The 72,089-nt window shown below is 40.4% G+C and overlaps 1 protein-coding gene across 1 annotated transcript; it reads left to right on the forward strand.

Moving 5' to 3' along the window:
* Positions 1–11,747: 11,747 nt before the first annotated feature.
* On the forward strand, positions 11,748–49,112 carry clvs2 (clavesin 2). The gene is made up of 5 exons (XM_017683895.2): positions 11,748–12,890; positions 16,000–16,174; positions 36,737–36,847; positions 37,424–37,644; positions 48,520–49,112. Exons 1-5 carry the CDS (start codon positions 12,502–12,504, stop codon positions 48,611–48,613), a joined length of 990 nt encoding a protein of 329 aa, XP_017539384.1. The 5' UTR covers positions 11,748–12,501; the 3' UTR covers positions 48,614–49,112.
* Positions 49,113–72,089: the final 22,977 nt, after the last annotated feature.

A 72,089-nucleotide genomic window follows, 5' to 3' on the forward strand; every position in this document is an offset into this window, starting at 1 on the left:
CATTAGTGCCTATGGCATGGGCAGCTTATACATCTGGAAAGGCACTATCAATGCTGATCAGTATATAGAGGTTGTAGAACAACATATGCTCCCATTCAGAAAAAGGTCCAAAACTCCAACAATTGGTCTCTTCACTTCACAGACATTTACAGACTGTTGTTAAAAGAAGAGCAGATGCTACACAATGGTAGACACACATGTAAAGAGACCATATTTTGGATTTGAGAAGAGGACACTGGGGGCAGGAATGCATCACAGGTCAGACTGTACAAAGACCAGTCCACATGAAAGCAAAGCCAAATCCCAGACACTTTAGGCAATTTAGATTCTTAAATCCTTGTCAGGCTTGTTTTTAGGCCCCGTTAAGAAGACCTGTCTTGGAAAAAGAGGAGGTGTGGTCACTGTAGACATAAAACATACTGTTATCTATAGAAATGAACAAATGTAAAGACTTGATTTAGTCTTTAAGGCAGCTGCTATACTGTTTCAATTATTCTTGTTCATTTTTATTGATAACATTGTCAGACACTGCATTAGCATGTCTGTTTGTTTAACATCTCAATGCGATTTGAGGCAGGTATGGGATGATTTAGTGGCACAATTTGCATGATAATCTGACAGCTATGAGCTTTTATTACCTGTCAGCTACATTACATGCCTTGTAGCGCCAACACAAAATTCAGACAATAAACATGTCAAACAATTTGCTTTGCCAAAATAAGCAAAAGGTGTTGGTAAGGTTTCAAGGATTTCGCACCACATTAGGATTTTTTAAATCAGCTAGTTTGTAAATTTGCTCCAAGGTCTACACAGCAGTTTATCCACCATTTGTCCAATTCAACCAAAACTGCCCTCAACTGCCTTAACTGCCTTGTTCAGAGATAGAGCTGTGCATCGTTTTCAGAGACAGAAAGACAGCCTAGTATTTGTGTTTCCATCTACACCCTTTTGTGTTACACTGAAAGAAGTGTATTGAATTCATTTGATCCAAATGAGTGCATTATTTCCACATAAATGAATCAAATTGTATGAAGACAGTGCTTTATTATAGTTTTGTGATGTAATTTATTCACATAGAAATGATGAACAAGTCAAATCAAAGTTTTTCTTTCAGCATATGACCAGTGAGATTTAATGCTGCAAGTTTGATTGTGTAGGTAGTATAATGTTTTATATTTAGGCAGCATGCCTAATACAGTTCAACACTTCTACACTTAATGTACAGCCATTGATTTGACTACAGCTATATGTTAACATAAAGGAGACTTTATACCCATTGTTGTGTTCAGCCCCTGTGGATGATGTAATACCGCCACCCTGTGGATTCATATGGTCACTTTATAATCACATCAAGACAAACCCAAACCATCATACTCATCCTCATAAGTGTCATTCCAGCATACTAAAAATTTAGTACAGTCCACCTGCACTTAGCCTTTAACTGACTTATTTGATTTAAGTGGTCATTTTTATTTGATTTGATTATTTTACTTAATAAATTTAAGGCAACATTTAATGGTGACAGTTTTGTTTTTGGTTACCTAATGTTTGAGTTGGCCCTAGCTGTAATTTTATTTATTTTTTGTTATTTTTATGTAATCATTACTCAGTTTTGATAGTATTATTTGTTTGTGTGGATAAAATTTTATCTTGCACATAAAGTTCACCATTTTTTTCCATCCTTGTATATTCTGTATTGTCAGGCTCGACTACACTGTAAATGAGGACGACTCTCAGTGTACTCCTAAATGAAGGTTGATTGATTTATTGATAGGTGGATTGAAAGGCTAATGCTGCAAACAGCAACAGCACAACCTTGAGAATTTTTTTCATGGGGTAACAAATATGCCTGCAACAAAACCATCTATGGAAAAGATCATGGAGCAATTTTACAAATAAGTAAATTACATTTTTTGGCTTTGATCCAAACCCATGGCAGAAAGACAATTATATTGTAAATACATTACAGCATGCGGTAATTAAACATGACATTATTTTGCAACACATAATGGCCTTTTGGACTTCAGCCAGTTCATTATGCTGCCTTTATCAGTTCTCTACTAATTGAGTCTGTCTCTGTGAATCACAACGTGTGTGTAGGTGTGTGTCCAGATGTCAGTAACAAGGGGCTGGGGGTCGGTCCTCTAAGACAGGGCCGATCTGCCATATGGCATGCCATTTTTTGTGACTTTTTCCAGCCCTAAGGGCCAGTGACTGCCCTTAATATTATGTGACCAGAAGGGGGTGCTGGTGAGTTGCCAACAGCACAAAGCCAAAACCTTGGAGAGTGGATTAGCAGAGTGAGCTGAGGCAAAACAGCTGCAAGACTGAAAGACATACCCACAACAGACACACAGCCTGCAAGGCATGAGCAGCTGCCTGAGACAAGAGTGTAAGGAGTGTATCCTAACACATGCCCATTAAAAGATACACCCACTACAGTACTGTGCAAAAATCTGAGACCACCCTTCATTGATTTAATTTCCTGCCCAGTTATTCATTTTTTAGGAGGTAATCTAATCCTGGAGAGGAGGTCAAATAAAAAGTAATAAAGTGAAATAATAATAAGTGAAAAAAACAGAAGTTTCCAAAAATGGAGTTTAAAAAATAAGGAAAGGAAACCTTTCATCTGTTAGAGAGAGCATCTTTCCAAACTGTTGCTATAACATCATTGGACAGCTGAACATGCTTGGAAAGAACTTCCAGAAACTGCCTATTTTGTTATATCAACTAACCGATGCCTGTGCTGGCTAGCATTGCAGTCAGTGATGGGGCAGAGAGAGGACTACTCAATATGCTCTCTCAATCCTACTAAATATGCTCTCTTGGACTCCTGACCATGTATGGATGAGGCATCAACAGGGATTGAACATGCAATCTCATGTTGTTAGACCCAACACTTACAAATCTACTTCTTAATATATTTTCATTTTCTTGCTTTTTATTTGTGGCACTTGGCTACACTGAAAATAGGGATTTTCCTCAGTGTAAACCCCAGTCTTAAATACAGAATATGATGATGATGATAATGATGAGGATGAAGTCCACGCAAAACCAGTACACAACATCATATCATACTGCTGCATTTTTCCACCTTGAGCAATCAACAATGCTAAAGCTGACAAGCTTTCATTTTAAAGTTTAAAACAACTGGAGAAAGAGGATGTATGTCTATTTTGACCCCACGTACAGTGAAGAGGACGGTTTGAGTGGATTAAGAAACTGCAAGGATCAGAGTTGGAAAACTGCAGACATTCGTTAGATTTTGGGCTTGAACATCTCCCAAACCACAATCAAACACCAACTATATAACCATATATAAGTTGTTTGGGAGAAGTTGCCAGAAAGTGACCTCTGCTGTCAAGAGCCAACAAACAAACTCAAGATCCTACAGTCTGCCAAACAGAGGAACTTGCAGTTGGACCATGTTCTGTGCTCAGATAAGACCAAAATAGAGGTTTTAGCAACAAACACCAGAGGTGACACAAAAATAGCCATGCAGAATTCCACCTCATCCCCACTGTGAGGAATGCTGAAGGATCTATGATGTTGTCGGGCTGTTTGTCTCCAAAGGTCCTGGGCAATTTATTCAGATGCATGGTATAACAGACTCCTTTAAGTACCAGCAGAAATAAAATCAAAACTGCCTCAGCCAGGAAGCTTAAACTGGATCTTTCAGCAGGACGATGATCCCCACCTTAAAATAAATAAATAAAACAAAACAAAATAAAACAAACAAAATCAACACAAAATAGTTCACTCACCACAGAATTAAGATCTTGCCAAGGTCTCCCCAGTCCCCTGACCTAAACTTCATAGAAAACTTGGGGGTGAGCTGAAGAGGAGAGTCTACAGTGTGATCCTCAGAATGTGAAGAATCTAAAGAGGTTCTGTATGGAGGAATAGTCTCAGATCTCTTGTCATGTGTTGTCCAGTCCCATTAGACATCAGAGGAGAAGACTCAGAGCTGTTATCAAAGGGAGGCTGGACAAAGTATCAAATGATGGGTGCCAAAAACTGTGGCACACAAGGATTTGAGAAAATACTCATTTCCTGACAGGATTTAGTTTTTTTCAGTCACTGTACTTCAAATAAAGGTTCGATTTTCATAATATTTGAAAGAATAATAAAGAATGTTTTTACAGCTTGTTTTGTCCATGTTTACCTCATGCTTGTTCTTCCAATAAATAGCCTAAGCAACATAAATGATTTGTGTTCCATTTAAACAAGAGCAGTAGGGACACTTCTCCAGTAGGCTTGTCTTTTTGTAGGTGTGTCTCCAACAACCTTAAGGTACATAAAAATAGACGGGTAGAGGAGCCTAAAATTGTGAAAATTATATATAAGAATGACTCAAGTAGACAAAAATAGATTGCAACTCCCTACAAAACTGGAGCACAGCTTCTTAGTATATCCAGCATCTATCTACCTGCATAGGAATTGAAGTTTGTTTGCCTCTCTTCATCTCTTTTTGGGATCTTTTTGATCGAAAAAATAAAATACTAAAGCTCTAAAGTGAAAGACATGAAGAACAGCAAAGCAGTCCAGTCTCGATACATTGCCAGAGCGAATAAATGAAACTAATTACCGGCCATCTGTTTTACTGGAGATGCATTGATTGACCCTTTGTGTGTGGAACTACAGTGGTCATACTCAATGAGGCAATAAACCAAACCAAATGAGTGATGTCAAACCAAAATCATCCGTATGCCACTCTCATTAGTTCTACTTCATATGAACTGTGGGGGATCAGGCTGCTCTTACCATCTGGTTTGTGAGATAAGCTTTTAGGCCACTGCTTTGATGGAGTCCCGCTTTAACATGTGACCGGTGCAGTGGTGAGTTTTTCACACATACACGCCTGGGATCAGCTAAGGTCAAGGGCTTCAGACCCTCTAGGCATTTGTTAAATTCATTCGATGAAGACTTAGATTATTTCTATCGTCTTGCGATGAAGATCCCAAATCGGTTTGAGTGGATTTATCTACAGACCGCTTAACCCTCCATGGCCTGATTTTTATTTTTGAGAGCTTGGGGGTCCCTGTTCATATATCAGTCATAAAATTTGTCACCCCAACCCCCCTAAACCAGTTATTGGTTTGTTTTGTCAGGGCAACAATGTGCTATAAGGGTTCTAAAACTGGAATTAGGGAAAAGCAAGTAATTTATGTGCACTGTGGATGTTTGTGTGTATTCGGTGAGAACCTCAGGAAGCTTCCTCTTCACCCTTCCAACACACACGTGCACACACGTTGTCACCTACAAAAGCACACTCACACAACGTCGCATCACATATGTCACTTGACCTGCTGACCATTAACTGACCCCAAACTTCTTGTTTCTCAACCCTTTTTCCACTCTTCCTCACAGTCACTCTCACCAAGCTCACTGTGCTCACTAACCCTAACCCTAACACCATACCATAGTGCAGTACTAGTGTTTATTTTGTGTATATTATGTACATGTGTATATATTTAGAGTCTAATGTGTGTGTACATATATATATATATATATATATATATATATATATATATATATATATATATATATATATATATATATATATATACTGCTCAAAAAATAAAGGGAACACTTAAACAACACAATATAACTCCAAGTAAATCAAACTTCTGTGAAATCAAACTGTCCACTTAGGAAGCAACACTGATTGACAATCAATTTCACAGCTGTTGCGCAAATGGAATAGATAACAGGTGGAAATTATTGCCAATTAGTAAGACACACTCAATAAAGGAGTGGTTCTGCAGGTGGGGACCACAGACCACTTCACAGTACCTTTCTGCTTTCTGGGAGATGTTTTGGCACAAACGGTTAGAAACCAACTCCATGAGGATGGTATGAGGGCTGGAAGTCCACAGATGGGGGTTGTGCTCACAGCCCAACACCATGCAGGACGCTTGGCATTTGCCAGAGAGCACCAGGATTGGCAAATTCGCCACTGGTGCCCTGTGCTCTTCACAGATGAAAGCAGGTTCACACTGAGCACATGTGACAGACGTGACAGAGTCTGGAGACGCCGTGGAGAGTGATCTGCTGCCTGCAACATCCTTCAGCATGACCGGTTTGGCAGAGGGTCAATAATGGTGTGGGGTGGCATTTCTTTGGAGGGCCGCACAGCCCTCCATGTGCTCGCCAGAGGTAGCCTGACTGCCATTAGGTACCGAGATGAGATCCTCAGACGCCTTGTGAGATCATATGCTAGTGTGGTTGGCCCTGGGTTTCTCCTAATGCAGGACAATGCTAGAACTCATGTGGCTGGAGTGTGTCAGCAGTTCCTGCAAGATGAAGGCATTGAAGCTATGGACTGGCCCGCCCGTTCCCCAGACCTGAATCCGATTGAGCACATCTGGGACATCATGTCTCGCTCCATCCACCAATGCCACGTTACACCACAGACTGTCTAGGAGTTGGCGGATGCTTTAGTCCAGGTCTGGGAGGAGATCCCTCAGGAGACCACCTCATCAGGAGCATGACCAGGCGTTGTAGGGAGGTAATACAGGCATGTGGAGGCCACACACAATACTGAGCAATACTCATTTTGACTTGTTTTAAGGACATTACATCAAAGTTGGATCAGCCTGTCGTGTGTTGTTCCACTTTAGTTTTGTGAGTGACTCCAAATCCAGGCCTCCATATAATATTTCATTCATTCAGGTCTAGGATGTGTTATTTGAGTGTTCCCTTTATTTTTTTGAGCTGTATATATATATATATATATATATATATATATATATATATATGTATGTATGTACACACCCAAAGTCATCTTTGTGAGACACATCTGAATGAAATGATGGGACGACAGTCATTATGTGCTCCAAAATGTGCTGTGTACAGTAGAGCTGAAGGAATGGCGCTGTCCTTTACTCTGGTGCTGAAAGTGCTTTGGGCCAGAGGGTGTATATCAGCAGGGCTGTAAAATCACACGAAAACATTCTGACTCATTCTCACAGACATGCTTTTATGTCATTTGCAAACCTCCAAAGTAACTCATGCAGAGGTTAATGTATATATTCACTACTAATATACTTCATATGTCCAGACATCTGCCCATACACAGTTTCTTCTGAAATGAAGGGTATCAATAGCGTGTCTGCCACCCTTTGCAGAAATAAGGCTTTACTCTAGATATTGGGACATTGCTGTGAGGGTGGGATTGCATTCAGTCAGAAGAGCATTAGTGAGAGCAGGTACTGATGTTGGATGATTAGTTCTGAATCACTTCAACTCATCTTAAAGGCAATGAGTGGAGCTCTATCACTCCGCACTTACACTACTCTACCCCTCTGGCTGATGCTTGACATTGGGCAACTTAGTCACCTGAGGATTTGTAGCTTTGGTGACCTTATAGTCAAGGGTAGCTGCTCCATAATGTCCTTTTCTAATTAAATGCTCTTCTATGGAGGTTATACATGCTTTGTATTCAACTGAACACTATCAGCAATGGTACACTCACACACACACACACACACACACACACACATATATATATATATATATATATATATATATATATATATATATATATATATATATATATATATATACACACATACACATTTAATGAATGGCATCTCTCCTCCTCCAGCAATCATTATCATCCCATTGAACTGATATGAACTATAATTCTCTTTATGTCCTTGTCAAATTATCCACCTTGTCTTTCTGCGACTGCTTAAGGACCTGGGCTCTAAAAATAGAGGACAAAATGGCTGACTGACCCATTTTAAGTGACAGCTGCTCTTCTGCAACGAAGGTAATTTCTTATGCAAGTAGAGCCATTCAGTGGATTTCCTCTACATCTCCCAGACAGCTGAATGTAATTATGGTCCCTCCATCTCGCCATCCCCAGGGAGCCCCTCCCCCGCACGCAGACCCTTCAGCAGTGTGTGCCTGTGCCCTCTGGCCCACCCTGCGTGCATGTGGCTTTATCCCTATTGCCCCACCCATCTGCCCTCTAGCACAAACACCCTCACACCTAACCAGCTGTGTGGCTCGTATGGCTCTCCCTGAGTGATGTGGACTCAGTTCATCTCCGAAAAAAGCATTTTAAAAAATGCAGAACTGAGCTCTAAACCTGTTATAAACACAAACTGGCTCTATGACTGTGACATATCTATACAGAGCTTTCCAAAAGCCAGTGATCACCTTTTCGTTTTGGAGCAAATTATTATTTTTTTTCAGCATCAGGAAAAAAGTTGAAAATATATAATTAAAAGGAAATTCGACAGTCTCAAAAACTAAATATAATACAATTATTTTTTCATTTATTGTGGCCACTCTTTTTACTGCTTCCATTCTTTCAGTTGCTTTCAGTTTTTTAAAGAGATTTGTAGGAATAAGTTCAGTCTTAGAAGGTGGTTGCATTTTCTGCTTCTGACCATCCCTCTAATCCCAAATACCTTCAATAATATGGAGATCTGGACTCGCAGGTGATCTATTCATTGTTCGGAGAACACCAGCAGCTTCTTTTTCAGTCTTCTTGTCCTTTCATCCTTTGGAAGGATGGAAACACCTGTGGGTGTTTTCAGATCTGAAGAGAGCGGACGTTGATTTTCTCCTCTCTCTTAAAGATGAAAGCTTTCAGTGCTGTTTATGTGATGGGGCAGTTTTGGTGGTCTATGAGTCCTTGTATGGTAGTTAGGGGTCCCATTTTCTCTCCATCTGTATCATTTTCTGAACTCTAGGTTTTGAATCAACTGTTTTTTTATTAGTAGTATTTTCCTTTGACTTTCTTCTTTGTCGTGCAAGTGGATTATTTTATATCTAATCTGCTCAGAACATGTACTAAATTGCTCTTTATACTAGAAATTAACTAAATGAAAGGTGGTCTCTGGCATGATAGAGCAACAACTAAACCTCAATTGCACAATTAATGGGGCTTCTCCAAAGAAAAGGTTATTAAGCCTATCAGGTTCATTTGTGTCTTAAAATATCACCTTTATTAGAATTAAGATGTGAATATGGCTATAAAGGCATTTCAACAAGTACCAGCAAACATAGCACTGTGTAGTTTCTGTCAAAAACAACTGGCTGAACATCTCAACATAAAATATTTGCTTTGTGTTGTGGAGTGTTTGGCCTTAAATATAGCATCAGCGAGTAATCCAGAGATCAGTGAAGCCTTTTCAATGAACACTGACCAGAATAGAGTAGCATAATGGTTGCCTCAGCATGGATGGCCCTCAAGAGCAATGACTGAACTTTGTCAAGCGTCTCTGTGTGAATGGAGGGGGTTGTTTGTGTGTGTATATGTTTTGTGCACAGAAGTACATAATTACGTAATTCAGATTTGTGTGTGTGTGTGTGTGTGTGTGTGTGTGTGTGTGCTAACCCACAAGCACTGTTGATGCTACAGTACTGCTGAAACCTGTGCAGCACAGCCTGTAAGCTTTTGATCACATTTGCTTTAGTCTGTGACACAGAAAGCAACATAGTGAAATCCTGATGCTGGCTGCTGATTCGGACCAGCAGGTATAAGCTACACACTACAAAGGAGGAAGCTACACATTACAGAGAGGCTGAGTGATAGTTGCAGTGTGTATATATATATATATATATATATATATATATACACACATGTATTTATATATTACAATTTCTTTGTATTTGATTAACTTAAAAAGAGAAGAAAATTAAATAGTACTTGTGATGTACAAAATTTGGCAGATACCACAGCTTGCAAATATTTTTTGTGTCCAGCTAAGAGAATTTTCACCTACTATTCCTCACTCAGCCCTGCGATGGACTGGCGACCTGTCCAGTGTGTAACCTGCCATCCGCCCGATGACTGCTGGGATAGGCTCCAGCACCACCCCCGCGACCCTGAGGGAGAAGTGGCTTTGAAAATGTGTGTGTGTGTGTGTCTATATTCCTAACTCAATACTTCTGATTCTGCAGTATCCGTCTTGCATGCACTGCATGTTTAAGGTCGACTAACAAATCTTCAGTGGTTTTCGAATCAGGGGACTGTGAGGAGCTTTACAAAAGCTTTAGTTTGCATTTCTTGAAGTAGTTCGTAGTGGATTTTGATGTATGTTTTGGATCACTGTCCTACTGTCATTGGCCAACTTCTTTTTAGCTTCACTCTTGACTGACTGTGTCACATTTGCTTCCAGAATTTTCCAGATATTTAGTGGAATCCATTCTTCCACGTACCTGTGACATGTTGCCACTATCCACCCCCATGCTTAACAGTTAACAAGGTGTTCCTTTCATCAAATGCTGTTCCAATACTTCATTGGCCCACAACACTTATTTTCAAAAATGCCATTCCTGTTTCAGCTAAACCTTCCTGGAGGCCTCTTGCTGTCATACGTAGGTTTCATTTGTGTAAGTGATGTAAGATAATCCACTTTCATAAGGAGGAGGAAAGTTAAAGGAAAATGAGCTGAAAAATTAAATAAATAAAAAACAGTCACCAGGTGTAGGGGGTCAAAATACTGAAAAAAACGTTGTGGAGGCTTCTGTATTATTCCGTTAAATGTAAGTTTTTTTTTTTCCTGATGCTGGACCATGAAGAACTTCAAAAACTGAAATTACATGAGCGAAAAGTGACGTCTGACTGCACAGCACTGTACTGTATACTAATTACACAGTGTTAAAAATGGGGATTTTAAAGGGGAGAAGATGGATTGGGGGAAAAATTACTATCTCTGTAAACGCTCACACACTTTTGTCCTAGATCACTGTAAACAGTACTGGAAATGCAGAGAGAGGATCTGGATTCTGGTAACACCTCATATTATGTTCACAATGGTTTGGTCCAGTACTCTGGTGACGCAATATCTCCTCTTAATGGCTTTTGTGCGTCAGGCAGCTCTACGTGTATTAATTTGTGATTGTGCTATTTTGTTAACCCCAGGGCATTTTTCCTTTGTCATTATGGGGAAAAGGAAAAAAAAAGTGTGTGTGTGTGGGGGGGGAGGGGGGGATGTGGATTTGCAGCTTAAATATGCACAACAGTTCAAAACGTCCATAAATGTTCAGAGGAGCGGTAAATGGTGCGGGTAAACTGGAACTGGTGGCAGAGCAGGTGGCAGGATGAAACACGCCGCTCGGGGGCGCTTTCTCTTCCCCACCACCCTCCCCCCCGCTCTCACCCTCCTCTGTCCCCCTCCTCCATGTGTCTGGCTGGATCTCCGGGTTTAAGTCACTTTCACCAGCAACAAAGCAGCAGCAGCACTGACGTAAACCATCCGCCACAGCGCCAGGAGTCAGGCTGTTTAATCCCACCCGTTTTCCGGCAAGTCCCGCCTGCTGGGCTGCCAGTGGCTGGTAGTTCATAATCACAAAGCTTGTGTCAACTACGAGCCAATCCTAGCGCATAAGGGTGAACTACAAACCAATCAGTGTTCAGGAGTATTAACAATTAGCCATTGCTAATGCACGTTGCAAAAATACTAGCCAATCTGATTGCAGAAATGTAAACTATTGTATATGTAACCCAATCCGAGCACAGAAACCAGGATGGCGACAGCAATTCTAGCACAGGATGTTGAACCTCCAGCCAATCAGAGCCGAGGATTATGAATCGCTAATCAATCCAGGATGAGGACTCTACACGCCAACCACGAGGTAGCCAATCCTAGCGTAGGGGACTAGATCATACTAGCCAATCAGGAGTTGGGGCACCACAAGCCAATTGTCGGACGGAGGTTTAGATCATATAGCCAATCCCAGCACAGGAGGCGGGCTTTCCCGAATACGGGTGTAGAAAAAAATAACTAACGCGAGGCGCCGTGAGTCTTTTAGCACTGCAACCGAAGCCCTACAGTCTCTACCAAAGACACGGGATGGAAATCCGCTACCGGGAGCTGCTTTGGATTAACGATTGATGTTTGTTCGTGATGAATGTCTGACTTTTGAAATCGGGTCTTCAGCTGCCTCGCCAACATCTGAAATGCACGCTAAATGGAGACTTGTGAGAAGAGTTGCTGCAGGGTGCCGCATTGCCTGGCTGCTTCATACTAGGATAGTGTAGCCTGATGGAGGATTTTGAGGCTGATAGTCGTTTTTAGATCTTTTCGTTTCTTGTTTTTGAGGGGGGTGCTGGGGAAGAATGAACGACCCACTCGTGTTGTGTTAAGGGGACAAAAAGCGTTCGGCAGATTCAGATGCTTCTCAGTCGGATCCCTCCCGTGCAGAGCAGGCAGGACTTTAAAGCGCTGGAAAGGCGTTTTTAGCGTCGGTGGAAACGACCAGATGAATGTAGGCGAGGGAAGCAGCCCAGACATCCACATTACAGGTGAACACGAGCCGGAAGGGTGAGTGAGACCGGTCCAGCTCTCAGATAAAGCACGGTGGGCGCCAGTTTTACTCAGGACGGCCTCTGAAGTCTGCTATCATTTGGACTGAACCCAGGAGAGCACCATATTACAGCCTCAGAAAGTGCTGCATTGGTGAGCATCATCAGCCTCTCTTCTCCGCTGTAGATCCACCTCTCTCTCTCTCAAATACGCGTAAGGTGGCGAGGACACAATGACTCATTTGCAGGCAGGCCTGTCTCCAGAAACCCTGGAGAAAGCCAAGGTGGAGCTAAAGGAGAACCCGGACACTTTACATCAGGACATCCAGGAGGTGAGGGACATGATCATCACTCGTCCGGACATTGGCTTTCTCAGGACAGATGATGCCTTCATCCTGCGCTTCCTCAGGGCCAGGAAGTTCAACCATTTCGAGGCGTTTCGCCTCCTGGCCCAGTACTTCGAGTACAGGCAGCAGAACCTGGACATGTTCAAGAACCTCAAGGCCACAGACCCGGGCATCAAGCAGGCTCTGAAAGACGGCTTCCCTGGGGTGCTGTCCAACCTGGACAGACACGGCAGGAAAATACTCGTCCTCTTTGCTGCCAACTGGGACCAAAGCAGGTAATATTGGCTTTTAACTAATTGCGTGCAACGGCGCTGTCCTTCAGCACCACTCGACCATGAGGCCTAGTTCAGCATGCTTGGCTTTGTAGGTCAGGGGCTTTTGCTGTCCTCTTCTGTATTCAGTTCAGGTTCACATGGTCATGCACATTCCGCTGGTTAATCCACCTACACTACATTTCAACCCTGGTCCCACAGTAAACTTAGCCAGTCTAAATTTTCTGTCCAGCTCCAAACTAACACCTGAGGCAGGTACTAAGGTGTTTTTCCTACCCAGTACTGAAAGACCGCCAAGCAGGCTATATTTTCATTCTGTTGCAGTTCCTAACACACCTGAGGCAGAGAAACAAGCACTAATATTTTTAAAGTCAAATACTCAAGGACCCTCCAACCATCTGGCTTTCTGGTTCCTGATATATGTCAGGCAGGTAATCAAGACAGTATTTCCCAATCCAGTACTTCAGGACCCCCAACCTAGGCCCAACTTTTTTTTCTATTACAATTCCTAACACACCTGTGGGAGGTAATCAAGGGATGCTTCTCCATTCAATACTTAAGGACCCCCAGCCAGGCCAGATTTGCTTCTGTTCCAGTTCCTAAAACATCTGAGGTTTTGTTCACCCATTCAGTACTCAGGAATCCTCCCAGCTAGGCCAAATTCTGGTTGTATTCCAGTTCTCAACACACCTGCAGCATGTAATCAGGTAGGTACCAAGCAATATTTTTCAGTCCAGTGCTCAAGGACCACCCAGCCAGGCCATTTTTAGTTCTGTTCTGGTTTCTAATAATCCCCCCAACCAGGCCATATTTTGGTTCTGTTTCAGTTCCTAACACACTTGAGGCAGGTAAGCAAGCTGTGTTTAAAAATTTCCAGTCCAGTTCTCAGGGACCCCTGAAGCAGGCAATATTTTTCATCTATTACAGTTCCTACCACACCTGTGGCAGGTAATCTGGGGATGTTTAGCAGTGTTTCCCTGTCCAGTACTTAAGGACACCCCCAACCAGGCCAGATTTGGTGCTGTTCCAGTTCCTAACACATCTGAGGCTGGAAATCAAGTTTAGTTTGCCAATCCAGTACTCAAGGTTCGTCCTCCTAAGCGGACTGTATTGCGGTTCTCTTCTGGTTTCTAAGACACCTGTGGCAGGTAATCAAGGGATGTAGATCTGTATGTCTACTGTTTACTAAATATGTATGTAACTGCCAATGGATTGTACTGGATTTAAAAAAATGTTTTAGGTCACTTCAACAACACCTCCCCAGTTTTACTAACTGCATTAAATGAATTTCCAAATCTGGCCCTATACTAACTTTAATAACATTTTTTGAGAGAAATACCACAAACTCTGTCAGAATGAGTAGTTTCAGTGGTCCTGTTTGTCTACTTTGAATGGCTTACATAAGGATTTACACTGTTAAATTCAAGCCTCTCTTTAAATTTCGTTACATTTAACTTTGTAGGAGTTAATTAACACAAGTAGACTGTTGTGTACACTTGCATGAATGGTGGACGTCGGTGGCTAATCGTCAGAGTGGAATCCAATGCATCTCAGCTCATTAGACTGAGAAGTGCACACAATGCCTCAGTCTATTCTAAAGGGCCTTTGAATCTGAGCCAATCGCACCATGGCCTCTGAGGGCGGTAAAGACTTCTCACAAAAACGTGTGACAAACACCACAGAGGGTCAAGATAGGCCTGCATTAGCTGCAGTACCTCTAAAATTACTTCAACCTTTTTGTCTTCCACTTTTTGTTTCTATATATGGGCCTGTCTCAGATTAGTGATGTACCTCAGAGATTCAAGATAATGGACAGAGGTCGTCTTATGTGGTGGTCAGTATTAAATAAGTGGCATAGGGGTAAATCAAGAAAAAAGAACTTTTTGAAACTGTTCTTCTAAAATATAAAGGTGCCAAAATGAGTAATGGCATATAAAACACATTTTCAATGCACGGTTTCTTAAATAAGCATTTTTGTAAATGGGATGTGTGACCTTTTTAAAGTTTTAAGTCACAATGTAAAGGTTCTTTATTGCTGTTTATTTTCAAAGAGCCCTATTAGCAGGGGAAAGGGGAGTCATGAAACTCAGACAATTCTATTGAGTTTTCAAAATTTCTACATAGTTTATTTGTTGAGATGTAAACTAAGTAGTTTAGAGTGGTTTGATGTGAAAGTTGCTATGCAGAGAAATTTCTCAAGTCAGATTTCTTTACAATGGTGTTGATAGGAACCAGGGGTCACAACGTCTGCAACACAAATGTAACTATTTTATACACTATCCAAAACAACGAGTGAACCGATACGTGAGTTTGTATATATAACGTTAATGAAACAATTGATGTAAATTTGATGACATAATTCAATATTTGCCTTATAACACACTATACGTACCCCTTCTCCCAAACAGTTAAAAAATAGGAATGATTTAGGCCAAAACCTTATTTCAGTATAGTCATAAAACAATACCTCAGGCACCATATTGAGAACCATTTTGTGTGATAACTTTCTGTGAGGCAGTCAGCTTCAGATGTCTGGTACCTATCACTACCACTGTAAACAACTCTAACTTGTTAAGTTGCTCTAGAATGGAGCATTTCACATCACACCTCTCTGAATGACTACGAAAGTTTGAAAAATATCTGGAAAGAAATTACTAGTATATTGCAAACTTGTGATTTATCAGAGGAAACCAAACATATTGTTAAGAATTTTTCCCCAAAACTGCATCTGTTATGCAAGACTGTAATGTTAACCATTGTACTACCTGATTACTCTTGCTAAGTGGTCAGTTATATCTCCATAGAGCACCCTGAATTTTCTGACAATAACAGAAACTTTATTTAGCAAGTTAATATCACGTCTTACTGCCGACATTATGCTCGGTTGTTGATCAAAATCACTACGTTATAGATTGTGATGCTCTTTTTGGACATTGTCAACATTTCCAGTGCTGTGGAGATGCATGACAATCTCCATAAGTGGTCAGTACTACACCAGAGGGGGTGCTAAGTATGAGGGCAAAAGTACACTAAGGTCTGTTGGTACATGTATCTTAAAAATCTTTCAAAGATTTCTTGCGTTCACAATCAAAAATTTATTTTCTGTTGTCAGGTACACGTTTGTGGATATACTGCGAGCTATTCTTTTGTCACTGGAGGCGATGATCGAAGACCCTGAGCTACAAGTTAATGGATTTGTGCTGATCATCGACTGGAGTAACTTCACTTTTAAGCAAGCTTCCAAACTGACTCCAAGTATGCTGAGATTGGCCATTGAGGGCTTACAGGTAACACTAAACTTTTCTAACTGGCATCCATCATCAGAGCTGTTAGACGAGTCATGCATGTAACCAGTGTGCTAAATGCCCCTTGGTTTTCAGGGGGTCCTGTGTTGGCTGGCTACTCCAGGATTTGCTGGCTGTTAACTCGCTTGGCATAGCAGCGCTGATGCTAGCTTCAATGGCAAAAGAGAATTGGTTTAATTTGTGTTTTGGAAATGCTTTTTGGTTTGGTACTGTGCTCTTCCACACATTAATTATGATTTTGCATGAGTAATAATTCATGTTTTCCACCAAAATCTAGGGAAATTGGCCAAGATTTACAAATATGCTACAGCATTGTGTAAAGGTTTCCAGAGGTATCCCAGACAAAGCTAACCTACCAACCTATTGGGTGAACCAATTTGCTACAGCACCACCTCGAGGCAGAGGAAGACATAAACTCACTGTTTCGCAGATGAACCAGACTAAACAGTGACCTTTCCCTGAATTAGTATTTGAGTATCAATTTTCATTGACACCCCAGAATTTAGATTTTAAGATATTCACGGGATCCGCACCTTGTAAGTAACATATTTTCACTATATGATGTGCCACTCAGGCCTTATTACCTTTATTGCCAGGTGAATTGCAGCTAATCTAGAATATGCATCCTTAAAACTTTTTTTATGTTCAGAAAACTTTAAAACATCATAACTAGCTGTGTAAAGGTGCCATATCCTACTTTTCTTGTATTTTTTAAATGTATTAAATTTTCTTTCCAGAAGTCCACAGGATGTGTGTCTGGGAGGTTGTACTAAAAACAATTTAATTTTACCTGTATGTAAATGCACTCTGTTCTGATTGGCTGCCCTGTATTGTACTTCATTCAAAAAAGCACTATGAGCCGAAACATGCCTTATAACTTTATTGCATATGGTTGGGGCTAAATTGCTGTAGTCTGAATAGGCAGCTGTATGTGTAAGTTGTTTTAGTGACATCACAAAAACAGCTAATTCAAAATAGGCTATTTTCACAGATTAGTTTCCATATATGGGCAGTGAGCACTGGTGAGTAAATGGTACACATTGTGTAATTTGAGCAGAGTGCACATAGTACAACAAAAAGAAAAAGCGAGAAAAAATCCACTGTGCATAATAACGGGCCTTAAAATTATTACAGCAAAATTGGTAACTCAGTTCCTCTCTCATCTGTGTGGCATTTCCAAAGCTGGTGGTCATGTAACCAAAAGGTTTAAAGAACCAGACCATTAAACAACTGTCCTACGGTTAAAGCAATACAGCTACAGTAATAAGAAGAATGTACAGTAATTAAGTTTTTTAAGCCTGTGTCTTTTATTCAGCTGCTCTGATCTTTAATCAACCTAAGCCCGTTTGAACTGCATAATCCTAATCAACCTTTGAATCGTACAGCAATTTAACGTCTCATCTGCCTGTGGAGGCTCGAGCAGGTGCTTGAGTCTGCTGGAATCTCTCTCTCCCGCTCTCTCTCGCAGTGAGCATTAGCTATTCTCTGTGAAAGTTACATGAACAGGAGTTGACCTTCTGCTCTGGGGCTTTAAACATTGCCTGCATAGCAGTTTAGAAGGTGGATTTCACCTGTCATCACTCTCGCTGCGTAGCATTTCTGTTTCTTCCATTTGGCCCTACAGTTTGCTAACAGCTTACGCTTGTCACCATCAGCATTATTACTATGCAAGAATCGTCTATGTGTCATAACAAGACAGCAGTTGCTTAGCAGTACATAGGTCAGCCTTGGCACTGAGGTCCAGGTTTGTATGCTAGTGTTACCATGTAATCAGCTTTGCAGGGATGTAATCCAGAAAAAGGCAATCTTCAATCATGTCACTTCATTGCTTCATCAGTACATTTTTAATGTATCCCACAGCATCACCATGTACCGATATAACTGCACTACCCGTACTTTGTCTGTGCAACTCCATCGCTCTATATAAACTCTAGTTAGATGTTTTGTGGCTTGTAGTTGGAAAATATTCATATGCACTCATATGCATTGATTGTACCATCGCAGATTAGCCGTGATTTGTGAGAAGGGAAAGACATATTGGCATGAATATTTATCTATAGTACCATTCGGGCAGGATTAGTTTTACATGAGGATGTGGAATAATGTAATTACTACTGGTGTTTCTCTGTGGTCTTTGTCCTGTCTGAATCCACCACATCAGTAATTTTCACACATCGTGCTTCTCCGCATCAATATAGCAGCAGCTTTTGTTTTTTTTTAAACATACTGTAGAAATAACCCCAAATTATATTAATCTGCTGAATTGCCTTGTAGGAAAATATATCCTCATATCATCATGTCCTGTGGAAAAGGTGTTTGTTAAAGTATGGAGGGACTTGAAGAGACATTTACTTAGATCAAATTATGAAAAATGACAAACATTTTGATTTGATGTGGTGATGTTGACTGTTGTAAATTCTCATTGACAATGCTGATAACACTCTGCGTTCGCTTAAGACAGCTAGGTAGATATTTAGGCCCAATCCCATTTCTTATTTTTACCCCTAGTCCGTGGTTTTGAGTGGCACATTGCCCCCTTTGAGTTACAAGGTGTAGTGGCTGAAATTTTCCTCTGTGAAATAAAACAAACCCTCAAATAAAAAGAACATTACTTTATTAACAGGCTACTAGCAGTGCTCTGTAGGTGACCCTGCCAGTCTGCAGTAATAGCAGAGGAGGGTAAAGTTTAGACCCCTAATTCTGCTGTGATATGAAACTAAAGTCAGGTATTTTCTACCTTCTCGTTTAAATTTTCTGGCACCAGAACTGCTGCACCATTTAACATGGAACGGGAAATTTAGCTAGTTAGCTACTGAGACGTCAGCATACTACTAGAGATTTTTATGCATTTATGAAGAGAAGGACCATAACACATTGAAACAACAGTAAACTAAGATAATAGAATGGTCATCATAATTTTTTAACAGAGAAAATTCTCACAATTGTGGGTTTCTTTGGTTGTTTGCCAATCTTTTGGTCTGTTTGGAGTGTGCCTCCATTTAGAGGGCCCTGTAGTCCTAACACTTCAACCTCAAGAAAAACTGGGACAACCTTTACCCTTGGCATGAACGCATGAACGTGATTAAATGAAACGTTCATGTACATGTTTTCTTCTTGTGAGCAGCTGAATGTATTGTACATGTACATTTACATTTTTGGTGTGATGGCAATGCATAAATCATGGAGTCTCTGTATTTTGTACCAAGATCTTTTATTATCTTGTGCCATAATCCTTACTGTAAAAGTACACAAACCCACCTCTCCATGTAAAACTAATCCCATCTGAATAGTACTTAGGGCTTAACTGGGAGAAACATAATCTCTATAATATATGCAGTCATATGCAACAGTTGGTCAAGTCATGTTTTGTTGAATTCCTAATTGAAAAGATGTTAATACATTCTCTAAACAATGAACACATATTGTTCTGCAAAATGCACATTCCTGTTTATTTACTGAGTTGAATTGATTGGAAAATAATAAAACATAAATGTGCCATAACTTTTGCTCTAGCTGTATTTTATGTTTTGTTTTTTTCCTCAATATGTTAAATTAAATATCTTAAATATCCTCAATATGTTAAAATAAACAGTGCATTAAAGTACTTTAAAGTAAAGTACATTAAAATAAACAGTGCATTAAAATGTGTAGAAGAGTGGTCTGTGTACTTCACACCAGTTTGGCCAGGGGCACCTAAAGCTTTGCATACGAATTTAGTAAATAGGCAAACTTTGCCATAATCTTGTCATCTGATCCAAATCAGGTCTCTCTCATATGAAAGCAGACCCTATAATGAATGTCAGGTCAATCGACTGAATCAGGGCCGGATTCACAAAAGTTTTTTTAAGAAAAAACACTAGAAGGTTCTTAAGACAAACATTAAGATGTTCATAAGAATTGGACACATTTACAAACCATCCTTAAGAAGTTTAAGTCCACTTACAAGTTTTGACAAACATTCTGACATTAACCAATGTTTTCCTACATGGGATTTGTTCTTAGATAAGAACAGAATCTACACACACTCAAGAGCACAGATGTGTGAAGAACTCTGTGGTTGAAGAACACGTCATGAATCTGTAATGGACTTTTTATTAGGACCTTTCTCAAGAACACATTTAAGAAAAACTCTAACAAGATATTTGTGAATGAGGCCAATTGTTCCTAAATGCAGTCCTCGAGAACTTAAGAAGTTGTCAAATATTCTCTTAATAATAATATTTCTTAAATTTCATTGTTTTCACGTATGCTATGTTGCATATTACCACATACCATGAACGACTCAAGATATATGTTGAATTTGTATGACATGTTATTTCTGGCTTTTAGTTTAATCCACTCAGATGACAGCAAAATGTGGAAAAACATCACACCAAGCATGAACATTTAGCAACAGGAAAAAAAAATTCTCAGTGGAAAATATGACAACGTCGGGGTGGTGGACGAGGATGGACAGGAGCAGCAGAGACAGTGTCCATGTTGGATTAATTTATCAGCTCTTAATTAATTTGTCAGCTCTTACAGCATAAGACAAGTGTAAGGCTTTCATAACATTAAGAAACCTGTAAGAACATAATGTTTTCAAGAATTCCACTTATTCTTCAAACTATTAAGAAGATAGTTAAGAAAATAAAGTAAGATCATTCTTAAGAAGTTATTTGAAGAAGCAATTTCTCGTAACTTCTTTCTTAAGAATGAAGGATTATTTCTTTCTTAAGACACTTTCATAAATCTGGTGGCTGGGCTTTTCATCCCAGATGAGCCCCCAGTTACATTTACAGCATTTGGCTGACGCTCTTATCCAGAGCAACTTACAGTTTGCTCGCTTTACACAGGTGGTGTTAGGAGTCTTGCCCAAGGGCTCTTATTGATGTAGTGTAGAGTGCTTGCCCAGGTGGGGATTGAACCCCAGTCTACAGTGTAGAAGGCAGAGGTGTTACCCACTACACTAACCAACCCCAGTTCTGTTAAGACCTGTTCAGGCTGTAACCCTGATAGTGGATAGCCCGTTCCCAAGATAGTGGATTGGCAACCTCATAAAGGGGAATGACCCATGTGGCCAATCACAGACCTGCACATAAAGCAAATACAAGAGAGAACACACAAAATGGTGGCAGACAGACACACAGAAAGGCTGTTAGGACCGGGGGTCTTAACAGTCTCGGGTTTCACCATAACTCGATTTGATCTGAATATTTTGATGCAATTCGGAATTGTTTGTGAAATGATCCTGAAGATACAGATATAAGCGAAGGAACGATTAACTCAGCAGAGGAACATAGACAATAAATACAATACACATTGTATGTTCTGATCATGTTTATTTCCAACAAGTGTCATTTTAATAAAACCAAACTGAGCGCTTGTGAAAAACTAGCTTGACACTTGGACACTATTTTAATCGGTTTTTCTAATGTTAACATTTATGTGATTAAATTGCCAGCATCAGATTCATTTTCACATCCAAAACTACCTTTTAGTGCTGTATAAATGATGTATGACAGTTGTGTCATGTGTATAATGACTGTGTTATTGCAACATTACATACAACAAAGACAGCAGAAGAACATATAAGATACAGATGGACAGATAAAGTAAAAATACATAAAACGAAGTAAAAATTAAGCGAAGCATCTGCCCGCTTGCTTCTATTGTGTATAAGTGTATTTCAAGCAGACTGACCTCAGCCGCATTACAGGCTTTGACTATTCAACAATCACCAAAAATGAAATGCATACGTTATTGAATACTGTGAGAATTGATTATTCTAATGTTCCAATATTGATGCAGTTAAACAACAAGCATCCCATTCATTTTATGCCAAAAAAAACAATTCTGTGGCACGTTGTGTCAGGTCAGCAGTAGGGCTGTGATGTAAATAACGACTGTCCAGTTCCTGTAAGGCATGTCTCCGGAGGCGGCTCCACACTGATGTGCCACGCAGGCAGCTTTGAGCAAAGCCTGTTGACTGAATATTAATGCGCGTCCATGATGAGCCCATTCCACATTCCAGTGGCTCTTCAGACAGATTAGCTGGTGAATAATTGATCGTTGCCATTAGCATCTCGCCTCCAGAATGTGCCGTTCACCGAGTGAGTGGGGCTGTGCTTTTGTAGCTGTTTGAAAGGAAAACAATGGCGCTGCATGGAAAAGACAGCCACAACCAATTAGTTAAACAGAACGTTCGACAGTTACATCGTTACTGTCCTCAAGCATACACGAGTTCACGGAGGTCAGTGTCTGTGATTCATTCCTGGCAAACATCCTGTGGACTGAACTATAGCATTCACTCATTCGACTGCGTACTTCAAACCTACAGTTTTGAATCATTTATATACTGGAGTGTAGCTGCAGGGCTCAGGACATTCAGAGCTCTGAGGAGGAGCGTTTGAACTTTTACACTTTAGTAACGCCGCCCTGAGCCCCGCAGTGCTGTCTGCAATGACATTGAGGGACTCTTCATCTGTCAGCATGTATAGTGAGTCATTAAATGTGTCATTTATCGCCTGGAGTAAGATCACGCTCTGCTCTTAAAGCTTTAAGGTCTTTTGAGGCTTTGACAGTGCATGCAAACAGGCTCCATTTTTTGGTTTGCGAACACTTGATTTGAGTAAATCTGAACTGAGCCTTGCGCAGATGTCCATCATTACAGTCAGGCATGCAAGCGTTTTATGGATCAGCCTTAAAGAAATACTCCAACGTTGTTCAGCCTACTGTCTCTGTGTTGCATCAGTAGCATACGGTCCATTAGATAGGATAACCCTTTATGGTAACCCTTAATTTTAAGGACCACATATTGCCATTACGGTTGTGTTTTGTTCAGTAAAGCCCAAATTAGACACTTCTAAATGAGTTATTTGCTGTGCATTAAGCTTTATTTAATATGTATTTAGCCTGTATTAGCATATGGTTAGATGTCTGAAAATCTCTAATCGTTGCTTTAGGGCTGCAACTAACAGTTATTTCTATACTTGACTAGTTGGTCCATTTTGAGTTTGAATAATTAGATAATCTGAAAAAAACTGTCAGTAATGAACATTTATATATGCAACATTATGCAATATTTATCTCTTCTGAATATTCTGATACCTGGGAATAAGTAAATAATCATACTTTTCATTTTATAATGTACCATATGTTTTCAATGGAGTGACAGATCTGAACTGCAGGCAGGTCAGTTTAGCATCCCGACTCTTTTACTAGCAATGCTGATGTAATACATGCAGAATGGGGTTTGACATTGTATTACTGAAGTAAGCAAGGCCTGAAGTTTTGACAGGATTTCCCTTTTGCTTAAATGAACTACGGGTGAGAAACAAATCATATAAATGCTTCTATTATCACTCAGATAACTGCAACCTCTTATAGTTCACCTTTTTCTTATTTCTCATCTTATTATAGAATTGGATGAATTCTTCGATGTACGCTTTGCAGTGCATTCCCAAATCCCCTTCTTAGCATAGCACACCGAATGACAGGCGTTTGTCTTTTTTTAGTTGTATGTCTTTAAGAGTGATAACGTGATTACAGTGACTCATTGGAGAGAACTCATATGTGCTTTCACTGACGGGGTCCCTCCACCAACCCACCCACGTCTGAGCGTGCCACGTGAGGCACCGTTCACCAACCGCAGCTGAGCTGTGCGCCAGGGCTCTGTGTCCTTTTTGAAGTCTAAATTTACCTCAATGGCAGCGTGAGCTGTAGTAAGGAGGTAGGATGTGTAAGGAAACTGAAGGAGGATTATATTTCTCTTAGGATTATCAGGCAAATGAATGAGGGTTTGAAATGTTCAATGTGTCATACATGCTGAAGGTAGTTAACTTACTTTCAGGCTGAAAATGTCCATTTCTGTGCTTCTGTAGGGTGCCACTTCCACACATCACTGTTCAATACACACATAAGTAACACAGAAAGGGAGGAAAGCAGGTATAAACATCTGACTTTGGACTGAAAAATGTTTCAATTAGCAACCAGCTGACCTATTCATCTAAGAGGAACAGCAGCTAGAGTATACATTTCATTGCAAATGGTGGCCCTAACAGAACACTTGATGCAGCCTCAGAAAATGGCTGGTCTTGGCAAAAGCAATAAGGCAATGTACTCCCCTGACAAATGGAGGAAAGAGTGAGTGAGCCTGGCTCTCCTAGAGCATTTCTTTGTTATTGCAGTCCTCTGTTGTTTCCTTCTGTGTCTTGGACTTGCCTTTTGTCTCTCTTAGTCTTGAGAAATAACCCACGCTTGGCAGCCAATCACAGCGGACCTATCCTCCCCAGCCCACCCCATGCTGAGTTTCCCTGGCAACCTGTCCGACCGCCATGCTATGCACCCTCCAGATGGGCTGCGCTCACAGAAAGAAAACACACTCATGTCACTCAGTCCCTATGGTGGCTCTGTGTGCGTGTATGCGTATGTCCGTGTGTTTTCATGTCAGTTCCTTGCGCTGTAGATTGATGCGTGAGGTTTGGAGTGCCTGTTTTTATCTATACAGAATACGACGTGGCTGATGGAGTCTATTAAAATCTAGTACATCTGATCTGGTTTCATCAGTTCATTAATACTGCGCAGCCTGTCTTTCCTCGCAAATGCCTTTGAAAAATGTCTACCTGCCACAGACCGACCTCATTTTTCAGTTGTTCATGTGGGCAAAATTAGACTCCACTATTGTTGCATTCATTGCAAAACCTTGTATGTTCAACGTGGTAACTGTACAGAAAAAGCATAGAACCTTTATGACTTTAAAGGGCCCATATCCTACATTTTTCTTGCATTCTATTTTTATTTCTCTTGAGGTCAACTCACCACATATGTGTGCTTTTGCATAATAAAAATGGTCATAATTCATTTCTGCATAACCACTTTCCAACCCCTCTGTTGTTACTTTAAGACTGATGTATGTAAGTGAGCTCTGTTCTGATTGGCTGCTATGTTTTGTGCCTCATTCAAAAAGCCCTTGGGCCTGAAACTCTCCTTATAACTTCAGCATAAATGAGCATTACTAACACTGCTGTAGGCTGAATAGATGGATATGTGTAAATAAGTTAGTTCTTATGACATCACAGAAACACTGAATTTAAAACGGGTTGTTTGTTCAGCTTAGTTTCCATATATGGACCATATGGACTGAGGAGTGAAACTGTAACTTCGTTATTACTTTAAATTCTTTTGTTTAAAAAAAGTAAAAGAAATTTGGTTCTACTTGAAATGGGACTGTTACTGTAGATTGTGTAACAAGATTTTACATTATTATTATTTACATGTTCTGTTGGTCCAGTCATTGTGGATGAATTCATCAAATATATACACAGTATTAAGATCAACTGGCAGTTTTTGAAAATGGCAAAATAGGCCTGAGCCAGGAACAGAATCCTCTTCAGGTAATTCTGTGAAAAATACCCAATAGTATACAAATGAACTAGAATTTGCTTCATTCTGCAGGTATTTTTCCTGTATGTTTCCACAAAGTGTTTGCACACGTTTTATTAGCTAGTTTTAAAAACAATGCAAACAAAGACAGTGAAATCAGATCTGTTGAAGCTTCATGTTATGAAGGATCACAGTAATAGTTGGTGCAGTTGGTAAAAGCTGTAGTTGTATTAAACTGCTGCGATGGGCTGGCGACCTGTCTGACGGGGTTTATCCTGCCTTCCGCCCAGTGACCGCTCCAGCTCCAGCACCCCTCCGCAACCCTGAGGGAGAAGCAGCTTAGAAAATGGAAAATGTGTGTGTGTGTGTGTGTGTGTGTGTGTGTGTATTAAGCTGCCGTCTTTAAATTGGCCAAAAACAGAAATTTAGTAAGAAAGAATGGATTACTCAGATGGTAAAGTCGGTGTGAATTCCATTCTTTCTTACTAAATTTCTGTTTTTGGCCAATTTAAATTAACTTCTCTAAAATTGAAATGGGTGGAATGGGTGGAGGACACAGGTTGTTGTTTTTTTTTTTGTTGGGGGCTGAAATTTGAGTAATTGTGTGATTGTGACGTGAATGGCAACATCATTCAAAATCATTATTTAAAAATGAATAACATCAGATTATGTCATACAGTGCTATAATGACGCAGGAGATGACAATATACAGTACATATATAAATAAACATATGAATAAACATATAACTAATGTCAAACCACTGCTGCACATCATCACTCTGCTCTCTCATCCTGCAAGAAATGTATGTGAATAAACTGACCAGCGACTATTCATGTTGATAGAGGGCACGGTTACCAATTGTGTCATGCTCACAGTCACATGGTGAGATGTCAGCACACTGAGCAGGAGATATAATGATTGTTATTATTTTTAGCTGTTGAAGTCCTGAAGTCTGGGGGTGCTGCTAAATACTCCAAGATACCATATTACAGCCCGAACCCCAGTATCAATATAATAAAACCACATGTGTGGTCTGAGATATTTTTTGAAGACTTACTTGTATGTAATGAACCAAAGAGAATCAAACTTGTTTTAAAACCAAACCCATCGATATCTGTACGATCCATTGAATCGATTCAGATGGTCAGAGTAACACAGATTTCATGGTCATTCCATAAATAGTCCGTCCAGCCTCCTGCATCCTGCTGATTGCATTATCAAATCCGCAAACCATTAAGGGATTAGAGAAACTAGCAACAAATGATGGATGGTCTCAGTGAAGCAGAGGCATTATGGCCTATCAGCCTACAAAACCTTATTATCAATCTACTGATATGACTTCATGTATTTTCTGACTTGAGACCTTATACCTGTGCATATACAAACCAACCCCAGGAAGTCAGTCAAGTTCTTAATCTTTGCTCGCTTTGTGCAAAGGACAGGGGGTACTTGCAATATTTATCAGGCCAGCAGTGGTTTTCTTAGTGCAAACACAGGAGCTTAGAGAGTGGGGGAAGACAGAGAGCGCTGTGAAGAGAGGTGTTAGGTAGAGACAGGCCAAAGGAAAGTTAACCCTTTCAAGAGGTGAGAGCCTGTGACGAGCTGGAGCAGTTTACACATGGAGCAAGGCGGCTTCTCTCATGATGAGGGAGCTTGAGTGGCCCATCTGGATGTTCAGGTCCGCTGCATCCCAAACAGTAGAAAACTCCCAGCCTGCTGCTCAGCTGAAGAAACTACAGGCGACGTAACTGGGACTGGGTGGCAGGAGTTAGAGTAATTGTTTGTTTGCATGGAGAACAGTTCAGATTCTGTTAGCTTTGGCTTTGGTGTATGGCATCAGAGTGTAACCATGCGAGAACTTAATCACAGCAGGACTTACACTGTCATCTCTAGAATTATTGCCACCCTTCAAGAAATCGTGGGGAAAAAAATCATATAATATAAACGGTACATATAATGTTCATCAGAAAGATTTGGAGAAATTGCTTACAATTCAGCGAGTAGCAATCATTCCTCCAAGAGTATTTCATTCATAGTGTTTGTAGGTTGTTTAATATTTTGATTCTAGCACATTTTCCTGAAGGGTGCCAATAATTGTGGAGTTGACTGTAGAAGAAGTGTGATATGTGATGAAGTTACTGGATACTGTGATGAAAATATGAGATGGGATAAATTGTGTTTAAGGTGTACAGCGTGGCTCTGGATGTGCAGGTCCAGGTCCAGAAAATTAATAATTTATCATGTATGAGTCTCATTTGTTCTCTCGAGACTTACAGCACTCGTTTTAACAGGCATTGGCTCCGTTATTGGCTGTGTGTGAAACATAACACATGCTTCCTACTCATTCAGTATTCTGACGCAGGAAAACACCCAGTCATGTCCGAAAAGATCCCTTGTATAAAGTGTGGCCTGCTGAGATTCCTCTGTTCACCCGTTTTTTGAAGCCAGTGTACATAGATCCTTCGCTGCCTGTCATTTCCCATAATCCTTTGTGTCAGCACTGATGCCATAAGGAAAAAAATAGCAGAAAACACCTATACTGACTCAGTAGAGGAGAGAGAGACTTGTTTCTGCACTGCCTTTTATTTTGGTTATAAACAGTTCCGTATGCTGAAATCTGCGCTAACAGCTAGCAGTGAGCTGACGTATCTGGGCAATGACGTGACATACCACTGCCTTTGAACCGAGTCTCAAACACAATTTGGTTGCAGATTCCTTCATCACAACGCTGCTTTCTAAGGCCCTGACTTATGAGACAGCACAGGCAGCAAGGCATTGAGATAGCTGCCTTCAGTTTCGGACACAGCCATACTGACATGGTGCTTTGTAATGCTGCTTTTCACATGCACACCCTTCGAAGTTGGATGATGGACATGGATGCATGAAATTTTTTAAATGTGGCAAAACTGGAGTTGTGATGGCAAAGCTGTTTTCATTATGGCAGATGGTAGAAACAGTCAGTCCATGGTAAATAGCAAAGTAAACTTTGATTGTTTCATTTTTTTACGGTTAAATTAATGAATCAAAAACACTTGGGCCAAAACCAGTAGATGCCAGCCAGCTAATAAACTACATGACTATATGTTCTCCATGTTTTGTTTACTTCCCACATGAATGCGCTCTTCAGATTCCTCTATAAAGAACACTACTCCCCGACAAGCACTCTAACGTGATGCAAGTCTTCACCTCTCTGAGGTTCTGCTCTGTATGGCTTGAACAGTATGAACATTTTGTCACTGATTTTGATGAAGGATCTAAACATTCCAGTAACTCATAATACTGGCCAATACAATATAAAATGGTCAATTAAAAAAAAAAAAACAGATTTAGTTAACAACGCTGGAGTTGTTTTACTAGTTGCTTTACTTTGTGGTATGATATGATCATGTCAGGCATGATTGTCAGTTCTCAGTAGTCAAATTTCTGAAATTTAATGGACAGCATTAACGTGCAAGGAAAATGATGTAAAGATTGTAGCAGCATAGAGTTTAGCAGCGTTGATAGTTTCCCTTAATTAATTCCTATTTTTCTCCAGTTCTCTTCCACATTGTATCCCTATACCAGCAGTTGGCAACGCAAATGTTAAAAAGAGCCATTTTATCCTTTTACTAAAAGTCAAACCATCTTGCGAGCCACAACATTTTATGTCCATTTTACCATCTTGGCTGGAAATATGTCTCAGTATGTGTTAATTTGAGAGTATAGGATGAAAATATAAATGGAAACACAGACAAAATTTGCTTTGCTTTTAACTTTAGCTCAGCTTTTCTCGCATCTCCAGCAGTAAACTTTTCCTCAAAAGTACAATAGTCTCTTGTAAAGTATCTCTCAGTGGTAGATTTTTTTTACGAGGCTGCTTATAAAAAAAACCCTCAAACTTCTCATTCGCCAGCTTCTTGTTTGAATTTTCATGTTCCACCTTAAACTGCTGCAATATTTAAGGTGGAACAGGAGAATTTTAACAAGAAACTGTTTTTAGCTTTGCTACATGTTAGTGTTTGTCATTTCTCATTGCAGATTCTCATTGCAAAATACTTATAAATGTAAATATAATTATCGATGTTTGTCTCAAATCTCTCTTTGCCTTTTTCTTAGCTTCTAGCTAGGCAAGATTGTTGACTTTGTTGCCAAGTGACCAGCAGTCTGCATGCCAGCCTTCAGGGTTAAAGGGTGAATTAGCAGTTATATGTTAACCATTTATAGTTAAAACTGTATCAGGACAATCACCTGAGCTTTAATTTTATCCTTTATGTTGCCGACCCCTGCCTTAGATAATGTGATGGTATTTTTGTTAGTATGGCATAGTGAATAATACCCCTGACCTCCATGCGGTAGACTGGGGTTCAGTTCTCTACTTGAACAAGCGCACCAGGCTATACCAATAAGAGTGCTTGGGCAAGGCTCCTAATGCTACACTCACCTACTTCTTTAGCATGATTCAATTGTAAGTCGCTCTGGATAAAAGTGTCTACCAATAGCATAAATCAGTTAAGCAAACTCTGGAGACATTAGACCCAACCAGATCATTCAAAAATATTATCATCCAATTTTATCAGTTAACTGATACATTGATAAAGTGCTAATACTATGGTAACATATAATAATACTATTAATAGAACCATTACTACTGATATATCGATATAGTGCTGTTACTACTGTAATTACATCACCCAAGTACACAAGTTTTTGTTCTGAAAGATCATGGTGTGAGTAATCTAATTTCAGAGGTGCAATTCTTTCTAGCTTTCAGACTCTCTCAGTCTTAGTTCTGTCATTGCAGCCCTTTTCACTCTATTTACTGCAGCAACTCATGTTGTAATTATGACAATAATATAATACATTGTTAGAGTATGGGCTCATGATGTTACATTAATTTGCCAAGGACACCCTAAACATCACCTGCAGTTCTTCAGTTGGCTTATTGCTCCAAAAATACACATAGAAGCACCTGTCATATATCATTTTTATAGGATAGATTATAGATTATAGGATTCTGATCATTCCTTTGTGTTTGGTAAATGTGTGTAGCTTCTCTCAAAAGACTTGCTCCAGATTCAGAAGGTGGAGCACATGTGGCTACATCTGTTGGCAGGCTTTTAGTGGAGGATGCTCTTGAAGTATGCATAGACAGGGGTGCACTATTTGATAGTGAAACCATGGCAAAGTACTGTCCTCACTCCAGGCCATGTCTTTCAAAAGAACCCTTGCAAATGGGCTTTTTTTTACAATTACTTAGAGAGTTCACTCAGGCTTAATCAATGAGCCCTGACAAGATGAGAACATTACTTACTAACAAAAAGAAAAGGAGGGGGGGAAGCAAATAATGGAGGCATCCTATATAGCAAAATAAACAGCAGAATTGCTTAGATAAAGTGTCATAGACTGCCAGATTAAGCCAGTTTCCTGGCTTTCCAGTGTCCATTTTTGAGAGGCCTTTGGCTGCACCGCTGTCTCTTCTGATTCGATCGGCTCAGTCACCAAAATCTATGAAAGCTGCCCGATGGCCTGATGCTCCACTATGTGCACTGCTCCTATTAATGAGAAAATGGGTCACTTCTTTGGAAATTTACCTCTGCATCATAGCAGTCTCATTTCAGATGATCTCATGATAAAAAAGGAACATTTCCATGCTTAAAAACATGTGCATAGGTATAGGGCTGGGTATAGAAATGACCAGGTTACTTCAGAATCTTCAAATATTGAAATATTTAATGTCATTTACAACCCAATTTCAGTACTTAGGTAAACAGTCTGTTTTAACTTGGTATTGGCATAGACCAGGGGGGCAACCCAAATGTTAAGAAGAGCCATTTTGTCCTTTCAACAAAAATCAAACCACCTTGTGAGCCACATTTTATGTCCATGAAACCATCCTGTAAATGTGTGCTGATTATTAATGTAGGCTAAAACAATCATTTGACTTATTGGGCTCTGCTTTAAGCTTCAGCCAAGCTATAGCTGCTTTTCTCGCATCTCCAGCAGGAAACTTTTTGGCAAAAGTGGAATAGACTGAACAATTTTGAACAAGAGGCTGACGAACGAGAAACTGACTTCAGCTTTGCAACCGGTGTTTGACAGTTTCTTGTGGCAGATTATATGTATCAGGAAGCCAGATGGAATGATTGAAAGTGCAAATAAGTCATTTTTTTCTCTGAATTGTTGATGTACATCTACAATCTTTCTCTTTCCCTTTTCATTAACTACTGGCTAGGTGAGATTCTTGTCTGCGTTGCTACAGTGACTAGTTGTCTGTGCACCAACCTTCAGGTTTACAGATTGGTGAATTAGCAGATATAGGCCACGTTAACTCCAGCGTTCAAGTTCAAATTTGTGTTAGAATCACACTTTGAATTGCTTCAACAGGGTGGTAAATGGGCAGCAAGCGGCTTCTGGAGACGCATGTTGTTGACCCCAAGTATTGACGAATTTTGAGCAATACTTTGTCCTGCATGGCACTGAAATGCTTTGACTAGATTTTATCTCAATACACACTGGAAATAAATCATAAGTGGCATAATTCATTAGTGATGCAGTTCTTTGACTAGAGGGCCATATCTGAAGAATCTGGTTTAACATATTTAAATCTGCCCCCAGAGTATTTGGTGCACTTGTATGTCCACACTGGCCTTAGCCACCACATGGCCAGAGCCCACCATATGGCAGAATGGGGACTGATTCCTCACCTGGCCAAGCTCACTGTACCAGTAAGAGTCCTTGGACAAGACTCCTAATGCTACATTTGTCTACATCGTTAAAAGTAAAAGTAAGTCACTCTGGTTAAGAGCATCTACCAGATGCATAAATGCAAATGAAATATGGACTGGTATGTGGATCTGGAAATGTCTGCCTGCTATCATTTCCTATCACAATGAGAGACTCCATGCTGCCTTTATTGTTGGATGCACTGCAGGAATTTTTCTGAATAAATGCGCACATTCAGAAGGCAGTTCATGTCACTATGGAAATTATTTAATTTATTATTGATTAGATAATCAGAAGAATAATAAAAGGCCACTGAAGTGTGAAGTATGTTCCTATTCATGTGTTTTCTTGCTTACAAAAGTAGCTCCCAATGGAATGATGGAATAACATGGAATTCATACTAAATAACTGATATAAATAGCACTTTGTATTTAATTGTACTCTGAATTTTTATGACAGACTTTATAACAAGCAGATTATTAGGATGTTTGTTCCAGGATAATTGGTCTTGTTTAGATGCTTTCATATGAACCTGGCTTCTGCTTCAGTAGTGCTGAATATGTTTCTGTACAGGCAGCAGGGCAAGCCCATGTCCATCTGTTCAAGCTCAATTCTGCCATCCCACTCTCCGCCCCCTTCTTTTTCCTCTTTTGTACTTTGCCGGTGCAGATCAATCAGGCTTCAGCTGCTCATGCTGGAGAAAGAGACAGCCATAATGGATTCTGCTCTCTATTTGTAACGCAGCTCTCTTGCGCGTGTCCCAGTCACCACAGTGTGTTTTGCTGAATGGACCGGTTCTGTTGAGGGAAGCAGTATTGCAGAGAATTTAAAAGAATCAGTTCTGTTGAAGGAATCAGTTCTACTGAATGAATCATTTCTGTTAAAAGTTTGATTTCTGTTCGTTCGTTAAAGCTCCGTGGCCTTGCTCTGTCCAGGCCTTCTGCCCTCGCACTGCTTGCTATCAGCTGGGCCTGTGTGTGTCTGTGTGTGATGTGGTGCCAGAGCAGACTCCTGTGAGCCTGCGGCCTGCTGCCAGACGCAAGCACTGGCCTGGTGGCCCTGCAGCCCAGCTGTTCTCCACCGTAACCACCAGCAGTAGGGCTAGGCTCAGCCTGCTCTCAGAGCCTGAGGCCTTCAGAACAGAATCAGCATCACATAGTACATTCAGCCTTTAGAGTTCACCTTCACACAGTCACAACTACGAAAGAATGATGTTAAAAAAAGGACAAAATGCTGAAAACATGTATTTAAAAAAATTACACAGAAGCCACAACAACTAAATACAATATAAGTAATTATATAAGTAATATATAATTTTATATTAATTATTTTATATTTTATATTATATTTTATATTATAATTTTATAATAATATGTAATATTATATTAATTGCTAATATAATAATATAATTTTTTCAGTATTTATTGTATCCATGCTTTGCCTTTATTACAGCTTTCATTCTTTTTAGGAGACTTGCTCCCAGTTTTTAAAAGATATCTGCAGGGACATTTTTCCACATGCTGCTTCCATTCTGCTTCTCACCATCCAAAATAATCTCAAACACATTCAGTGATGTTGAGGTCTGGACTCTGGGGTGGTCAGTCCATGGTTCTGAGAACACCAGCAGATGCTTTGTGTAATTTCCTTATTTTTCATCTGTTTCCTTTTGTCAGTGAGGTTTCTTGACCACTTCACAGTCTTTCAGACCCATAGCACTGAGTTGTCTTCTCACTCTGGAAGGGTGGTCTTTGAACTGTGGACTTTTGCACAGTACATTACAATGTGTACATGTACATTTTTGGTCAACACTGCGTCCACTATTTCTGATTTGGAAAGTGATATATTTTGTCATTTTGGCTTATTGGTGTGGATGGTATCAGTATCAGGCTGACAACAGCAGGAAATAATGGATGAGATATGATCTGATGATGAAAGAATCAACAAATCTGTCCTGAAACAGTGCTTCCTCACACTGTGTGATGTGTAGATTGTTGCTGTGGGTTAGTAGAGTGACTGAGTAGTTTCAACATGATGGACTTCTTTTAGATGCTCATCTTAAGTAAAGTTCGTTCATTAAAACTAGCTCATTTTGCAGCTTAATAGTTGTTAAAGAAAAAAAGATTAGAGCTGATGCTCAATCATCAATACCAGTATTGGTATCAGAAAAGGAAATTTGGTACCGTGGTCTCTAATTTTAACTATTCAAGCATAAAATTGTTTGAAATGTGAAATTTCTATTTATGTCAAATATGTTTAATTATATGATGGAAACTTTAGTTATTAAGTTTGTACATGTTTTTAAAATAAAAGCAACATCAAACACAAAAGGTAGCCTATGTTACGTGTATAAAAACATTCACTTTAGTTTGTCATAAAATAAATAATCACCTCTTCAGTGTCCAAAGTCTTCCTTCCAAGTTCTGATAATTAAACATAATTGCAGCCACATTTTCAGAATGTAACAAAAAATAAACTATAAAAATAACCCAGAGTCATGTAAGGGATTTCTTTTGGGCACATTCACAGCCTCAATTCACTGCAGTAAAATATCCAGTAATGTCTAAGATTTTATATTCTTCAGCTTAAGCTGCTTAGCTTTTCTTGTAGGCCATATATGTCAGTGTCACGATTAGCAGTTCAAGGTATTATCTTCTCAGGTTGAAGCTGTTTATACTCAGACAATTCTAGCCTGACTCAAGGTGTTGATGTAAGGCATCATAGCAGGGATTATTTAAGTCAGGCTTATAAATGTGGATAAACAGCTGATTGAGGATTAAACCTCAGCGTTCGGTGTGATCTTCGGAGAGGCAGGTGTTTACTCATCTTTCTTGGATTAATCCTTTTTATAATCTGGAACACGCAAGTGCTTAAAAGCAACACTAATGGTTCACATAATCAGCCATTTTCCACCACAAAGGTCCTGCGGGAAAGCTGGAGATTCTGGCTTTGGATTGGTTTGTAATGTGATTTGTTTCTCGTTTATTGTGTTAATGTATTAATTTGATCTTTGCCTTACGGTTAGAATATTGACCCTCTTGAACAGTGAGTAAAACAGACTGTGGTTTATGTCTTATGAATATAGAGGGTGATATTGATGACTGATTGACTGACATTTTTAACACTTCATCTATTAATATTTTTCATTATAGGTTCAAAAAAAGAAGCTGAAGACATTTTTTATTAGCTGTTGTGTTTTGTGTGTAGTGTTATCAAGTCATCTTAAGACATCTAGACACCTTCTCTAATGGTTTAAAACTATATTTCAGCAGTAAGCATGTTTTGCCAGTAAACAGCATTAGAATAAATACAGATAAACATAAATACACATTGCAAAAAATGGTGTCTTGTCAAGTGAAATCATCTTAAATCTAGTAGATATATATAAAAATTCCCATTTTTGAGACGGTTGTGCATTTATTATAAGATGATCTAGCTTTTTGCTAGACATTTTTGTTTTCAGTCATTTTATTAGTGAAATTATCTCACTATGTTGGCAGATAATTTTGCTTTTTTTAAAAAAAACAAGCAAAATTGTCTTCCAACATAGTGAGACTATAATATAGTGAGCCATTTTAGATTTATTTTCTATATTTAAGATAATTCAACTTGACAAGAATCCATTTTACAATGCAGAAAAAGTAAACAAGAATTTATTGTTTTTAATAAAGCAGTTGATATCTTACAAGCTGGTTAGAAGAACACAAGTTTGGTTGTAGTTTTCTCACTGCACTCCAGCCATCGTATGGATTTGTTAAATTCTACGAGCGGCACCTGATTTACTATAATTAAATGTTTATTAGATAAATCAGAAATTTCTGCCACAAGGAGAGGTTTGGAAATGGTTAACATTGACAGATACACATTTATGGCATTTGGCTGACGCTCATATTCAGAGCGACTTACAATTTGATCATTTTACACAGGTAGGCCAAGGTGGTGTTAGGAGTCTTGCCCAAGGACTCTTATTGGTATAGTGTAGGGTGCTTGAACCCCAGTCTACAGCGTAGAAGGCAAAGGTGTTAACCACTACACCACACTACACCAAACACAGTAATAACTTGTATTGATTTGTGTTTATGCTAATATTTTTGTTTATTTGAGGATATAAACATCTACTGAGTAATTAAATAGCTTGTGAAAACAGGTTTTCTCAGGTCCCTTGCACAGTATTGGGCATGTTTCATTTTGTTTCTTTTTGTGCCATTATTTTTTAATCCTGTGTTCTATTTTTCTTTTTATTTTCATTCTTATTTTTAGTTTTAGTTTTATTTGCATCTTACTTTTACTTTTAATGATAACTGTATTCTGTTTATTCCTGTCCACTGTTTATTAACACTGTTATATTTTATTGTGAAACACCTTGAGCTGCATGGGCATATTGATATAATATCAGTATCAGCAGATATTTGCTTAAAAAAACATCCAACAGCAAATCCATGAAGAATCATAACCATATTTATGTTTTCCGTTGTTTATAGGACAGCTTTCCAGCCAGATTCGGAGGGATTCATTTTGTGAACCAGCCGTGGTACATCCATGCTCTGTATACGGTCATCAGGCCCTTCCTGAAGGACAAAACAAGAAAAAGGGTGAGTGAGTGTGTGTGTGTGTGTGTGTGTGTGCGTGCGTGCGTGCGTGCGTGCGTGCGTGCGTGCGTGCGTGCGTGCGTGCGTGCGTGCGTGCGTGCGTGTGTGTGTGTGAGAGAGAGCTAATCAGATTAGCACTAACATCAGTAACTTCGGAGAATGTCACTAGATAAAGGACAAGCAGGCCTCCAATAGTCATTAACTGTTTGTTTTTTCCCTGCTGTGCAGATTGTTGTGCTTGGTAATAAGGTTTGAGTGCAACACTTGTGTAGTCCTTTAAACTATCAACATGTCTGTATCGTCTAGTATTTTGCCAAAGAAACTGGAAACACTACAGATGTAAACACGCCACTTATGAAGTCAAATGTTTTAACTGCCTCATTAGCAAATTAAAAAGCAGCCTGTGATGAATATTGTATAAAAACACTGAGTTTCTATCAAATGTAAACCCTTTACTTTCATCAATATTAATATGGATTACCGTGACAGCTCTGTCTATCACATCAGTAATGTAATAGAAAGGAGCAGGCAGGCATTAGATGATCACTATCTGTTTTCTTCCTGTTGTGTCATGCGCAGATTTTCATGCATGGGAATAATCTGAATAGTCTACACCAGCTGATTGTGCCAGAGATCCTGCCCTCAGAACTGGGCGGCATGCTGCCCCCCTACGACATGGGGACATGGGCCAGGACGCTGCTGGACCACGCTTACGATGAGGAAACTGACTACTGCCCCGAGTCCTACACGCTCTCAGTGAAGGACCTGGAGAAAGACCTGTCCCCAAAAACCATGAAAAGGTCAGTTAGTCCTTCCCCATCTGCCTGCTTTGTTCTTACACATGATCTGTGCATATTTTTCATAAAACCTATAGTTTTTATTCTAAAATTTGGTTGGAGGAGCTGGGAAATATACGATATGCTTACTTCATTTTATTTAAAAATCTGTATGAACATGAAAAAGAGAAAATGTACCTTATTTGTCTGCAACGGTGCTACGTTGTAGCCAAAATGAAGTGATTATAGTAATATAAGACTGGATTTTGCAATTTACACAAACAGCACAGTAACTAAAAAACACATGCCCTGAAAACACTCTTTGGCACAGATCTCTTTAAAACACTGACGAATCACCCTGAAGTTTGGTGGGAGACCGTGGCTAAGAAATGTGGTAATGTGGCCAGAAGCACACGCTGCTTTACCTGCTTTAACAACGCAAAAAGTTCTGCGTATTGCCGTATTGCCTATGCTCCCTTTAAAATTACTTTTGTACTTGAGTAGAAATGTACATTTTTTTTACTCAAATGAAAGTAAATTTACAGCAACAGTAACAGTATGTATTTTTTGTCCACCTTTGTATGTAATTACTTTGGCGTGCAGTTAAATAATACATTATAATTCCTTTTGATTTACATTATGTATTGACAAGTTTTAATTTCTTTGTTTTTATTTTGAAAAATTCCAAATTGTGGCAAAATGTGCACAATATTCAACCTTTTAAACACAATAATAATTGTTCATCAGATTCAAATCATAAAGTGTCTTCCTACAAACGCAAATGCAATATTGTTTGAAAATATTAAATCTGTAATTGTAAATGAATTTCTCAGCTTGTTTTAATCATCTATGCATACAGAAATAATTGCTCCAAAATGACAACATTTTTGTTGTTGGTGCTGATAACTGTGGCTTCTGAGGGTTAAGACCAAGAATACATCATTGTTTGTATTCTTCATGCTGTTGTGAGGTTATTGCATCATTACACTGAGCTGTTGCCAGCTGAGTCAGATGGATATGAGATTGTTGATGAGCTTACATTAAAAGCTGAGAGTGTGGGGGTCCTCTTCATTAGGATTTGAGGTTGCCTGATCTTTACTCACACAGACAATGCGTGATTAATGGGAGTCGCAGTGAGCTAGTTAACACGGCTGAAATGAATCTGATGTGAACAGTTCTTTTCAACAATGTACAAGGAATAGCACTAATTATATTGGCTTGTTTGGTGGCAGAAACACAGTTTTTTTTTTCTTGCCAGTGTTCGTTTCTTTGTTTGTTCAGCACTCATTCTTTTGAATCGCTCCGAGGGCTGCCTGAGAGCACGTCACTGAGCAGCTTGCAAGACCTGCAAATGAGCAGCAGTTCTCAGAAAGGCCTGTGTGCATTCCCCGAATTCTCATTGTTACATTCTACCTTCTTTCGGCGGGCAGTAGTTTGTAGTTACTCTCCAGATTAAAGTGATAAAGTTTAGTGAGGAGCTACGTTTTCATCATTTGGCCCTTTTCCCCAATGTAGTCAATTAGCCAAGAAATGGTTTGCGTCTGAAGGCTAATGTATGAGTAATAATAGCTGACACCCCACCAGTGAAGAGTGTGCACATTGCATGGCTAAATCATCACACACTTGCCTCAAACCATGTGCAGTTATTAAGTAATCTCAAATAGACTTTCTTGTATGGTTTCTGACACTGAATGTGACATAATTATTATACTTATTATAGTATACTAACTATAGAGGAATATAACCAAAAAAAGTGGAATTTAAAGGTGTGATAAATCAGACTGGGTCAGATGTACACAGATGCAAAAAGATGATACAGGCTGAGATTAATACCAAAAAAACAGTAATCTGAAAGCATGAGGCAAAGAGCAAAAACCATGAACAGTCCAGTATCAATCAGGGGAAAAACAGTTAGCCAAAACTAGTCCAAACGGCATGTAATGGTCAAAAACACGGAACACTTAGTATGTACAGGAACGAGATCCCTGGGGCAATACTTCTCAAAGTGTGAGTGGTGAGCAAACAGCATTTAAAGAGTCTGTTGATTGTCAAAACTGAGGTGAGCTAGATCTGTGGAATGGCTCACGATTGGCTGGTGGCTCTGAGGTGTTAGCCACGTTGCTCGCTGTAGCATCCTGGGGAGCTTTGTGGCAGATGAGCCTCTGAACCAACTGAGCTGGAGCCTGCCAATAGAAATTTGGCTGGTATTAATATAGGTCTTACCTTTTTAGGTCACAACACTGGTGATGCGCGAAATTCAGCATCACTCACAATTTGACATCCTTTTATAATTGAAATTAGCCATTTTCTACTCAGTAGATGATGTACCAACCTGTTAGTTTGTCAGAGATATGTATTCCTAGCTAACATCAGCTAGAGCGGCAGTTCGAAAAGAAGCAGTGGTTGGTTTCACAGGTCTCTGCTAGCCTTCACCCTCCTAGCATTGGTAGTATCATTGGTAGTAGTGGGTGGAATTGGAAACGACTAAATTGGGGAGAAAATTGGGTAAAAAAAATGTGTATGTATGTATTTATGTATGTATTTATGTATTAGGGCTGTCAAACTATTTAAAAATGTAATCGCAATTAATCTCAGGATTTCATATAGTTAATCGCGATTAATCGAATTTTTTTTCTGTGTAAATGTTATAAAAAATGAGGATTTTTAAGTGAAATGTTACAATTAAAATGGTGAACACATTTTGTGCTAAATGTACTTATATTAAAAACTGCTGGGACGAGAAAACTGTAAGGGAGTTTTGTTCACTCACATACTAGGCAGTAATACTGAAAACACAAAACTTGGATTTGTAATAGATTAGGGAGCTGCCGTCTCAAATATAAGACATGTAGTCACACACTACTGTGTCTCGGTTCAGATACGTGCAACAAAAGAAAATAAAAACTAAATAAAACTTCAGCTGTATTCAGTCACAGCCTATAGGACTTCACAGTCCTGCGCAAACAAAAGTAAATTACAGAAAGTTGGACTTCATTAAAGACATGTAGTGTCAGACCACAGTGCTACAGAGCTGTAAACAGTATAGTGAGTAGCCACGTTTACATGCAGCCTACTAATCCGTTAATAATCCGACTAATAGCTCAATCGGGATAGAATACGTCTATGTAAACACCTCAATTGGAATAGTCTAGTCCGATTGAGGCCATTCAGAATACAATTTCTATCCGATTGAACGAGGTGGGTAAACATCTAAATAACCCGTTAGATGGAAGAATAATATCACCTGAATCCGATTACACTCCAATCGGAACGTGTAAGTATGTTCTGCGCATGCGCGGCACATCATAGTGAAAGGTTAATACTGGTCAACACGACTGGGCCTCACGTGATGTTCGCTGTCATGGTAAAGTTTACTCTGAGTGCTGCTCCACGCATGCGTGTCATTTTGCATCAGATTACTTGTAGAGAGCATGTAAACGAAGATTTTCATCATGCAGTTTAATTGAGTGAGAATAAACACCTCAGTCTGAGTCTGTAATCCGATTGTTTTCAGTCGGATTGGCAAAAATCTTTGCATGTAAATACAGACACTCACTCCTCTACTCTTAATGAGAGACGCTGCGGACGGTCAAGTCTTAACATGAACTACGGATGACTCGCAGGGACAAACAGAATTTGCGTTAACGCCACTATTTTTTAAAATCGCGTTAAATTGAGACCGTGTTAATGCCTTATTATCGCGTTAACTTCGACAGCCCTTTTACATATCTATATATCTATATATCTATCTATCTATCCATCCATCCATCCATCCATCTATCTATCTATCTATCTATATATATATATATATATATATATATATATATATATATAGTGGGCCTATCACTGTAGGGGGAGGTTTCAGAACAAACAAGGCTGTGATTGGGAGTTCTGTTCAGCAAGCAGTTTGCTGAATAAGCTCCTATTTCACCAAAAACAATTTGTCCTCAATTGCTGGCTTTTGACATTAATGTTTGAGTAGCGTAGTGTAATATTTTAATACATCTTGACACATACAGTTCTGTTAAAACACTGAATTGTTAGCGTACATATTTTCTTCATCTTCCTGAAATGCAGCATTTTCAGTATTCCAACACTGGCATCTGCAACGATTTACCATGTTAATATTATTACCTATAAAAATGGACAAAAGTGCATTACATAGCTAAAAGCAGTAGCAGCAGCCGTCATGCAGCCTGAATTTTGCCCAATCTTCTGAAATAGTCTTTCTGAAACTTCTTTAAAACTGTTTGAATTGTAGGGCCTGATTTTAGGCCTTTTTTTGTCTTACTGTCTGAACTGTAAAATGGAATTCCAGAGTAATTTTAATGCACTACAATCTCCCACAATGCACTTATAATTTAGAGTGAATCCCATCGATCTCAATGTATGTCAAAGTGCATTTGCTACTTGTTACTAAACAATGGTCAGAATAACATTAGCTTACATTACCGGTAGCTGGTGAGTCTGTTATTAACTAAGCCTGTCAGATTCTCTCGACTTTCATTCTTTGTCTATGTTGAAGCTGCTGCTCCTGTTTTCAGCTATGCAAAGTACAGTATATCATACAGTGTCAGACACCACATAAAAAGCCTGAGATTATTTAAAGGGCACATACCTTCTTTTGTTCTTGTGTCCATTTATGATTTTTAAATGGGTTTATGTACCAGAATTAGTCATAATTTATTTTTATATGACCACTTTCAAACTTCTGTTTATTAGCCTGGACTGTATATAAGTGAGCTCCATTCTCATTGTCTGCTCTGTATTTTGCTTCATTCAAGAAGCAGACCTGGCTGAAACACTCCTTATACCTATGAATAGGGACTAAACTGCTGTAGGCTAAATAGGTGGTTATATGGAAATGTGTTGGTTTTTGTGATCAAAACAAAGGTTACAAAAGTCCGTTTTTGCAGATTAGTGTTCATATATGGACTGTATGGACTGTATGGACTGGGGATTTGGCAGCATATTTTAAAATTTTACTTCACAAAAGGGAGGAAAATTTCATCTTAAATGATATGGGCTACACTAACCTCATAGCCCGAGTGCAAAACTAAAGAAGCAAGCTTTGGTCACCAAAGTCTTGGCTGAGGGCCTGCATTTGGGGTAAGGTCTAGAAATTGCAGTTCATTGTCTTTAATGTCTCCAGGGGTGTCTCGACTTACTGGGTCATGAAATCAGCTTTAGACGTAAAAGATGCTGCCAGGAGCTGCCCTCAATGAGTGATACTCTGGAGTAACATGCTCTGGAGCATGAACAGATGTGATGGAGCTTTACCTTTGGCAGTGATCTGACTTTTCCACTCCTGCCTCCACTGCTGCAGTACCACGGAGAGTTCATTGAGGAAAAGCATGTAGACGTGTGACAGAGCAGGAGAGCGCTACAGCCCAAGGCACAGCGGCTTCTGTAGAGCTCCCTTTTGGAAATCCCACTGTTTGTGTCCATCATGGACTCGCAGTAGTGGAAGTACATCGGCTTTAGTTTGTGTAGGATCAGCAGATCAGTGTGAGTTAGATGTATCGCGGCTGACGTTTCTACCTCCCCAGCCGCTAATAAAACACATGGCAGAGACTCGGGCTTTTTACTCAAATGACAATTTGATTTCCCCAAGCTGAGCAGTTTATTATATTGCCAATTATTCCTTTGTGTAACAGTGTCGTGAATAATAGAAAATGTTGGCCCGCAAAAAAAGCCTGCCTCACCCACAGGCCTTAAAAGGACTACATTAGTCAGAGTAATTGACTACACGCACTTGTGATTGTCTGCTCTTGAAAGATCATCTGAACATTTTCAAAGCAACTTTTTTTTTTTTTTTTGCTGCTAATGCTGCAATGCACACCACTGCTCCCAAAGTACTTCATCATCAGAAGCTGAAAAATGAGGCTTTTTATCCTACAGTTTTACCCATTTTCTCATTTGCAAATGAAATATGTTTCCATATTTTTTTAAATATGCAGTAAAGTTATTTATTTAATTATTTATTTATTGACATTATATACATTCTAAAAATTGACACAATTACATACGTTTCATCCACATATGTGCCTATCCAATATATTGATGTGCATGTATTGACATATATCTGTATACCAAAAAATTGAGTGATACACTTCTTGTAAGTCACTCTGGATAAGAGCGTCTGCTAAATACTGTAAATGTAAATGTAAAATATAAAAAATAAATATTTTTAGCACCTACATTTTTCTTTCCCCTGAGGCACATATATGACTTCTTGTAGTTTTATGTGTCATAACTCTGACTATTTTACAAACTTCTCTTTATCCCTTAGAATTACACAGGCCGTTCTTGTAATGCTTTACGTAAATGAGCTCAGTCCTGATGATAATAATAGTAATAATAATTATAATAATCTTTATTTATATAGCATTTTTCATGCTGGTGGCAGCTCAGAGTGCTTTACAGACAGGTGATTAAGCTTAATAGTAATACAAGAAATTATAAGTAATTATAAGGAAAATCATATAAAACAATGACAGATCAAATTAAAAGATAAATACCAAGAGACGTTGAGTTCTAATTAAACGGCAAGTGAAAGCGATGCAACAGTTTCTTAAAAGTGAGCACTGATCTTGACTCTCTGATAAAAGGTGGAATTGAGCTCCACAGTTTAGAAGCAGAATAACTGAATGAGGCTCCTCCAAGTTTTCTGTATTTTACAGAAAGTATTTGAAGAAGGCCACTATCTGCAGATCTGAGATCATGTTCTGGAACATAAACAGACAGACGTTCTGTGATGTAAGCGGAGCTTTAAAAACACGGAATTCAAAACGGGTTTTTTTAGTTTAGTTCCCAAATATGGGCTGTATGGACTGCAAAGGTAACTCATTTGTTTTTGTAACCTAACAGTGCTTACATACGCTTACATCAAACATTTTTGGGTAGCACTTTATTTGGACTGGCCCTTTGTAGATGATTAATAAATTGAACAGATTATCAGTAACACATCAACAACATGTCAGTGAAGTCAGCATCTGAATACATTGAAGTAAATATCTTGTAGATGTTCTGTTGATATATTACTTACATTAAGTAGCTGTATTGTTAATATACTACCCCCATTACGCAAACCTAACCTTACTCAACCTTACCCAACACCTAACCCTCACCCTGGCCCTAATCCTAACCCTAACTTCAACCCAAAACCTAACCCTGGCCCTAATCCTAACCCTAACTTCAACCCAAAACCTAACCCTGGCCCTAATCCTAACCCTAACTTCAACCCAAAACCTAACCCTGGCCCTAATCCTAACCCTATCCTCAACCCAAAACCTAACCCTCACCCTCATATATATATATATATATATATATATATATATATATGACTCAAAAAAAAAAAAAATATATATATATATATATAGTTTTTTTTTCATCTAAAACAACCAATCAGAGTAAAGTGTCACCCATTTTTATTTTTGCAAAAGGAAGAAAAGTTGGTTTCGCATGAAATGAACCAATTGCAAAATAGAAAAAGCCTATGAGTACAATTGAGTATGATTTCACTATTTGCAAAGAAAAACTAAACAAGTTGTAATTTAATGAAACATGCAGTTGGTCTGTGCACTTTTAATACTATTGATATCCATGACGTACTCAGAAAAGCAGTCACAGTTATTCATCATGATAATCGTAAATATTATTACCAGCTATATAACTTTCTGTATCTTCTTTATGACACATGCAGTGTTGATGAAGTACTGATGATATGCATCATATATTCAGAAAACTGTATTGTGACATCATTTATCACAAAAACATGCATTTCATATTGTCACATTGCCCATCCTTAATACCTCATTAGTTGAGCTTTTTAGCTATTTATGAAAGCATAATTTGATTTGCTCCTATACTCGTGTTGTTTTGTTTACTCAGACTGTCATGATGTTACAAGTCGCCAGTACCGCTCATGTAAATGCATCTGTCACAGTGAACTGTCCCAGATTTGTGCATGATGAATGGTAGCACTCTGTCCCCAAAGCTGCTTATGCCTCTGCTATGGAAATAAATCCAAAATAGGCCAGTGCTCTGTCCGACGTTTTTTTTTTTTTTTGGTCCATTAAATGACCTTCTCTGGCTCAATCACCAGAAAGTGCATTCGCTGTGAAACTGCAAAGAAGCAAGTTAACCCTTTAGTGCTCTGGCATTAAGGACAGTTTCTGCCTTTTAATTCACTCCTTCAGTCATGTCTCAGTGCTATAATTGCATTTATTTTATATTTGTAAAGAATGTGATCTAACAAAATCTGTTCATTTTCTCACAAACTACTACTCTGAGCAATGAAACATATGAATGTGAATATAATTCACAAGTTAGTGGCGTTTTATTGTTGCTCTGAATTAATAGATTATACAACAGTTCCGGTTGTGCAAGATGATTGGTTGAGAAGCGTTTTTTTTTTTTTTTCACACTGTATCACTCCACTGAGATGCTGTTGCTAAGCAGCGACTTTGATAGCCGTAGGAGACGCTCAAGCCATTTGAATGTTTTTACTTCTTACTTTGCACACAAACAGAAAATGGATATTTTTAAGATCACAATTGAGTGGCAGCCGATTTGGTCAGTCTCTGAAGATGAGACTACATTAGATTCCCAGACTGTCAGTTGGTTTGTATGGAGCTGGAGAACGAACTGCCGGCTGTGCAGCGAGTAGGCGGAGCTCGTTACTCTGGCGTAGCAACAAGCTGCTTAACATATTAAATGCCACATTCATGGCCCAGTTTATTTATTTCTTACTTTATTTATTTAACTGTTGTATAAAAGCAATAAAACACTCAAGGTCATGTGCTATCGCGTATAACATCATGGCTGTGACGATCTACGGCAACCAAATCACAGCTCTGATGTTATTTCGCAATAACACCCTCCCTCTCATGTTCTATTGCTTAAATAAATAAATGATAACAAAAGTGATGTCAGTTATGTTCTGAATGTGTGCTCACTATATCACAGTGCATCCATCAGTATGATTAATTCCACATGCTGATCCATTTGACTGTGACCAACGTGGCCATACACACTCACCAACTACTCTGGGTGTGGGTTTTAATCCTGTTGTCAGTGTCAGAACAAAAGCTTGTATCTCCAAAATTATATAATAATAGGAGAAGAAAAAACAATATTAACTTGCAATAGACGATAACCTAAAAATGTTATTTTCTAATTAATATTGGATCATTCTGTTTGTCCAATCACTGTGAAATTTTCACATAATAGAAAGGGCAGCTGACCAGAGTCACTAAGCAAAGACTTTAACATGATGGCAGAAAAGAGCGCTCAATAGTCTTAACAACTACTACTTTAAATTTTTGTAATCCCTGATGTGCTGAACTCATTGTAAATAGTGTTATCTCATGTAAATAAAATCATAACTTACCATGCAATAAAAGCACTCACTGTCGGCATTTTGTAGTCAGCATCATGGCCATAGGAGCTCCAAGTCTTGTTTTTTTTTTTTCTGTGAGAAAAACAAATGCTATTTTTTAAAATCTCCACTGTCACTATCTATAGTAAACCTAGAGCCATCAAATTTTGCCATACAGACATTTTTCCTCAATGAAGCTGAATTATGAGGTGGTTAGATACGATTCTAAAAATGAATATAACTGTGATATAGCTGTGGTCCTGAAGATGTTATTATGTTATGTCCCGGGGTGGCACAGTGGCGTGGTGGGTAGCACTGGGTTTGATTCCCTGGCCGGGTGAACAGGCTCCTTTCTGTGTGGAGTTGGCCTGTACTCCCCGTGTGTGATGTTGTGATCCATTTAAACCCACTGCCTTATTTGAGATAATAAGCAAAATAATCATGAGTTTATTTTTAAATTTAAACAAAAACTTTTTAAAACTATTAAAAGCATGCTGTCCCATGTTTTCATGTTGCTACTGAAAAGCATGTAGACGGGGCCTTATTTCAGCCACACCCCTGCATTTTAGAGCAAGAAGTGAGACTGCAACCCTTTTCCATCGTGGCCACATTATTAACGGCCATTTTTTAAAGTAAATGTGTCCCAAAGTCTGAAAATTATTGTATAACATAAAGAACTGTTAATACAAAAACGCATATCTACTATTAAGTAAGCTCTTTTGTGTTTTAATAAAAATATTATGATTTTATGTGTGTACAACTGTTATGCTCAAAAATTAGCCAAAATTTCACTGCCAAAACAGTCACTTCTGAAACATTTGGCAATGTTTGGCTAGAGTTATGATTGTTTTGGCAGGAACAAGATGCAATGTTTAACTATTTATTTTAGTTTTAAAAAAAATAAGGCATAGGGTCACAAAGCAAAAGGATTTTGCTTAAAAGTCTGAATTGTGTTTTGTACTCTGACTTTGAGCCAGCTTGACCGCATGATCCATAATAAAGGTGTTGTAGTTTTAATTGTACATTAAATTCATGCAACCCCATTTCAGTGACAGTGAAAAACAGTTTAGACCCGGCGTTCCTAATATGGGCATGAGAGATTGACACATGACTTCAGAGGTCAATAGTAGAGCTAAAGGTAATAATTCCAGCTTTGTTAGATCACATTCTTTACACAGGAAAATAAATTCAACAGCAGAATTGAGAAATCACATTCTTAAGAGAGAAAAGATGATCAAAAATCAGAATTGAATACCTTTTGCCTTGGCATTAAAGGGTTAATGAGTTAAAGGGGACAAATCTGACTGTATTGCAGATGACACATTAGATGTGTACTCAGCCTTTTTCAAATATTGTGTCTCGGTGCACTTCTCTGTATGTTTTAGCTCGTGTAATTTGAAGCTTGTTTACCTACACTGTATCCCATCAGCCAATAACAAACAAAAGACATTGTTAGTGATGGCTCTTGCTGAATGCTGCTTCCTCTGATGCTGATCATATTTTATTCATGCGTGCAGGTCCCAGTCGGTGGTGGAGCCCGGAGTGCTTAAACGGCCAGAAAAAGTGAAAAATGAAGAGGAGAACATGCAGCCGCTGCTTTCGCTGGACTAAAGGCTTTGAATTCCCCCGGCTACGAGCAAACTTCAAGCGCTGAGCATCGGGGAGAAGTGCACCCAGTTCCACAAGCAGAGAAAAAAAATTACAAAGGAAAAAAATGATGTTGAAAGGAAGAAAGAGCCGGAAGATGAGGAGAGCCTGTGGAAACACTGGGGAGAGACAAAGTTTAAAGTGATATTTTTGAAGCAAAGAGCTAATGGAAGACGTCCATATGTAACTGTTAAGTGCCAATTTCAAATCTGTAAATACACTTCGGATTAGGATTTGGGGAGAGTAATCGTGACATGAACACGTGTAAAAGACTGCTGTGAATATTTCTGTATGTGCTTTCTTGTGATAAGTTTGTGGAGAGTGGTGTTGTAGGAGACTGGGGGGCGGGGCTTTTGGTATTTCAAATGTCCAAATCACCAAGTGCAGCTCAGGATTTATGATTAACGATTAGTACGTTAAAAAAAAAAAAAAAAAAAAAAACAACAAAAAAAAGAAAAGCATATGGCAATTAACTGTGTCGTATAAGCATATGCTGCTTTCATTAGGGTAAATACCGAACGTTCGCTGTTCAGGTTGTAGTCTTTCAAAGCAAATACCCCTTTACACCACAGCAAGGCATAATGAATTATAGTTTTTCATACAAATATCATTTCATTTCTGCACAGGCTACACTGTGCCAGCGGTATACACTGAGTATGTCCTGAAAGGGGCCAGAATATTATTTGTTTAGTGTTTCAGAGGTGTTCCTATTTGTGTTTAATGAAAGACCCCCACTTCTATTGTCCACCCACCTACACGTTGGCTAGATATTAGGGTTGGGCTGTATAACGGTCATAAGGTACACTGCTGTATTTAAAAATGATTTGAAATTATTATTTTAAAATTCTGATGTCTCACATTTGAATTCCACATCTAAGTGGCCAAACAATCACATTCCACCTATTTGTCCTTTAGAAGAGCCTTTGATTGGTGGTGTGGGTGTTCACCAATAGGGGAGGGTCAGAGTCAAGAAAAACCTCCGAAAAACTAAGCAGTAAGTGGTTCAGCGACGACTAAGAGCTTCACACACCACAGGTCATATTCGATTTCGGCTTTCGCTCTAATTCCAGTGACCCCACTTGCCTGTGCTGGCATGTTAGGACCGCTGACTAAGCTAAGCTAGCTTAACCAAAACTCTGCAGTCCTAAACACCACAAAACAGGTTCAGTTACAGCTTTCGGCCACTCCAGTCACTCAACGTTTGCTCTCTCACACATTCGTTTCTGTCACTTATTTTAGAAGAACATGAGTTAGTCAGAGTAAAATGCACTGTGTGGGTCTGTAGCCTGCTCGCTAAGCTAAGTTACCAGATCATGCGTCAGATCCAAACACCATGGAACAGATTTAATTCACCTTTCTGTCTCTTTAATGCCAGTTGCTCAACTTCACACCCTCAAATTCACACAATTAGCATCTAAATTTGTCTTTTGTCAGCCAGAATCGCTCATGCTCTGTGGTAAGCACAGCTGTTATTATGCTAGCTAAGCTAAAGCTAACCAGCTTATCTCATACTTAGCAGTACCGTTTCAACAGTTAGCAACTGTTAAATTGATGATTTCATATTTTAAACTGATAGCTTGAAAATTGCGTGCTGTGTTCACTTATTCTGTAAGCAAACCAAGCTTTTTGATTATGTTAGGTGTGAAGTGGATACTGCCCAACTCTAGATACAATGCCTCTTCTTCCAATCTACATTGGAAATGCCATGTGTCCTCCTGCATTACATACAAAAATAACAGTAATGATATACTGTCACCATAATGGACAAGCAACATTTGCAGATTTTCGCAGCCTGCAGCATATTAATGTGTATTAATGATATTTATTTTTACCATAGACTTTGAAAAGTGTGTTCAAAATCATGCCACAATTAGATTATTATTATTTGGATTATGTGGATTGTATTAGAAACTGACTTCCCTGACTACATTAATCTTTTGTTTACCAGGTGAGTCAGCTGTGGGCCTTTGTAAGGAAAACAAGGCATACAGCTTGACTGGTTGAAGTTTATTATGCTCACCTTGAAATGACTGTGATGAAGTCTTGTTCGTGTTGATAAGGCCTGCTAGGATTCAATGAGAAAACTGCCTATGAGAAAACCATTAATAGATTGTGGGCATTGCTGCAACAGAATCAACCAATACATATTGGCTTTTAATTATGCTGGGCTATTTAAAATTTCCCTCTGTTTGCATTATTCAATTGAAGTGCAACAGGTTCTTCACAGGTGTTGAATAAAAAAATCAGAATGCCTCATACTCAAGGCTTTCATACAAGACGAAGAAGGTAGGCCTATCTGCACTATTTTTATGTTCAGTTTTGAAGTGTGTTCAGTACAACCCCTGATGTGCACTGTGAATTGAATGTTGGTACAAATTATAACACGTTAATTTTAGATCATTTTAGATTAAATTCATAGATGAGCTTGTTTAGCAGGTTTGCCATATGGCTTGGCCTAACTGTTTAGACTGTACTAGAAATGTCCACAGCAGTTTCTGGGCTAGGACCTTGATCTTCTGCGGTTACGTCACGCTGATTGTTGTGGATAGTGTCTGGCTTTGTGTTCTGGCTTGGTTCTATTGCATTGGATTTGAATTAAGCAGTCTTACCCTCTGCCCTTCTCAAGATACTGAATGCTTTTACTAATGCTTTTATCTATAGGCTTCATAAGTCATGATATGATGAAGAGTCAAAGCCACAGCTGAAAAAAAAGTCTTATTCAAGCAGAAGTATCATTCAAGCACTTTTTTTTCAGTAGTAGGGTAAAAAGAAAAAAAATGCTAAAATTGTTAGCAGCCAATTAAACTTTAATCCACAGATTTTTCCAAATTTCTGCAAAATTCAGTGTTTGAGAAGTAAACGAAGTCATTCAGATGATATTTTATTATATAGTATTTAATAGAATTTAATATATCATCTGAATGACTTTGTTTACATTATATGTGGTATTATATTATTTCATTATACACTTTATTATTTAGTAAAGTTACATCAATTATTAATAGCAGAAGTGATTCCAAACTGGGAAAATGGGAAAATGGCAAAGAACTTGGTTCAAGCATTAAAACTTCAAAGAACCTGGTCAAACCACACAATTCAGTGAGTATGTGAAACTATTGTTTATGCAATAGTATACTTAACGACAGACGTTTTCTTTAGGGATTATTTTCTTTACAACACCCTGCATGTACGTCTCTGCCATGAATCGATTTTTAAAAATATGTTTTAGGCCAAAGTTTTACCCCAAAATCAAGGACCAGGCAGCATATTCATAACCCTTTCTTTTAATTTTTTCTGTGAGGGAGAGTTAAAAGACATTAAATATTTGGTTCTCATCACCACCATTGTGACCAATTCTGACTTGGTAAGTTTCTTTATTTCAAATCAAACCACACTGAATGATTTTGTAAATGTTTTAATGATAGATTTATATAGAAATTAAAAGAAAAACCTGTGGAATTGCTCTTTAAATCCAGCTCATGTACAGTACCTCTTTATTCTGCATAACCGTGTTCCCAGAGTACCACACAGAACAGTTAAATGTTTTTCTTGCTCTAACACAGACTGCAGGAGGTTTAAGACAGTGGTTCCCAATGTATCCCTAAGGACCCTTTTTTGGCACTTTTCTTGCTCTAATGCACCTGACTCAGCTCACAACGGGCTTCGTAATTACCGAACGAATCCATTCAGGTATGCAAGGCTGGGACTGAGACCTACTGGCTAAAAATGAGCTGATTCATTATGTAAAGTTTTAAAGACAGGAAACTATTAACCCTTATAAGCCACAGCTATTGCTACATGTTCATAACAATAGCATGTGGTTTATATGAATTATTTTTCACTCATAGCTCATTGAAACAAGTACAGAACTTCTGTGGAAAGTGGAGATTCTAAACCTTTTATCTATCCACAGAAAAGCTGTCTTTTGCATTTTTGTCATTTATTGACATCAAAACAAACAGAAAACATAAGTCAAACTCAAACCTGTCAATACAGAATGTAAATTGAATGTAAACATAATTTGTTGCATAACTCCATGTGTAATTAATTATTTTTATCTAATTACATTTGAGTTGTACAGCAAAATGACAATCACTCCCGTCTTTTAAAGGTTAGGCTGTGCAGGGGGACTCCACAGCTAGAAAACAGTTCAAAACAAACATAAATCAGGATTGTATGTTTGTGCACATGCAAGAATGTAAAGTAAGATAAATCATGAGAGGTCAAGACTGCTTGATGCAAGATCAATGTAATAGTAAGATGCTTTAGGAAAGCATTGAAAGGTTCCTCCTAAGGCCCACCATGTGTATAGGTTTTGTGCATTTCACTTTTGAAGGCCATCCTTTAGGCTTCCACCTTTCTTCCAGTTGTTATTCTGATGAACTGTAGGCCAAACAGACCTTCAGCAGGCAAAATAGACAAGAGTATGATATTTTAGGTGTGGCCAATAAATGTCACCTAACTCTTTTCTGCTGCTTTGTGTTTTGCCAGAGGAGCCCTTCCAGCCAGTCACTATTAGGTTCTCTGTCTTTATGGAGTAGTAACTTGTTAAAATGTGGAATACGTTTACCAGGAAAGTATTTGCAGTTATCAATCCTCAAATAGTGCTGTGGATTGAATCGGGTTCAGTGTTACTGTCAGGACCAGTGTTTTGAAATCACTTGTCATTTTGTCATTTGTACTTTTCTCATGCACCATTTTGAACAGCCTTGTTTTGATATTTTTAAGCATTTGGAATGTTTCTCAAATTGTCTTGATTTTCAAGCCTTGCTTTGTATAAGCACTCGTACGAGTACTAAAAATGTATTACCACTACAACCAAAGCTACCCCACTCAATGAGACAAAGAATAGTCCTCTGCTTTTCTAAAGATCGACTACTTACTTTAGGAGTATTTCAGTATTATAATATTTCTTGATTATTCAAAGCATTGTTTTTCTTTCTTTAATCGTTCATTTAACTTTCGTATCACCTTGATTGTACATAATATTAATGATAATAATGAAAGGGCCCATACAGTATAAAGACGTTATCAGAAAGGAAACCATTTGTGATTTAAAGGGAAGTGTTGAACAGGAGTAAATATGTGTATATGTCCTTACAAACAAAATGCTGAAATAAGTTATGTAACTGAAATGGAACTAAGAAAGAAGCAAAATAGAACAAATAAATATTGATACACCTCATTTTTCTTTCTTTTTCAGTTTTTAATATAATGAAGTCTCTTTTTTGTGTATCTCTTTGGACATTAGAAGAATGAATACCCATGTTGATCTGATACACTAGTGTGAAAATGTTCTTGCCTGCCTTAAAGCAACCCTGTTTCTTGAGATCAACCGTCCTGAAGGGTTTGCGTCTAATCCTGACTAAAGGCATCTGATCTAGATCATCAGTCTGCGTAATTAGGCGTATTGGATGTAAGGAGTTGTGCTGGAAGGTAGATCTCCAGGAGCGGAGTGGGTGATCACTAGATAATGTTTGAGTTGATCAGCCGAAACATGCCGAAACAAATCTATGAGGCTAACATTGCTAACAAACACTAGAAGCCAATAGTCACCCAAACCTTTTCTTCAAAACCTCCCTTGCCATACTGAAATCTGGTATATGGCCATGTAGGCACATGTATCATAAAAGGTCAGGCAAATCTTTGAAAATATATCTACATATATGTTGTGTGTATCAAATATAGGACATACTGAAAAAACATGCGTAACATATAGATTATACATATATGTCTGATACATGGTTGAATGTATCCCTGTACTCTATATAATTACTATATTATCTGTTTAATAATAATATTATCTAATATTAAATTATTAAATGTGTCAAGGAAGAATATTTTCATTTATTTTGTTTAATGACATATTGCCTAGCTTACAATGTGCATGTTTTCAGAGTTTAGTTACATAGCTATTATAGTAATTATAACAAATAATATGAAACTAGCATGCATGAGTAATATCTAACATGCATGTATTTATATTTCTATCATGTATTGTTAATGTAATGTTACTTATATATGTTTGTATATGTTCATATATCGCTAAACTGTGTGCCCCATATTTGAAAAAGGCCAATTCTAAAGAAGTTGGCATAGATGTCATTTGTGTCCATATGTGGCAAGTGTAAGTTGGATGTAAGAGAAATACATATATAATAATACATAACATAATTTGAAATCCATGTATGGGCATATATCAGAATTTCATTTGGGTCGACCCACGCAAACCTCATCCAGCCCAAAAGTGGGCAGCAACTTTTGCCAACACAAATTTTGGACTGAATATGCATTTATAAATAGAAACAAGAGATATTCCCAATATAATAGCAACCCTATGCCTGCGTGATGTGCATACATGTGAAGGGAGTCAAACTCTGTGGGGAAGTTAGCACAACACCTGCAGCGTTCAGCTACACTGTGAAGTTTTGTTCTTTTTTAAAGTTTGGAGTAAGTCACAGTGTGGCCTAAACCACATCAACAAGTCTGTGCAACTGAAATGAAGCAGCTGGGTGTGGTTTGAGCAGGTTGAGATATGTTTGGGGAAGTAATTAAAAGATTTGGGTGACTATTGACTTCTAGTCTTTGAGCAGCGTTAGCCTTATAGCTTTTTGGCTATAGATTTGGACATTAGAAACACTGACTACATCTTGGGTACGCAGGAAATTGTGTACATTCATTACAATTTCCTCAGCCAAGTCCTCTTGCATCTTGCAGGTTTTGCACTAGAGCTACAAGGTAATGTAGCTGATGATTACAGCTTTGTGAATACTGCATGTCGAAATCATCACACACTGGCCTTAATCGAGTTACATGAGCTCGAATAAACTGTTATCAATAAAAATGAAAGACAGTGCACTATATGGCCAAATGTATGTACTATATAGTAAATGTACTATATGGACACAACACTTGCATGAGCCTTTTGGACATCCCATTCCAAAATCATGGGCATTGATATGAAATTGTATGTCACTTCACTAAAGACAGTAGTAGCAGCTACCATGAAATCTGAATTTTGTTCGTATATATTTATCCATTTTTGTAGATAACAGTATGTCGTGCAGTGTTAGAAGCCACATAAGCAACTTTGACATTGCTTAACAACTTCACTTGGTTTGAGGCGAGTGTGATTTAAGCTTTTGGTTTGCATGATACTTATCTAGTGGCCACAAGCTTCCCTTATTTGTTAGCTACAAAAGCCTCAAAGCCAGAGCAAACGCAAACATGTCTTAGTCAATTTAGGGTAAGGAGGACAACTGTGTGAATTTAGGCCAGACCATTGCTTTAAAGCCTTAGCATACTTGATCATTTTTCTTTGACAGGAAGCCAGGTGATGTCTTAAGCTTACACAGGACGTCCCGCAGCAAGATCCTTCCTTTTCCCCCACTCACCTTCTGTGCCACCCACTCATACTCTCCACTGCCAATGCTCAGGACACACCCCTGGCTGCTGTGTCCTCATGCAGCAGAAAATGTCTACTCTTCGTACATTATTTAGTGAAGAAGCCCCTTAAATGTGCTCTCAAGAGTGCAGTCTATCTACTGCTTTCTACCAGCAGCCTATAATGAGCAGGACTAGAGGACTCACACTAATTAAAAAGTGTTTGTCAAATTCAGAACTATCCCGCACTGTTAGTGTTGTTTTTGTTCTGCTGTGTTCTCTTGAGTCTGCATGTGTAGAGTCTCTAGTTTCTGTCGACTGGAGGCCAGAGAGGCTCCTTCATCAGTGAGCGTACTGCATTTATTTCTGGGGTCTTTATTTCCCTACTGAGAGCATGAAATGCCAGAGCTAATATGATGCTCACAATCACTCTGTCCACTCAAACCAGCAGTCTCCATATTGTAGAAATCGCCCCGATCTGAAGTGGGCACAGTGAAACGGAGAGGAGCCAGTGAGGCTGCCCTGAGGACGCTGTCTGCTGCTCTTGCTGAGAGACTGTGTGCTTTCATGGAGCATTGCAGCAGTGGCGTGAACATGACTCATACATTTTCATAACATTCTGACATGCCAAGTTGAGCACTGAATGTGGCATATGCACATTACTCACCTGGGTGATTTTTTGTATTAAATAAACAATGACATCACACTTGCAATTTACATATTTCTTGTAAATGATTGAAAGTCATTTAGAAGTTTTTTAATATATATTTTTATACATAATATGCTTATGAATCACTGTATGGATGTAAAAATATAACAAAGAAACTTCTTACAAAAGGGTTAGTGGCAGTTTGAGACTATTTAGAGCTATGAGGCTATTGTAGCTAAGCAATAGAAACTCAGGCCTCACTAATTAGCATTGTACAAACTGCATGCCTAAATCATTACACTTGGCTCAAAACAGGCTGAATGGTTAAGTAATCTCAAACAGACTGGTTTGTGCAGGCCAGAACTTAATGGAGAAAAAATCATGGTGAGGCTTGGCATGTGCAGCTCATCAACGCAGAAAGACAGCATGGCGGGGCCCAAACACCAAGCGGCGACGAACCTTGGCGAGGACGCCGGGGAGAGAGCCATGAGTGTGGAGGGTGGAGGGAGCACAAAGCCCAAGCTCCCGCGACAGATGAGAGTGATGCAAGTCATAGAAGTCACAGCGAGAGGAGGAGGACGATGGCGGTGCCGGCAAGGAGCGGGTCACAAGCTACGCCGCCTGGGCCCTGTCCCTGGCTACGCAGCCAGGCCGCCTCACTACACCTCGGGTTCGACTCAGGCGGCCGGGCTGCCAGCTGGGAGCGCTCGGGCGCTCTTAAAAAGAGCTGAGAGGGAACAGAGAGAGAGAGGGATGAGCAGTAGCAGCAAGAGAGGACTGAAGAGCTGAAGAGCTGAAAAGCTTATCGAAGCGGACTGAAAAGTCTAGGTAGCTTCAGCCACTGAAAAGTGGCCAGCGTAGCATTGTTTGGGTTTGTTTTGTTTGTGTTTATGGTGTACGAAGTAAAGATATGGCTGCTGCAAACCTCCAGCATCCTCCTTGAGCCCAGGGTAGTACATGCCGTGCTACAAACGTCCTTTATCAAGTCTTTGCAATTAGCACAACTTATCACTAGGCAGGGAATTTCTTCTTCAATGGTGCATACAAAGCAGACAGCCCTCAGAACTTCCACGTGGCAGGCACTATCTTAAAGTACCGGAGGCTCACCAATGTCTATGAGATGGGTACGAAGTACATTGAGTACATTGTTGCGAAAGGGCCCATCAACCAACCCAGCAGTGTTCTGGTCTGGAACCAGAATGGCCGCAACCCTTATATCACTTACGAATGCACAGTAATGCGAGACCCCCTCACTCCAGTCTCTCAACCACCCATTTACACCGGCTCAGACAGGGGCTCCAGCCACCACGGTTCCATGGAGATCGACTCTGTGTTGCCCCACAACGAGAGCGCATATGACAGAGCTGTCTCTGGGATGGAGAGGAAGCAGGTTTAGACACAGGGTATAGAGCCAACTAAAGCGGAGAGGGATAAGCAGCAGCACCAAGAGACTGAGTGAAGAGCTGAAAAGCTTCAGTGAAGAAAGGACTGAAAAGTCTAGCTAGCTTCAGCCACTGAAAAGTGTGCAGCATCGTTTTGGTTATTTGTGTTCTGTTTCTGTGCTCTGTGAAATTAAAGAAATAGCTGCTGCAGCTCTGAATCCTGCCTCCAGTGTCCTTGAGCCTGGGGTAGCACATGCCGTGCTACAGACAGCAAACCAGCTAAGGTAATTATGAGGCTAGAAATCTAGATCTGTACACATTTAGGAAACAAAAGCAACATTTAGAGCAAATCGCCAAAGATCTACTCATTTAGGAAATGTGTCTGCTGATTTATCTTCCTGCAACAATAAAATTTCAATAAAATGCAGCCACGCGAGCAGACCAGCAGCACTTACAAATTTTAGTTTTACTTTGACAGTTTCTCTTTGCCATTTAAAAAAACACTATAAAATAGGTGGGTTCAGTGGGGCATGATGAACAGTTGGTGGGGTATTGCCCCTTAAAATACCCACTGATATTGGGTCTGTGTTTAAATGGTTTCTATAACTGTACTGTTACTATTAAATTCAAGGTTCAAGAATCCCGCTAATATTTATTAGCTGTGTAGTGCACCAGTGTGTGATGCAAAGTGTATTTGAGCTTACTTATCACCTCAACTCATTTTGAGGCAACTCAGCAATCCAGGGACGTTTACTGATTGGGCTAGAGTGGCTAGTGCGATGGGGCCTATGACTACGAGGAGCCTCAAGGGGCCTCAGACTACAAAGCCTAATGGGGCTCAAATACTTGGGACAATGCACCCCAGATATTAATATCATCTATTATCCCTTGAATATATGCAAATGAAATATTATTACTCACTCACTGCTTGCTGCTACTAAACTGAGATGTTTTGGACAGTATGCAAAAGTAATGATAGCATTCACCCTTTGACATGTGAAGGACGACTTCTCTACTTGCATTACAACTTAATTTGGCACTAAGGAAAAAAAGAAGAAGAAAATATTGAAGTTTGCCTTCAGACAGAAATCTTACACCAAAAGCACAAACAGTTATGATGTAGAATCAGTTGGGAACCCTAAGGGCCATCTAGGCTTTCATAGAAAGAAAAATGATTTAATGTCTTCAATTTTTAATAAATTTTTTTTATTAAACAAAATCATCATGTAGTAACTGTACTGTAGTGAAGTTTTGGTTAGTCACAAAAGGGATAAGATCTTCAAATTCCCAATGGAAAAAGATCCAATCTGGGTATCTAGGTAAATATCGGTTCTCTGTGGTATCTACCTAGCTCCCTCTTTGGTTAGGATTAACTACCAATATAATTAGAAAGTGAAAAGAAATCAAATGATTTTTGATTTTGAAAAGCATGTGACCAATTTAGTGAGAAAGAAAATGGTCTAAATGTGTCACTGACTGTGAATACGTGCTGTACTCTAACCAGGTTTCGGCCATTTGTTAGAAATGAAAAACAGCGGGAGGGAATGCATCTCTAAAACTGTTCTAGATAAGCTAAATGTATGTTGTTACCTGTTACAAGCTTCATATAAAACACATAGAACGTCTTTAGAGGTACATGACAATCAAACCCTTGCTTGTTTACTCATTGGAACTACATCTCATTCCCACCTGCCAACAAAAATGCACCTGTAGAAGTGGCAGTAACAATTGGAGTTCATTTAGAGTTTGGCATCATTACCAGCTTTTATCATAGATTCACTTTCTAGCAGTGAGGTAGGCTTTCTATGAAGAGTGATGCTCTACTTTGTTATTTAGAAATAAATGATAAAACATACAAGTTGCTTGAGAGAAGATCAGAATCCTCAGTGTAGCCTGAATCTCAATAAAGCACACTGAGGCTGATCCTTTTACATAGCTTAGACAACAATGTGTTACAAACAGTGAATACCATCTACAATACCACCAGCTATCAGCTGATGCATCTCAGGGTGGTTGCGCTTCCTTTCAGGAGCCTCACTAAAAGCTTATAGCTTAAGCATCAAGAGAGCTATGGAGTAAAATTAGGGACTTTAATGGTGACGAGAAAAAAAATATATCGCAAATATAAGATTAGCATTTTGCATTTTACGTTCCTATTTTGTTTCTGCAATACTTTCTCCCTTTTGCGTTTCTTTCTTTTGTTTGCGCGTCACACTGCTTTTCTTTGCGTCTCGCATTTTACGTTTATCATTTTTTTTCGCGCTTCTCTCTTTTCTTTGCTCCGGTTTTACCCTCTGTGTGGGGGGCGGGGAAAGAGGCGTGGCCAAGAGCGAAAGGCGTGCCGTGAACGTTCCGCGTCATCAGTTGGAGCCACCGTCACACAGGGCGGCAATTCGGTTTACTGGAATCATGGCAAATGGTCGCCCAGCTAAAAATTAGTAGTGCAATAGTCCATTCTGGCCCCTCAGACTGGCCTCACCCACCAGCGTGTACCTGCTGCACTATTTAAGGTGGAACGGGGAAATTCCCGTAAGCTTAGCTAAAGAGGTTTCAGCCTCGTTTCCTCAGGTCAGTCAGTCAGGAGGGCTAACGTTAGCTTAGCTTAGTTAGCCAGCCTGTCTAACAGGATAGAAGCAGTAGAATTGCAGGCTGTGTCCCAAATGGCCCCATGCTCCCTCTGTAGGGCATGTCAGAAGACAGCATCTACGGCGAAATAGTGAATTATATGTGCAATAAGACACCACGCGGCCTACGGCCGAATCCCAAATGGCTCTCTGTTTCACAGGCAGCGCCCTGTTCGGATGGAGAAGCTATTAGTATGTGAGCTACGTAGCGCACTAGATAGGGAGTCTGGAGTGATTTGAGACGGACCTAAAAAGAGAGTACGCGCTCGTTTTATATAGAAAGCGGGTCTGGTTTCTATGGTAACCGATGACGTCACAAAAGGGGCGGGGCTTAGTTTATAAATAGCCGAAGTTTGAGCCTCTTGCTCAGTTGACTTCTTGACCTTGTAACGTTCAGACGTGCGACGTTTATCTAGAACAGGGATAAAGAACCAGAACAGAGATAAATAACCAGAATAGAGAAAAAGAGCCAGAATAGAGGAAAAAGAACCAGAACAGGGGTAAAAAAGAACCAGAACAGGGGTAAAAAAGAACCAGAACAGGGATAAAGAACCAGAATAGGGATAAAGAACCAGAACAGAGAAAAAGAACCAGAACACAGAAAAAGAACCAGAACAGGGATAAAGAACCAGAATAGGGATAAAGAACCAGAATTGAGAAAAAGAACCAGAACAGGGATAAAGAACCAGAGACAAAGAACCAGAATAGTTTGTTGGAAAAAGAACCAGACTAGAGAAAAAGAACCAGAACAGAGAGAAAGAACCAGAATAGTTTGTTGGAAAAAGAACCAGACTAGAGAAAAAGAACCAGAACAGGGATAAAGAACCAGAGACAAAGAACCAAAATAAGTGGCTTTTATGATAAAGCTTAGCCTGTTAGACTCCATGTTCCATAGCTCGCTCCAGGAGATTTTCTTTTTGGCAATTCCATTCCATCTCATCCATCGTCCTTGCTGCGGCTGACTGACTGCTCTGGCACACCTGGATGCTTCCTCTTGCCTTCGAATCTCCTCCACCACCATGCAACGGCGCTCTGCTGGAGAAGCTTTCCCCCAGGTAGGAGCCATAACACCAAGGCCAAACCCCCCCCCCTACCCTGTTGCACATGGCCAACTATGTCTCGATGTCTGAGAGCCACCCTTGCATCTGCTACTGCTGCCTTTGGTGTCCATTTCTTACCAGTTCTCAGGGCTGGGGCAGCAATGATTGGCTCATCATTGATGGTGAAAGTGTCATTGGTGATTTGGCCTTTGACGACTGAGATGCTCCTTGACTTGCAGGGTTTGATCTTCATTCCTGCCCAAGATATGTTACTTTGAAGCTTTTCCAACAGCCGTTTTGTGCATGGTTTCGTAGATGTTATGGTGGTCATGTCGTCCATGTATGCCCTGATTGGGGGCAGACGTAGGCCTCCATCCACACGCTCCCCTCCAACAACCCATGCTGAAGCCTTTATAATCAAATCCATAGCCAGGGTTAATGCCAGAGGAGATATGGTGCATCCTGCCATTATACCGAGTTCCAGCTGCTGCCAGGCTGTAGTGCTCTCATGCATTGTCATAGAGAATTGGATGTCGCGGAAGTAGGCCTGGACGAGGTTCGTGATGTTATCAGGGACTTGAAAGAAGGCAAAGGCTGTCCACAGAATTCTATGAGGCACTGATCCAAAGGCATTGGCTAAGTCCAGAAACACCACATGCAGATCCTTCTTTTCCCTCTTGGAGGACTGTAGTTGGTGCCAGATGATGCTTGTGTGTTCGAGACATCCAGAGAAACCACCAACTCCAGCCTTTTGTATTGAGGTGTCAACAAACTCATTTTTCAGCAGGAATGTAGACAGTCTTTGGGCCACAACGCTGAAGAAATTTTTTTCCCTTCATCATTCAGAAGACTTATCTGTCTAAACTGGTTGATGGTTGATGAGTTTTTTTCGCGCTTCTCTCTTTTCTTTGCTCCGGTTTTACCCTCTGTGTGGGGGCGGGGAAAGAGGCGTGGCCAAGAGCGAAAGGCGTGCCGTGAACGTTCCGCGTCATCAGTTGGAGCCACCGTCACGGGCGGCAATTCGGTTTACTGGAATCATGGCAAATGGTCGCCCAGCTAAAAATTAGTAGTGCAATAGTCCATTCTGGCCCCTCAGACTGGCCTCACCCACCAGCGTGTACCTGCTGCACTATTTAAGGTGGAACGGGGAAATTCCCGTAAGCTTAGCTAAAGAGGTTTCAGCCTCGTTTCCTCAGGTCAGTCAGTCAGGAGGGCTAACGTTAGCTTAGCTTAGTTAGCCAGCCTGTCTAACAGGATAGAAGCAGCAGAATTGCAGGCTGTGTCCCAAATGGCCCCATGCTCCCTCTGTAGGGCATGTCAGAAGACAGCATCTACGCCGAAATAGTGAATTATATGTGCAATAAGACGCCACGCGGCCTACGGCCGAATCCCAAATGGCTCTCTGTTTCACAGGCAGCGCCCTGTTCGGATGGAGAAGCTATTAGTATGTGAGCTACGTAGCGCACTAGATAGGGAGTCTGGAGTGATTTGAGACGGACCTAAAAAGAGAGTACGCGCTCGTTTTATATAGAAAGCGGGTCTGGTTTCTATGGTAACCGATGACGTCACAAAAGGGGCGGGGCTTAGTTTATAAATAGCCGAAGTTTGAGCCTCTTGCTCAGTTGACTTCTTGACCTTGTAACGTTCAGACGTGCGACGTTTATCTAGAACAGGGATAAAGAACCAGAACAGAGATAAATAACCAGAATAGAGAAAAAGAGCCAGAATAGAGGAAAAAGAACCAGAACAGGGGTAAAAAAGAACCAGAACAGGGGTAAAAAAGAACCAGAACAGGGATAAAGAACCAGAATAGGGATAAAGAACCAGAACAGAGAAAAAGAACCAGAACACAGAAAAAGAACCAGAACAGGGATAAAGAACCAGAATTGGGATAAAGAACCAGAACAGGGATAAAGAACCAGAGACAAAGAACCAGAATAGTTTGTTGGAAAAAGAACCAGACTAGAGAAAAAGAACCAGAACAGAGACAAAGAACCAGAATAGTTTGTTGGAAAAAGAACCAGACTAGAGAAAAAGAACCAGAACAGGGATAAAGAACCAGAGACAAAGAACCAAAATAAGTGGCTTTTATGATAAAGCTTAGCCTGTTAGACTCCATGTTCCATAGCTCGCTCCAGGAGATTTTCTTTTTGGCAATTCCATTCCATCTCATCCATCGTCCTTGCTGCGGCTGACTGACTGCTCTGGCACACCTGGATGCTTCCTCTTGCCTTCGAATCTCCTCCACCACCATGCAACGGCGCTCTGCTGGAGAAGCTTTCCCCCAGGTAGGAGCCATAACACCAAGGCCAAACCCCCCCCCTACCCTGTTGCACATGGCCAACTATGTCTCGATGTCTGAGAGCCACCCTTGCATCTGCTACTGCTGCCTTTGGTGTCCATTTCTTACCAGTTCTCAGGGCTGGGGCAGCAATGATTGGCTCATCATTGATGGTGAAAGTGTCATTGGTGATTTGGCCTTTGACGACTGAGATGCTCCTTGACTTGCAGGGTTTGATCTTCATTCCTGCCCAAGATATGTTACTTTGAAGCTTTTCCAACAGCCGTTTTGTGCATGGTTTCGTAGATGTTATGGTGGTCATGTCGTCCATGTATGCCCTGATTGGGGGCAGACGTAGGCCTCCATCCACACGCTCCCCTCCAACAACCCATGCTGAAGCCTTTATAATCAAATCCATAGCCAGGGTTAATGCCAGAGGAGATATGGTGCATCCTGCCATTATACCGAGTTCCAGCTGCTGCCAGGCTGTAGTGCTCTCATGCATTGTCATAGAGAATTGGATGTCGCGGAAGTAGGCCTGGACGAGGTTCGTGATGTTATCAGGGACTTGAAAGAAGGCAAAGGCTGTCCACAGAATTCTATGAGGCACTGATCCAAAGGCATTGGCTAAGACAAGAAACACCACATGCAGATCCTTCTTTTCCCTCTTGGAGGACTGTAGTTGGTGCCAGATGATGCTTGTGTGTTCGAGACATCCAGAGAAACCACCAACTCCACCCTTTTGTATTGAGGTGTCAACAAACTCATTTTTCAGCAGGAATGTAGACAGTCTTTGGGCCACAACGCTGAAGAAAATTTTTTTCCCTTCATCATTCAGAAGACTTATCTGTCTAAACTGGTTGATGGTTGATGAGTTTTTTTCGCGCTTCTCTCTTTTCTTTGCTCCGGTTTTACCCTCTGTGTGGGGGCGGGGAAAGAGGCGTGGCCAAGAGCGAAAGGCGTGCCGTGAACGTTCCGCGTCATCAGTTGGAGCCACCGTCACGGGCGGCAATTCGGTTTACTGGAATCATGGCAAATGGTCGCCCAGCTAAAAATTAGTAGTGCAATAGTCCATTCTGGCCCCTCAGACTGGCCTCACCCACCAGCGTGTACCTGCTGCACTATTTAAGGTGGAACGGGGAAATTCCCGTAAGCTTAGCTAAAGAGGTTTCAGCCTCGTTTCCTCAGGTCAGTCAGTCAGGAGGGCTAACGTTAGCTTAGCTTAGTTAGCCAGCCTGTCTAACAGGATAGAAGCAGTAGAATTGCAGGCTGTGTCCCAAATGGCCCCATGCTCCCTCTGTAGGGCATGTCAGAAGACAGCATCTACGGCGAAATAGTGAATTATATGTGCAATAAGACACCACGCGGCCTACGGCCGAATCCCAAATGGCTCTCTGTTTCACAGGCAGCGCCCTGTTCGGATGGAGAAGCTATTAGTATGTGAGCTACGTAGCGCACTAGATAGGGAGTCTGGAGTGATTTGAGACGGACCTAAAAAGAGAGTACGCGCTCGTTTTATATAGAAAGCGGTCTGGTTTCTATGGTAACCGATGACGTCACAAAAGGGGCGGGGCTTAGTTTATAAATAGCCGAAGTTTGAGCCTCTTGCTCAGTTGACTTCTTGACCTTGTAACGTTCAGACGTGCGACGTTTATCTAGAACAGGGATAAAGAACCAGAACAGAGATAAATAACCAGAATAGAGAAAAAGAGCCAGAATAGAGGAAAAAGAACCAGAACAGGGGTAAAAAAGAACCAGAACAGGGGTAAAAAAGAACCAGAACAGGGATAAAGAACCAGAATAGGGATAAAGAACCAGAACAGAGAAAAAGAACCAGAACACAGAAAAAGAACCAGAACAGGGATAAAGAACCAGAATAGGGATAAAGAACCAGAATTGAGAAAAAGAACCAGAACAGGGATAAAGAACCAGAGACAAAGAACCAGAATAGTTTGTTGGAAAAAGAACCAGACTAGAGAAAAAGAACCAGAACAGAGACAAAGAACCAGAATAGTTTGTTGGAAAAAGAACCAGACTAGAGAAAAAGAACCAGAACAGGGATAAAGAACCAGAGACAAAGAACCAAAATAAGTGGCTTTTATGATAAAGCTTAGCCTGTTAGACTCCATGTTCCATAGCTCGCTCCAGGAGATTTTCTTTTTGGCAATTCCATTCCATCTCATCCATCGTCCTTGCTGCGGCTGACTGACTGCTCTGGCACACCTGGATGCTTCCTCTTGCCTTCAAATCTCCTCCACCACCATGCAACGGCGCTCTGCTGGAGAAGCTTTCCCCCAGGTAGGAGCCATAACACCAAGGCCAAACGCCCCCCCTACCCTGTTGCACATGGCCAACTATGTCTCGATGTCTGAGAGCCACCCTTGCATCTGCTACTGCTGCCTTTGGTGTCCACTTCTTACCAGTTCTCAGGGCTGGGGCAGCAATGATTGGCTCATCATTGATGGTGAAAGTGTCATTGGTGATTTGGCCTTTGACGACTGAGATGCTCCTTGACTTGCAGGGTTTGATCTTCATTCCTGCCCAAGATATGTTACTTTGAAGCTTTTCCAACAGCCGTTTTGTGCATGGTTTCGTAGATGTTATGGTGGTCATGTCGTCCATGTATGCCCTGATTGGGGGCAGACGTAGGCCTCCATCCACACGCTCCCCTCCAACAACCCATGCTGAAGCCTTTATAATCAAATCCATAGCCAGGGTTAATGCCAGAGGAGATATGGTGCATCCTGCCATTATACCGAGTTCCAGCTGCTGCCAGGCTGTAGTGCTCTCATGCATTGTCATAGAGAATTGGATGTCGTGGAAGTAGGCCTGGACGAGGTTCGTGATGTTATCAGGGACTTGAAAGAAGGCAAAGGCTGTCCACAGAATTCTATGAGGCACTGATCCAAAGGCATTGGCTAAGTCCAGAAACACCACATGCAGATCCTTCTTTTCCCTCTTGGAGGACTGTAGTTGGTGCCAGATGATGCTTGTGTGTTCGAGACATCCAGAGAAACCACCAACTCCAGCCTTTTGTATTGAGGTGTCAACAAACTCATTTTTCAGCAGGAATGTAGACAGTCTTTGGGCCACAACGCTGAAGAAAATTTTTTCCCTTCAACATTCAGAAGACTTATCTGTCTAAACTGGTTGATGGTTGATGAGTTTTTTTCCTTTGGGATGAATATTCCTCCAGCTTATCTCCACACCCTTGGTATGATCTCCTTTTTCCATGCCAGCTTCATTTGGTGCAAGAGATACTTCAAGACACCAGGCGTGTTCTTATACAACCTGTATGGGATGCCATTGGGCTCCGGAGCTGAAGCCGTCCTTGCCCGCTTTACTATGTTGACAACCTCATTCCATGTGGGGGTGCTTGTGTCCATTTCATGCATGGGTGGATGAAGTGGTGCCCTGTCTGCTGGAAAGGTTACAGGCTCATGCCTTTGGTTGGATGGTGTGTCGGCCTCGGAGTAGGTGTTCTTCAGGAACTCTTCTATGTCCTTCAAGGGGGCCTTCAAAGTACCAGATTTCTCTTGTACGAAGAGACTTTTGGTGAACTTAAATGGGTTCTTGTAGAAGGAAACTCTTGCTCGCTCCTTTTTTCTGCATTGTCTCCTCAGATGTTCTGCCCTCCTCAGCGTTGCCAGATGCTGCTTGATGTCGCTCTGAAGGGCTTCAAGTCCAACCCTCTCTACTTCATTGGCCTTCTTCCATTGTTTCTTTAGTTGCCTGCGTTCTTTCACCAGCCTCTCAATCTCCTGTTGTCGTCTTGATTTGTCACGTGGTGTATGTTCTTTCTTGGCTTTCCTGTCTTTCACACCAAACCTTTCTCTTCCATAGCTGTAGATCAACTCCCCCATCCTCTCAAGTCGTCTCTCCACATCCCCTTTAAGGCTACTGAGAAGGCAAACAAGGTCACTGTCAATCGCTTCCCATTCCTTTTTCTGGCAGGACTTCGGCCACTGGATTTGAGGCTTGCATCCCTCCATCTTTCGCTCCAAAGCTGGTTGTGGGCTGGATGGGTTTTGGGCTCGGAACCGATGGCATGTTAGTGCATGAAGGTGCTTCGGTTGGGGTTTTGGTACCCTGTGGACTGTGGTGCTTATCCTGCCACTGGGTTTCACTCGACTTATTTTCCCCCCTCCTAAGGAAGTATTGGTCAATGCGAGGCCCCTCGCTAGGTTCCTTCAGGCACTTCTTCCGACCCTGGTGGATTTTCAAACCTTTGGAGGTTGTAACCTTTTTCCAGCCACAAATGCAGCTCTGGAGTGTGAGTTCTGGCACAGGCACTCTCTTGTCAACTGCTGAACTGACCACATTTCTCATTGTCCTTTCCATTCCATTGTCTGTTGCCGTGAGGTCCATCAGTGAGTCATCTTTCGCTCTCGCAGACTGAGGGTATTATTCTTTCTGAGGTTTTCGTAGCCGTTACAGGTGGATCCAAGCTACTGCATGGTGCTGGATCCAGCCAGCATGGGGAGCTAACCCATGCCAGCCCCATTGGGGTCTATTTCCTCCTGTCAGCAGACTCTCCATGCAGTCACCAGGTCTTTCCCAGGTTGTCAGCTGCTCTTTCGCAGCAGTCACTGGTTTACACTAGACGTATTAGAGTTACGCAAAAGGACTCGATGTTTCAATCCCAAGTAGATCAGTTTCCAGTTGAGACCTTGCTTGGACCACTCAGTGATGTTACTCTACGCGACACATCGTCAGTTGTGTACCCCAGTATCTTTAGGTGTTTCGGCCATTTAACACAAGACACCCTCCTCTGTGGCAGGCCCACCACAGGCTGATCAGACCCTGGGTGTGTGTCGCATAGGAACTGAGTGGTCACTTTGCCCCCCATGCCATTTCCTTTCTTCGAAGCCACAGCCCGTGACTACTTCTCTCAGCTGTGGTGGCAAGCTCTTTGATGGTTCTCCTCTGAGCTTGCCCTCTGATGCTCACCTCTTTCAGGAGCCTTATGGTGGAGTTAGCCACAAACCCCCTACAGCCCACCTCCACTGGACACACCAGCACTGTCCATCCCCGCTCTTCTGCCTGGGCTGCAAGGTCAGAGTATTGCAACTTTTTCCTTTCATATGCCTCTTCAATGGCTTCCTCCCAGGGCACCATTAGCTCGATGATGTAAACACGGCGACAGGAGTTGGACCACAAAACCAGGTCTGGGTGCAAGCTTGACACAGCAATGTTAGGTGGAAACACTAGGCTCTTGTCAAGGTCGACCCGCAATTGCCAGTCCCTGGCAGTACCAATGAGGCTTGAAATTGTGGGAGGGGCTCTGGTGGTTGTCTTTCACCCTCCCGGATAAAGGTTGTTGAGGTTCAGACTTCTTGATGCGCATTAAGTGGAGCGGCATTTGTGGCAGTTCTTTTCTCTTCTATGGCTGAGGCCAGACAGCGCAGCACTTGATTGTGGTGCCAGGTGTATCTGCCTTGAGAAAGGGAGGTCTTGCAGCCCACAAGAATGTGCTTGAGACCTGCTGGGGCTGAGCACAAGGAACATGCCAGGTCCTCACCAAGCCACAGGTGTAAGTTTGCTGGCGTAGGCAGAATATCATAAGTGGCTTTTATGATAAAGCTTAGCCTGTTAGACTCCATGTTCCATAGCTCGCTCCAGGAGATTTTCTTTTTGGCAATTCCATTCCATTTCATCCATCGTCCTTGCTGCGGCTGACTGACTGCTCTGGCACACCTGGATGCTTCCTCTTGCCTTCGAATCTCCTCCACCACCATGCAACGGCGCTCTGCTGGAGAAGCATATAAAGCTCTAAACGGGCTCGCCCCTCAGTACCTGAGTGAGCTCCTCTCCCACTATGAACCATCACGCCTACTTAGATCACAAGGTGCTGGCTTACTACTGGTACCTAGAATTAAAAGTTACATCAGGGGGGAGAGCTTTCTCATACAAAGCCCCCCCGCTCTGGAATAATCTTCCTGCTAATGTTCGGGAATCAGACACAGCCTCAATCTTTAAGTCTAGGCTAAAAAAACTTATTTGTACAGTCAAGCATTTGGTGACTAGTCTTCCCTGTCAGGTCTAGACCTGCTGGAGTCTACACTGCTCTGTTTTACTGTAATCTGTGGTCAGCCACTCTTTACAGTACTAACTCTGTTTTTTCTTTCCTTTCTCTGCCGAGCTGATCAGCTGCTCATCCTGTGCGTCTGATGCTGTTGCCTCTACTGCCTTGATTGGTGCCGCTGCTCACCAGCCTTCTGGACCGGTTTGACCACCACTGAGCTTCTTGCTGTATAGCGCTATGCAGTCCTCACCCTCAGATCTTTCTTTTCCCACTTTACTATAATACTTCATACTAATAATGTTTGCTATCCGGTGTCGACCGTAGGAGGATGGGTTCCCCTTCTGAGTCTTGGTTCCTCTCAAGGTTTCTTCCTCTTTTAGGGAGTTTTTCCTTGCCACCGTCGCCGCTGGCTTGCTCATGGGGGCTCGGACCCGGATTTTCTTTCTTCTTTTCTCTTCTCTCTGTAATACTGATTGTTCTGTAAAGCTGCTTTGTGACAACACCTGTTGTAAAAAGCGCTATATAAATAAATTTTGAACAGGGGTGAGTATTTGCAAAAAACAATAAAGTTTATCCGTTTGAACATTAAATATTGTGTCTTTGTAGTGTATTCAGTTGAATATAGGTTGAAAAGGATTTGCAAATCATCGTATTCTGTTTTTATTTATGTTTTACACAACATCCCAACTTCATTGGAATTGGGGTTGTAAAAAGAAGGCCATTTAACACAAGATAATAAAACAGATGGAAGAACGTTGTTTTGATCATGAACCACAACAGTAACGATGATCTTCCTATGATATGATATTTACATTATAAACATTCTTCAGTTCACACATATTGCTTTCCTGCTCCTTGCGACTTCAGCCTTTAACGTACATTATCACTACAGATGGTTCTGTTCAGTGGTTCTGAACTGGTCCTGAGGCAAAACCCACATTTAGCCTCTGTTATTAAAGGTGATTTTAAAAATTCCTCCATAGTTTGGTGTGAAACGGTTCAGCCATCTTTTACAGTGGTGGTGATGGGAACCAGGCGTCGCCATGACTACAACACAGATATAGACATTTTATTTACCACCCAGAACCACCAGAGAACCTACACGACTCTTCTGAGCTTATATGGAATGCTGCTGGTGGAAAATAGGGGAAAATCTGGAATAATGAGTTTTCTTTGGGGACTATTTTGCCGCACAGCGCCCTGCATGTCTCCCTCCACCATGAATGGAGTTGAAGTTCTCTAAACTCTCATAAAACAGCATCTCAGTCATCAGGCAGTGAATTCAGAACCCGTTCATGTAGGAACTTTCTGTGAGGAGCTTTTAGAGGGGGACGTCTGGTTCCTATCACCACCACTGTTGAACAGATCTGACTCGGTTAGTTTATCTAGAACGGTACGTTTCATGCCAAAGCACTTGGAACCGCTATGTTTACATCGTAACCATTTAACAGAAAATAAAAAATGAGTTGTTGTCTTGCGCACCTGCTAATATCTCACCACAGAAGATTCCTGGCTCTCTAGTCTATCCTCAGTGTAATAAATGCAGTATTTAGTGTCGGACCTTCAAAGTTCTCAAAATGCCATGTTTTTATTAATGTAGTTTTTAATGTACACTGCTCAAAAAAATAAAGTGAACACTTTATAACTCCAAGTAAATCAAACTTCTGTGAAGCAACACTGATTGACGATCAATTTCACAGCTGTTGTGCAAATGGAACAGACAACAGGTGGAAATTATTGGCAATTAGCAAGACACACTCAATAAAGGAGTGGTTCTGCAGGTGGGGACCACAGACCACTTCTCTGTACCTTTCTGCTTTCTGGCTGATGTATTGGTCACTTTTGAATGTTGGTGGTGCTTTCACACTCGTGGTAGCATGAGACGGACTCTACAACCCACACAAGCGGCTCAGGTAGTGCAGCTCATCCAGGATGGCACATCAATACGAGCTGTGGCAAGGTTTGCTGTGTCTGTCAGCGTAGTGTCCAGAGGCTGGAGGCGCTACGAGGAGACAGACCAGTACACCAGGAGACGTGGAGGAGGCCGTAGGAGGGC

The sequence above is a fragment of the Pygocentrus nattereri genome, chromosome 4 (assembly GCF_015220715.1).
Source record: "Pygocentrus nattereri isolate fPygNat1 chromosome 4, fPygNat1.pri, whole genome shotgun sequence".
Classification (NCBI taxonomy): domain Eukaryota; kingdom Metazoa; phylum Chordata; class Actinopteri; order Characiformes; family Serrasalmidae; genus Pygocentrus; species Pygocentrus nattereri.

Excerpts from the sequence above, each read along its gene's own strand:
- clvs2 (XM_017683895.2), top strand. The coding sequence starts at position 12,502 with ATGACTCATTTGCAGGCAGGCCTGTCTCCAGAAACCCTGGAGAAAGCC. Across the intron at positions 16,175-36,736 it reads TGGCCATTGAGGGCTTACAG|GACAGCTTTCCAGCCAGATT; the intron begins GTAACACTAAAC and ends CGTTGTTTATAG. Across the intron at positions 36,848-37,423 it reads AGGACAAAACAAGAAAAAGG|ATTTTCATGCATGGGAATAA; the intron begins GTGAGTGAGTGT and ends TGTCATGCGCAG.